General features: G+C 49.4%; 1 protein-coding gene across 1 annotated transcript; it reads right to left on the reverse strand.

Annotated features, from left to right (window-relative positions):
* Positions 1–1,529: 1,529 nt before the first annotated feature.
* On the reverse strand, positions 1,530–55,257 carry Creb3l1 (cAMP responsive element binding protein 3 like 1). The gene is made up of 12 exons (XM_004657195.3): positions 55,106–55,257; positions 26,524–26,752; positions 18,458–18,642; positions 15,742–15,820; positions 12,883–13,040; positions 12,106–12,255; positions 11,887–11,945; positions 11,667–11,735; positions 7,100–7,199; positions 6,284–6,410; positions 2,261–2,528; positions 1,530–2,072 (listed from the first exon to the last, which is right to left on the reverse strand). Exons 1-12 carry the CDS (start codon positions 55,205–55,207, stop codon positions 2,036–2,038), a joined length of 1,563 nt encoding a protein of 520 aa, XP_004657252.1. The 5' UTR covers positions 55,208–55,257; the 3' UTR covers positions 1,530–2,035.
* Positions 55,258–70,644: the final 15,387 nt, after the last annotated feature.

Genomic DNA, 70,644 nt, shown 5'->3' on the forward strand with positions numbered 1-70,644 from the left:
TTACTTCTGCCATAAAAGGTAATCTACTTATTCACTTGTACTCTAGGGGAAAGAGATTAAACAGTGGAATGTCTAACCATGGGGTGGAAATCTTTTAGGTCATATCAAAATTTTGCACAATCAACAAGTGGAAACTCCAGTATTCAAATACAACTTTTTTTTTTTTTTGGTTTTTTGAGGTAAGGTCTCACTCTAGCTCAGGCTGACCTGGAATTCACTATGAAGTCTCAGGGTGGCCTCGAACCCATGGCGATCCTCCTACCTCTGCCTCCTGAGTGCTGGGATTAAAGGCACCACCATGTCTGGCTCCTATGTCTTTTTTATGCATGTGTGTGTTGCGTGTAATTGTGTGTGTGCATGCTTGCATGTGCACAGGTACACATGAGCGGGTGTGGGTTCATGTGTGCATGCAGAGGCCAGAGGACAACCTCAAATGTCATTCCTTAGGAACACCATTCTCCTTTGAGACAGGCTCTTTTATTGGCCTGGAACTCACCAGGTAGGCTAGACTGTCTGGTCAGTGAGCTCAGGGATCCTCCTGTCTCTCCAGTGCCAAAACTATGTCACCATGCCTGGCATTTTTATGTGGTTTCTGGGGGTGAAACTCAGGTGTCTATGCTTTTGAGGGTAACACTTTACTGACTGAACCATCTCTCCAGCTCCCCTCTCTTTCTTTCTTTGATGTGGAGTCTTTGATTTTTATTATTTGCAAGGAGAGAGAGAGAGACTGTATGGGTATCCCAGGACCTATTACCACCATAAATGAACTCCAGATGCTCGTGCCACTTTGTGTGCATACTGGGGAATTAGATCCAGGCCATTGTGCAAGCAAGCACCTTTAACCACTGAGCCATCTCTCCTCTTGCCTCAGCCCCCCCTGACCTTCTGAGACTCCAGATGCATGCCACCACACCCAGCAGCTCTTCTGCCTCTGAAACTTGTGCCCTTAATCTAATGGGCTGAGCTTGAAAAGGACTGGCACATGATGTGCCCCAGCGCTGTGCCTGGCTCTTGTGAGGATCTTGACCTTCTGGTACCGTCCCCAAAGGCCAGTGCTGTGGCTTCTAGGGTCCTCTGTGGCAGTGTGCACTTGGAACAGCCCAGTGGTGGGAGAGCACAGCAGAATGCTTTGGCTGTCTAATTTGAATTTGGTCACTGGCTGGATTAAGGGAGTCCCACTAGAAAAGTTTCACCATAGCCCCCCCTCCAGAGTATAAATACCTGGCCCTTCTTACTGCCCATCCCCCAGGAAGAAGGGCACAAAGTCCGAACTTGATGCTGCATCTTTTTTTTTTTTTTTAAATTTTGCCTTCTTAAAGCATGTGCTGAGCTGGTAGAGGAAGCAGTTTGGCAATTCAAAAGGCCCAGCGGCTTGGGCAGCGGCAGGGGATGGCCAGGAGAGGGTGGGGTGTACCTCTGTCCTGAGCCAGGGGGCAGCAAAGCCCGCACTAACTTCAAAAAATATATATATAAAACAAGGAAGGGATAATGGGAGGAGGGAGATTTGTAAAATACAATATCTTAGGGGATTGGCAACAATAAAAAATAAGGTTCATTATTTACAAACAATTTCTGTTCTTGGTCTCTGTACAGTGGGGGGTGGAGGACATCATGTGCTTGTTTGTGCATTGTGTGGGTGTTTGTGCATTTTGTGTGTGTGTGTGTGTGTGTGTGTGTGTGTCTGTCTGTCTGTCTGTGTGTGTGGATGGGGGTGAGAGCAGTGGTCCTGTTGGTTGGTATGAGAAAGAAGGAAAGGGCACCCCAGTGAGTGGTTTATCTGAGAAGGACGGATGATTGATGTGGGAGGGAGAAGACAGAATGGAGTGGTTGGTTCCAGGTAACAGTCTGAATGTATGGGGACATGGGGGGTCCCCAGCCACAAATTGGGCGGGAAGGGCTGGGAAGAAGTGGGACACTTTCTTCTGGGGTGGAGAGCCCCAGAGCAGGGGTGCGAGCTGGATCCATGTCAGTGAGCAAGAGAACGCCTCTTCTGGGTGCCAGGGGGTCCGTCCTGTGTCCTTGGCCTCGGAACAGCCTAGGAGAGTTTGATGGTGGTGTTGGGGCCCAGCTCCCTGCAGAGAGAGAGAAAAGGGTCCAGGGATGAGTCTGGCCAGAGGAATTCATAGCCCCATTGGGAGGTAGGTCTGGACCAGGGAATCAAGGCGGTATGGGGCTTGGAAGGGCGTGGCTGAGGGTAGTGGAGCCCAGGACTCTGGGGAGGACAGGCAAGGAGAAGAGGAGACAAGAGACCACTCCCCACCTGTCATGGAACCACTCCTTGGGGTGGGAGAAGTTGGGGCTTCTGCCATTGCCACCGGTGTCCTCTGGCCAGGCCTTGCTCAAGTACTTGGTGGTCTCATGGGTGCTGTCCAGATAGTCATGCTGCAGGTGGTCCTGGGCCCGTGGCTCTGCTGCCCCCCCAGACTTCACCTCCCAGCCCTCTGGGGGGTCCACAGGAAGCAGGGCACTGCGGCCATCTTCCCACGAGCCTGCCCCGTCATCATAGAACAGGAGGCTTCGGGAGGGCACTGAGGAAGAAGGAACAGTCAGCCACCAGCGGATCTCGGGTGCCCCTCTGGCCTCATGCTCACGGCTCGGGAATGAGAGACACGGGTTTCAGAACCTCACAGTCCTGAGTCACAGCTCTCTGGTTCCCTGCCTGTGTGACCTCCTGTCGGTCACATGCTCTGTTTTTTTCTCTCTCTCTTTCTTTCTTTCTCTCTTTCTTTCTCTCTCCCTTCCTTCCTTCCTTCCTTCCTTCCTTTCTTTCTTTCCTTCTTTCTTTCTTTCTTTCTTTCTTTCTTTCTTTCTTTCTTTCTTTCTTTCTTTCTTTCTTTCTTTCTTCATTTATTTATTTGAGAGTGACAGACAGAGAGAGAATGGGCACTCCAGGGCTTCCAGCCACTGCAAACGAACCCCAGACGTGTGCACCCCCTTGTGCATCTGGCTAACGTGGGTCCTGGGGAATCGAGCCTCAAACCAGGGTCCTTAGGCTTCACAGGCAAGCGCTTAACCGCTAAGCCATCTCTCCAGCCCACATGCTCCGTTTTAATCTTGCTGGCCAATCTGTAAAGCGGAGATACCAGCACCAACTTCATGTACACATAAGGTTTCAATGAGGAATTCAGGGAAGTGATTGAAGAGTGCTTAGTAAAATAGTGAGCTTAGAACAATTTAGCTCTTCCTAAGAGACAGTGCTGAATGTATGCCTATGTGCACGTGGAAACTACAGGGCAGCCTGGTTGTCTGTCATCCTCAGGACAACCATCCACCTCCTTTGAAACAAGGCCTAGAACACGCTAATTAGGCTACACTAGCTGGCCAGGGATCCTCCTGTCTCTACTTCCCCAGCCCTGGAATTGCAAGTATGTGCCACAAGCCTGGCATTTTACACGGGTTCTGGGGATTGAATGCAGGTCCTCACACTTGTAAGGCAAACACTTTACCAGCTGAGCTACCTGCCCCAGCCCTTGGGTTCTTTTATGTTTTATTTATTTATTTATTTATTTATTTTTTTTGAGGTAGGGTCTTACTCTAGTCCAGGATGACCTGGAATTTACTATGTAGTCTCAGGGTGGCCTCGAACTCATGATGATCCTCCTACCTCTGCCTCCTGAGTGCTGGGATTAAAGGTGTGTGCCACTATGCCCAGTTTTTATTTTATTTTATAAAAATTTATTTATTGAGGGGGGGGGAGAAAGAAAGAAAGAAAGAAAGAAAGGAAGGAAGGAAGAAGGAAAGAAAGAAGCAGATAGAAATAGAATGGGTGTGTCAGGGCCTCTAGCCCTACAAACAAACTCAAGATCCATATGCCACCTTGTACATATGGTTTATATGGGTCCTGGGAAATCGAACCTGGGTTCTTTTTTTTTTTTGGTTTTTCAAGGTAGGATCTCACTCTGGTCCAGGCTGACCTGGAATTAACTCTGTCATCTCAGGGTGGCCTTGAACTCATGGCAATCCTCCTACCTCTGCCTCCCGAGTGCTGGGATTTAAGGCGTGCACCACTACACCTGGCTGAACCTGGGTCCTTTTGCTTTGCAGGTAAGTGTCCTAACCACTAAGCCAACTCTCCAGCTTGGCGTCTTTTTATTTTGAGACAGAGTCTCACTAGTACTAAGTTGTCCAGGCTGACCTTGAATTCATTTTGTAGCCTTGGCAGGATTTGAACTTGAGATCCTCCTGCCTCATTCTCCTGAGTAACTTGGATTATAGGCCCTCACCACCAGGCCCTTCCGAGAGCTGTGTTCTAATCTCCCTACCATGTACTTCCTAGGAGACCTGGAACTGGTCTCTTTCCCCTCCTAGGGTTGGCCAACTCTTCAGAGGAAATCAAGGGAAAGACATGAACATTTGTTGGACATCCATTTCAGGCATTATGGAAGACCTTGAATTTTTTTCCCTCTTTTTCTTTTCTTTTCTTTCTTTCTTTCGGTTCTTGTTTTTTACGAGGTAGGGTCTTGCTCTAGGTCAGGCTGACCTGGAATCCACTATGTAGTCTCAGCTTGGCCTTGAGCTCATGGCAATCCTCCTACCTCTGCCTCCCGAGTGCTGGGATTAAAGGCGTGCGCCACCACGCCTGGTAGGCCTTGAAATTTTTACAGGAGGTCTTGAGGATGAGATTTCTCCTCTCAGAGCTGGCCGCGGAGGGCCCAGGCAACTCTCTGAGTTGTCCCACTGAAGCAACCCCAGATCTGCCAGCTGCAGCATCTACTGCGTACTGCCCAGCTTCCCTTACAGGATAGGAAGGTCTAGCAAAGTCATCTCTGTGTACTGTGCAAAGCCTGAAACCAAACAACCACCTCCCTTCTCAGACGTGCTGCAGCCTCCAGGGGCCAGTTCATCTGGTGCCTTCCCCTTCCAGGACTTCGTCCATCAGCCCCACACTGCAGGTTCTCCTCTTGGAAAGCCAAGCATGCATAATGGCTAACCAGGGCCTGTGTCCCTGCCACACACCTCCCTCACGGCCGGCCATCCTGTCCACGCTTCTCTTAGCCCTCCCCAGCTTCCCAGGCACTCAGTATCTGGTTCATTTTCCCAGCAGGTGATCACCCCAGGTGATCCCGGCCCTCCCCTGTCTCTCACCTCCCACCTTCCTCTTTCTTTTCTGTCCTATCAGATTCATGAAGTTCCTTCACAGGTCTGCCTGAAGTAGCCCGTGACCCTGAAAGCCACCTGGTTGTCTGAGGTGCCTTGCCGCTCACACAGTGGGTCTCCTTCCTTCTCCTGGAGGGAAGGTGCTAATTTCATATACGCATTGCGGCATGCTGGGTTACCTCGCAGAACAGCTGTGGTCAAGACACCCATGTGTAGAGAGACTAAGGTACCTGCAATGTGTCTAGCAAATGGCAGTGTGAGCTAACGCTCCACTTCTGAACCTCTGTGCCACACGGGCCTCCAGTAGACTGGCTTATATCTGAGCCCATGCCATGAGAGTGAGGACATTCTCGGCCGAGCCCTATCTCCTTCCTGTAAGTCCTGTGGGTCTCTGAATCCTTCTTCACTGTGCATCAGGCAGTCTCTACCGCCTTAAATGGCCAGTGAGAAGCCAGGCATGGTGGCACACGCCTTTAATCCCAGCACTTGGGAGGCAGAGGTAGAAGGATCGCAGTAAGTTCGAGGCCATCCTAAGACTACATAGTGAATGGGCCAGAGTGAGACCCTCCCTCAAAAAAAAAAAAAAATGCTGTCCTGGACTGAAATACTGATACATTATAACCACTGCTACCCTCATACACAGGTTACCCCCTAAAGCCCTCCTCCTCCAAGCCACTCCAGAGGCTCTCAGAGGTGAGCGGGAGTCTGGGGTCAGTTCTGCCACTAACACGGAACAAATCATAGACCCTCTTCCTTGGACCTCAGCTTCCTCATTTGTAGAATGAGGACGTAGAACAAAATGATGTCCAGACATCAGACATGGCTCTTCTCTCTCTGCCTTTTTCTAAAAAATATTTATTTATTTGTAGAAGAGAGAGAGAGAAAAGAGGAGAGGAGAGGAGAGGAGAGGAGAGGAGAGGAGAGGAGAGGAGAGGAGAGGAGAGGAGAGGAGAGGAGAGGAGAGGAGAGGAGAGGAGAGGAGAGGAGAGGAGAGGAGACAGAGATAGAATGGGCAGGGCCTCCGGCCGCACAGGTGAACTCCAGATGCAAGTTCCACTTTGTGCACCTGGCTTTATGTGGGTACCGGGGAACCCAACCGGGGTCGTTAGACTTTGTAGACAAGTGCCTTAAACACGAAGCCACCTCTCCAGCCCCATGGCTCCTCTGTTATACGGGGGGCACTCACTCTGACTGGCAGCGTAGACGCCATCTGAGGCGATGGGGTCCTCTTTCACCGTCTGGGTTCCGGAGGAGAACTCAGGAAGGCAGGGCACGAGGGATCCCAGCACCAGAACAAAGCACAAGGCTGCCACCTGGTAAAGGACAGAGCATTCATCAGGTCTGCGGCTGCCAGGCTGGCTACCCCACAGCCTGCCTCACCCCAAATCACTGGGTGCAAAAGTTTCAGTGTTTTCTCAAGAAAGCAGCTCAGGAGCACCATAGAAAAGAGGAAAGGGCTCGTGTGCTTCTCACCGACAGGGTGGAGAAGTCAGGAGAGGAAGCAAAGGGAAGGCGAAGGTGGAGGTCGCCCCTGAGATTGGGGCGGAGGGCTCATCCGCACACCCTGTTCTCAGCCCCACTCCCAGGAAGACTGGCTTGCAGGAGGAGCTGAGTCCCTGGGAGGCCCAACTAGGTCCCCCCGCCTTGGGGATCTCAAGCGCAATGCTTGCTCAGCTGACTTCCAGGGGTGAATGATAGAGAGGTGAGCCAAGGCTAACTCCACCCTGGGCACCCTTTTGGGTTTCCCGGAGTTTTAGCCTTCCTCCCCATCATCCATTCTAGAAAGAACCATGGCTATTGTTCCCCGAGCCTTCCCAAGCCCTTCAATTCACAGGGTCTGCAGAAGCTGCCTCTCCAAGGGACCTGTCCCCTCCTGGCTTCACTGGCATCACCCATGCATCCTCATGAGTTAGAACTAGTCAAGCAGGTCACTAAGACCCTCCAGGTTCTGTCCACCCTCCTAGAAAGCCAGCCTTGGGAAGAGCTGGGGAGCGTCACTTACCATAAGGCAGGTCCCCGTCTGGGTGGCTGCCATCTTGTAAGGTCTGGAGATCTTGCTGGTGACCAGTGTCTGCAGTTTCTGCAGCTGCTGGAGCAGGGTCCTAGGGAAGGCACAGTGGTCACGGGAGGTGCTTGAAGGGTGGAGAGGGAGGGTCTGGTTCTACCCAAGAAGTCTGGACTCCTTTTTCTTTTCTTTTCTTTATTTGAGAGCAACAGACACAGAGAGAAAGACAGATAGAGGGAGAGAGAGAGAATGGGCGCCCCAGGGCTTCCAGCCTCTGCAAACGAACTCCAGACGCATGCGCCTCCTTGTGCATCTGGCTAACATGGGACCTGGGGAACCGAGCCTCGAACTGGGGTTCTTAGGCTTCACAGGCAAGCGCTTAACCGCTAAGCCATCTCTCCAGCCCTGGACTTCTTTTTCTTATCCCACATCAGCCACAGACACATAGACTCTCCTCCTCTATGTCCCACAGCACCCTAAGCCCATATGAAGAAGGTGCTGGCACAGTGTTTGGTATGTAGCACATCGGTTGATGGTGTTTATATTAATTTTATTACTTTTTAAAAATAGGGCTGGAGAAATGGCTTAACAGATTAGGTGTTTGCCTGTGAAGCCAAAGGTCCCAGGTTCGACTCTTCAGGACCCACATAAGCCAGATGCACAAGGGGCACATGCATCTGGAGTTCGTTTGCAGTGGCTGGAGGCCCTGGCATGCCCATTCTCTCTTTGTCTTCTTCTCTTCTCTCTCTCTCTCTGCTTGCAAATAAATAAAATTTAAAAAATTAAAAATAAATATATTTTAAATTTTTATTTGCTATAGAGAAAGAAAAGGGGGGGGGGAAACGGGCACACCAGGTCCTCCAGCCACTGCAAACGAATTCCAGACGCATGAGTCACCTTGTACATCTGGCTTACATGGGCACTGGTGAATTGAACTGGATCCTTAGGCTTTGCAGGCAAGCACCTTAGCTGCCAAGCCCTCTCTCCAGCCCTATAAATATTTTTTTTTGGAATGCAATTCATTATTGTAACATTTTGAATTTGTGCTTGCAAATACTTAACACAAGGAAAACAAAAATAGCCTACACAATTCTCTCAGTTTCTAGGGCAGAAGTAAGACCATAAAGGACTCATTTGTTTCAAAACACCCATAATGATCCACGTATGGTAGCACATGCTTTTAGTCCCAACACTTGGGAGGCAGAGGTAAGCTGATCACTGAGTTTGAGGCCAGTTTGGAACTACAGAATGTGTGCCTAGAGAAAAACCAAACCAAAACAAGATGCCATAATGAAATCTAATCCTTTGAATGCTAATAAAATTAAGAAAGATTACTCTGTAGAGGCTTCCACTTAAAACAAACAGGTGGGCAGGATTGAAAACCCAAGCCCTATATTTTAAAAAATATTTTATTTAGCTGGGGGTGATAGTACACATCTTTAATCCCAACACTTGGGAGGCAGAGGTAGGAGGATCATCATGAGTTCGAGGCCACCCTGAGGCTACAGAGTGAGTTCCAGGTCAGTTTGGGTTAGAGTGAGACACTACCTTGAAAAACCAAACAAAAATTTTTTTTTTAAAACATTTATTTACTTATTTTGAGAGGGGGGAGTGGGGAGGGAGAGAAAAAATATATGAATATGTGTGCCAGGACCTCCAGTCACTGTAAACGAACTCCAGACACACGTGCTACCTTGGGCATCTGGTTTATGGTGGGTACTGGGGAATCAAACAATCGAACCTGAGACCTTAGGCTTCACAGGCAAGTACCTTAACTGTTAAGCCATCTCTCCAGTCTATTACTATTTTAACTGTTATCGTGGATTTCCATGTCTGTTTCTATTGCTAACTGTGGGCTCCCTGAGGGTAAGGACTAGGTTCCACCCAGAGTGAAAGAAATCCCCTGGGTACACAGGAGGTGAAAAATGGTTAAATCATTGCTCTCCTCCACTCAGCCAGGATCATGTAGTTCCCAAAGTGAACAGCAGGTGGCGAGAAAACTCCAAGGGTCTGCTCCATTTAGGTGCCCTATTTAGGTGGGACGTGAGGCAGAAGGGCTGTGCCCCGGCCTGACGATCGGGGTGGGGGTGGAGTCTAGGAGTCTCCTGACCAATCATGGTAGGGGCTGGATCCCCCGGGAGAAGCTGGGTCAGAAGGAAGGAAAGGAAGAAGAGCTTGGCACGCTGGAGGTTAAAGGCAGAAGGATGGCGAATTCCAGTCCATCCTGGTCTGCATCGGAAGTTCAAGGCCAGCCTGAGCTGTACATAGTCTTACAATCCTCCCAGCGTCACCAAAAGTGGCAGCATGGAGCAAGAACCAAGAGCCGTGTCTTCATGCTACATGGCCGGTTCCCTGACAGTCTCTTGATTTAATGTTTCTTTTCTTTTCTTTTCTTTTCTTTTTTTTGGTTTTTCGAGGTAGGGTCTCACTCTGGCTCCGGCTGACCTGGAATTCGCTATGTAGTCTCAGGGTGGCCTCGAACTCACGGCGATCGGTGTTCTGGGATTCAAGGCGTGCGCCACCACGCCTGGCTTGATTTAATGTTTCTTAAACTTACTTCCTCATGTTAACCATCCAAGGACCTTGTTAAAATGCAGCTTTTGGATTGACAAGCCTGGGGAGAGTTCTGAAAGTCTGCATTTCTTTTTTTTGTTTTTTTTGTTTTTCGAGGTAGGGTCTCACTCTGGTCCAGGCTAACCTGAATTAACTATGTAGTCTCAGGGTGGCCTCGAACTCTCGGCAATCCTCCTACCTCTGCCTCCCGAGTGCCGGGATTAAAGGCATGCATTTCTTACAAGTTCCTAGACCATGATATGGGCCTGGCTTTCAGGAGCAAGGATCTAGGCCAGTAGTTCTGAAATCCCGCGGCCGGGAACTACATAGATGGTTTATTAACACACTGATTGCCAGGCCCTGCCCCTGCTGTTTCTGAATAAGTAGACCTGGCTTGAAATCTGAGAATGAGCCTTCCTCTTTTTTTTTTTTTTTTTTTTTTGATGGTTTTTCGAGGTAGGGTCTCTAGTTCAGGCTGACCTGGATCTCAGGGTGGCCTCAAACTCACGGCGATTCTCCTATCTCTGCCTCCCAAGTGCTGGGACTAAAGGCATGTGCCATCACGCCTGGCATTTGCTTCCTTTTTTGTTCCTGTTTTTTTTTCTTGGGGTTTTTTTTTTTTTTTTTTTTTTTTTTTTTTTTTGGTTTTTCAAGGTAGGGTCTCGCTCTAGCCCAGGCTGACCTGGAATTCACTATGCAGTCTCAGGGTGGCCTTGAACTCATGGCGATCCTCCTACCTCTGCCTCCCAAGTGCTGGGACTAAAGGCGTGCGCCACCACGCCCTGCTTGTTCCTGTTTTTTTTTCAAGGCAGTGTTGCACTCTAGCCCAGGCTGACATGAAACTCTCTGTAGCCCCAGGCTGGCCTTGAAACTCCTGGCGATCTTCCTACCTCAGCTGGGATTAAAGGCACGTGCCACCACACCTGGCCTCCTTTTATAAAAACAAAATATATTTTTTTTGTAATTTCTTTTTTTTGTTTATTTTTATTTATTTATCTGACAGTGACAGAGAAAGAGGTGGGGGGGGGGGCGGAGAGTGGGCACGCCAGGGCTTCTAGCCACTGCAAACAAACTCCAGACACGTGTGGCCCCTTGTGCATCTGGCTAACGTGAGTCCTGGAGAATCAAGCCTCGACCCAGGGTCCTTAGGCTTCACAGGCAAGCACTTAACTGCTAAGCCATCTCTCCAGCCCTGTAATTTCTTTTTGAGAGACAGCACATGAATATTGGCCTGCCAGGGCCTTAGCCACTACATTCCAGATGCATGGACGACCTAGTTCATATATGTGACCTTGCGCTTGCGTCATCTTGTACTCTTAGCTTAAGTGGGACCTGGAGAGTCAAACATGGGTCCTTAGGCTTTGCAGACAAGGTCCTTAATCACTAAACCATCTCTCTGGCCCTAAACAAAATTATTTTATTTTATTTTAGAGCCGGAGACAGAAAGAGAGAAAGAGAGAGAGAGAATATGAAAATGGGCATGCCAGGGCCTCTAGCCACTGCAGATGAACTCCAGATGCATGTGCCACTTTGTACATCTGGCTTTATGTGGGTACTGGGGAATCAAAGTCAGGTCCTTAAGTTTTGCAGCCAAGTGTCTTAACCACTGAGCCATCACCCTCCAGTGTTTTGAAGCCATCACACAGCCAAAGGAAACTTTGAACTCCTGATTATCCTGCCTCTACCTTCCAAACACTGGGATTATAGCTGTGAGCCACCACACCCAGAAGTAGAATAAGGACTTTTTAAAACAAGTTTAGAGTAGGCACTGGTGCTGAGGATCACAGGTGGAAAACTTCTGCCTTGTAACATCAGCCCCCCACAGCCCTTAAGATATGTGCAGAGGAGGAGGGCTGGAAAGCTAGAAAGCCAGGAAGGGGCAGGACATCAGAGGACAACAGGCCAGAGGGTGTGCTTTGAGGTGTCATCCTGACTTGGTCATCTCTCTCCTCTCCTGTCTGGTGGAGCCAGGCTGTAATGTGCCAGGTGGGACCCTGAGGGTAATACGCACCTGTTGGCATTCTCCAGAGTCTCCACCTTCTTCCACAGCTCATTGTTCTCTGATGTAAATGTCTCCACCCTGGAGGACCAAGCAAGTATTGGCTGGGGCAGCTCTCAGACCCACTCACTCTGCTCACCACTATCCCATTTCCCTCAGCCTGGCTTCTGGCCTAAGACAGGAGGTCAGGCTGAGGAGTGGGGTCCTGCCTCACCCCTTCCAGGACTCTTACTTTTTTTCTAGACACTCCACGTACTCCTTCTTCTTACGGCGGCTCTCCTGGGCCGAGATCTAGAAGGAGAGATCCCGAACAGGGGCTGTCATCGTCCTGTGTCCCCTTCCTGAGTGGCCCTCAGTTTCAGAGCTGGCATCACCATGAGAGAAGAGGCCCCCTCTGGCAGAAAGGTCTCCAAAGCCCCAGGGTAGAGAGGGGGTACCTGTGGCTTTTTACCTTGTTCTTGATTTTCCGGCGGACCCTCTTCAGAGCCTTCTCCTCTGCTTTGGTGAGAGGGAGTTTGGTGGGGATGGGGTAACCTTCAGCAATCAGAGTTCGCTTCTCCTCCTCTGTCAGGAACAGTGGCCCTGATGTCCCCTGTAATTTCTGTAGGAACCAGACAACCCTGGGTTCAAACTCAAGTTCTACCATGAATTATCTGTACACTCAACTCTTTAAGTCTTAATTCCCTCCTTGAAAAAGGGGGTCTGAGTCAAATCCAGTAATATGCATTAAGTGTAAGGATGGGCTAGAAGCCCAGCATATTAGTTAGGATATCACTTGGGAGGCCTTGTGTCGCTTCATCCCACCCCCAAACCCACAGCCTCAAAGCACACATGCCCAGAGCCCTCTAACTAGCACTCTCTCAGAGTCCTCTCCACCATTTCAATTTAGGAGGCCTCACACCCATCCCAGGATCAGGGGCTACTCCATGGTGTCCCCAAACAGTACTGTTTGGCAGCATACCTCTGGAGTTTACCCTGGCTCTGCACAGTGAGGCTCAGGGCCTCTGTGGATCTTGGCTTTCTACCTGAGATTTTTCTTCACAGTGAGACAGGATTAAGAGATTCAACTTTCCACCTTCCACACAGGTACCTCCCTGAATTCTGATGGTGTAGAGATCAGAATTGGGCCTCCCTGACCCTTCCCACTGATCAGGGTAATTTGTGGATGTACTCAGTTCCTTCCCTCCGGGGCCAGCGCCCACCCCCCCCCCCATCCCCGGTTCCTTACGTGAGGGGCAGTAAGAAGTGGGGAGGTGGAAATGGCTGTGGAGGAGCGGGCCATGGGCCGGACCGGGCTGGAGGGGGGCAGAGATCGGGGACTCTGGGAGCCATCACTGTCACTGCCGTGGCTGCTCGGAGGCGTTGGAGGCATCTGTACCAGGTCCTCTGGGAAGAGTGGGGGGATTAGGTTAGCAGGGTAGCACCCCAACTCTGCTCTGACATCATGAGTTCAGTTCAGTATGAGCTATGCCAACCCTGACATTGAGGGAAATGGACTGCCAGGCTCTGGACCTCAGCTGGAACAAGAGAAGACCCTCCCCCCGCTGTGCCAGGAAGACAGCTGACACCCCAGAGGATTTCTGAGTTCCGTCCATCTCCAACAGTGTGGCCTAGTCCTTGGTGTGAAGGCCAGGCTGCATTCTCCTCCACCCCTGACTCACAGAACTGGAATTCGTTAAGGCCTAGCTCTGTAAGTCCAGAACTTGGAGCTCAATCTCAGGCTGAGCAAATAGCATTCTTCCATTTCTTTCCTTCTGCCCACCTCACTATACCCACACAGGGTTCCCATTTCCAAGGCAATAGGACAGCAGGTATTGGAATTTCAGCAGAATTGTGAGGAATGAGCTTCTTCCTTCATACTGTCCCCATGCTTCTGTGGAAACAGCAGTAGGAAGACTGTCATCCTGCAGGTGGCAGGAAGAGGCGTCTGAGATGCCATCCACAGCCAAGGATGAGAATCCAAGATGCTGGAAGAGCTCTGAGGACAGCACAGAACACTCTAGCAACTCCCGCTGCAGAAGCCTGGCGCTCCGCCACTGCACAGCATAGGGCCAGGGCTACATTCTCCCAGTTTGGCCCAGCCTGTCTGGCTCCTGGAGTCCTCTCCTCGTTCTCCAGCATTTCGTTCGCTCTCTCTTTTTAAATATATTTACTTGAGAGAAAGAAAGAGGGAGGGAGAGAATGAATGGGCACACCAGGGCCTCCAGCCACTGCAGACGAACTCTAGATGCATGTGCCACCTTGTGCATCTGGCTTCCATGGGTCCTGGGGAATTGAACCGAGGTCCTTTGGCTTTGCAGGCAAATGCCTTAACTTGTAAGCCATCTCTCCAGCCCTTGTTGTCTCTTTTTATTCACTCAATCATTTAAAAAATATTTTATCTTATTATTTATTAGAGAGAGAGGGAGAGAGAAAGAGGAAGATAGAGAGAGGAATGGGCATGCCAGGGCCTCTAGCCACTGCAAACAACCTCCAGATGCGTGTGCCACTTTGTGAATCTGGCTTATGTCAGTACTGGTGAATTGAACCTGGTCCTTAGGTTTCACAGGCAAGCTCTTAACTGCTAAGCCATCTCTCTAGCCCTCATTCATTCACTTATTTATTTAATATATTTTAGTTATTTATGAGAGAGAGAGAGAGAGAGATATGTGGGATCTGGAGAATCGAACCCAAGTCCTAAGGTTTTGCAGGCAAGTGTCTTAACCACTAAGCCACCTCTACAGCCCTGACATTTCATTGCCATGTATTGTTACCATGCTGCAAAAAGTGCAGAACTTGTAATCCAACATCAAGATCAAGTTCTTGGACTGGAGAAATGGCTTATCCATTAAGGCACTTGCCTGAAAAGCCAAAGGACTCAGGTTTGATTCCCTAGTACCCACATAAGACAGATGCACAAGGTGACACATGCATCTGGAGCTCATTTGCAATGGCTGGAGGCCCTGGCTCATTCATTCTCTCTCTCCCTCAAATAAATAAATAAGAATAAAACTGTATAACAAAGATCAAGTTCTAACTACTGCCTCCAAAACTTGTGACCTTAGTGATGCTTAGTAATCTTTCCAGCCTTGCCCCCTCAATTGTTGAATGGGCCTGAAATGACTGCTCCAAGCCATGAACATGCAATGAAGTAATGTATATGAAATGCTTCCAGAATTGGGCACTCTACAATGTAAAGTATCAACACATGCCCCTTTCTACTTTGTCTATAGTCTGGCTTCTCTCCAAGGTGTGAGCACCTGTAATGCCTTAATCATATTTCTAGGTTGTGTGGTACCTAGCCTTGGCCGTGACATACATGATAGATGTTGAATCAGTGTTTTGCAAATTTATAAGGGAGGGCTGGAACAATCCTGTATCCTGTTATTGTGTCTCTTTCTGGACAATACCCAGAGGCTTCCTGTGTCCCTTTCTCCTTATCTGGTTTGATAATGTGCTCTGAAGGCTCCCTATCAATTTGCCATTTGCACACCTTTCTCAGAGCTGGGTAGGTGGTAGTTGTCTAATCTGGGACCCTGGGAATTTTGTGATCTACTTGGAGATGGGGACTGTCTTCTTTCTCTGCTTTTCTAATGACTGGGACTGTTGAAATGGTGTCCAGTGAATGAATAGGTGGATGGAGTGACAGATGGATGGATGACTGTGTAGATGGATGAATTATTGAATAGATGGATGATGAGAGGATGGGTAGTAGGTACATGGATGGACAGATGGATGGATGGATAAATGGATGAGTGGTTAGATGGATGGAGGAGTGGGTGAATGGACAGACAGATGGGCAGGTGGCTAGATACATGCATGGATGGTAGGACAGGAGGCTGATTGGTGATTCTAAAGTGGGCTTCAGGTAGTGAACAGATGGAAAGGAATGAATGGAGTGAGAGGGTGTTGATGGAGTGATGCAGTTGTACACTGGGTAAGGAAGGTCTAGAAGACGAGGGTGGATGAATGGAGAGGAATGGAAAAAGTGGGAAGGGGAGAATAGTTAGGAGAGAAGTGGGAGTTTGGGGAACAGAGGTAGGCTGGACAAAGGGACTGGATGGCAGCTGCCCAAGGTAAAAAGAGTCCCTCTTTTGTACATACTTACCTGGTGTCACATTGAGGAACTGGCTCACCTCCTGGGGCTCTGCTTTGATCACTGGCAGCTGAGCCATCTCTCCTGGGGCCTGAGGAAGGGAAGGGCCAGTTATATCACCACTCCCTGGGACAATCCCTACCATACTGCCTACCCCACCTGCCTCCCTGAGACTGGCAATCTGCCCCTCCCAGTCTGGGAAGTGGCTGGGCCTGGGGGTTCGGGGCTGGTTCCAGGCAGAACAGAGGCAAGTTCTCATGCTTGGAAAGGGTGGCCACATAGTTTAAGTCAGACCTCAACCTTAGAGAGGAAAAGTCCCTGCGGCTTCCAGGTCCAGGATACTTTCCTGGCGGAGGCCGACCCTGCCCTGTGAAAGCCACACAGACCTTGGCATGTGGTTGCCGTGAGAACTTGGGGTAAAGTCGGGCATACCATGGCTGTGTGATGAATGCGAACAAAAGTACAGAGGAATTAACTGGCCAGGGCTCAGGAAAGCTGTCAGAAGAAGCTGAAGTCTGACACGGGTCTTAGAAAACACATAGCAGAGTTCACTCAAAGACACTAGAAGCAGCGAAGTCTTAGTGGATTTTAAGCCAGGTGCCAATGGAATCAAAATGACATTCTTAACCAACATGTGTCTCTATAAATAGATAGTCCAACTTATTGTTCCAGGAAGAGTTTCAGGACCACGTGTGGCTTCCTATGTGTGACTCCACCCTCTGGGAGTGATGGTTTCTTCGAGGAAGGTGCGGGAGTGGGTGCTGGGCTTTGGGGCTGTCTCTCCCTGCCTGGGTCTGCACCCAGAAGAGGTCATGACTCTGGGTTGGACACAGAGTTCTGAATATAGGAAGATGAGTAAGAATCAGAGAAAACGCAAGCTGACAATTTCCTGGTGTGTATGTCAGCTCGGGCCTAGCGTAACAATGTCAGCACCTGGCTTCTATGCCTGGCAGGTGGGTGTTGTGACCTGTGATCTGGAGAGAGTTGGGAAGTGTAGGCTCTGGGATTCTGTAGGCAGAGAGGAAGGCACTTGTGATGGTTTAAATGTAAAGTGCTTGTCCACCATTTGGGAAGTGTGTGAAACCTTTAGGAGGTGGAGCCTTGCTGGAGGAAGTGTTACTGGAGCTGGGCTTGGGGAGGCTTATAGTCCAAAGCCGCGTGATGCGTGATGCTTTTGAGCTTTTCAACTTCTTACTGCCAATGCGGTGCCGGCTATCTGCTCCTGCGTGCTCCCCCCCCCCCCATTATGAAACTGTAAGCTGCTTCTGGCCTGGTGTTTTTTTTTTTTTTTAATTTTTTGTTTCTTTTTATTTATTTATTTGAGAGTGACAGACACAGAGAGAAAGAGGCCAGAGAGAGAGAGAGAGAGAGAGAGAGAGAGAGAGAGAGAGAGAGAGAGAATGGGCGCACCAGGGCCTCCAGCCACTGCAAACGAAAACCATATACAAGCGCCCCCTTGTGCATCTGGCTAATGTGGGTCCTGGGGAAACAAGCCTCGAACCAGGATCCTTAGACTTCACAGGCAAAAGCTTAACTGCTAAGTCATCTTTCCAGCCCTTATTCATTCATTCATTCATTTTTTTTTTTGAGGTAGACCCTTGCTCTAGTCCAGACTGACCTGGAAATCACTATGTAGTCTCAGGGTGGCCTCGAACTCATGTGACCCTCCTACCTCTGCCCACCCCTCCCCCAAGTACTGGGATTAAAGGCTTGCACCATCATACCTGGCCAGTTCCCCCTTCCCACCCCTGCGCACCCCAGCAACAAGAAGTAAATTGCTACAGCAACTCCATTGTTTCTGACTGCCTGATTTGGGGCTCAAGCCCTGGACTTTAATTTCCTTCTCTGAGGCTCCCACTGCTGTTCACTTCTTCGCTTCTTGTTTTGGTTCAAAGCCTTTGGAGTTGCGGCACCATTTTCGAAGATGGTCTCACAGGATCCTGCCTCTTTGCAGCCTGTCCCCTTGAACATTGGCAGGGAGGGGCTGACCTTGCCTGTGCTCACTTGTAATTTGAACAGGTGAACCAGGTGGCTGGTAGGGAGCAATACCAGCTCAATCATGACTCTACGATTTTAATGATGAATCTCATGTTGTAGAGTCTTGGGCCTAGAAGAAAATTGCGGGATGGGGGTGGAAGTAAGAGACTCACCTATCCGTTTTACAGGCAAGTGTGGTTAATTGCTAAGTCATCTCCTCAACCCCTATGCACCCATTTTATAGAGAAAGAAGCTAAGGAAGAAACAGAGAAGTCAACAAGCCCACAGCACAGTGAGGAGCAGAGCTGGATCCAGGTTTTCTAGCTGCAGGCTATTATCTATCCATTCAAGGCAGACAAGATGGGTTTGCCGTGAGAGTGGGGTTTATTGTGCAGGTGACCAAAATGTGACACAAGTTTTGTAATTGTGGGTCTTTCTTCAAGTCTGGAAGTTTCTAGCGGAGGGTATCTTGGAGTTTCTCGGACTCTCAACCGGGCAACCGACACCCACTCTTGCCCGGGACCCTGAAAGAGTTATTAGTACACACAAGGGGGGTGCAGTGGTGGAATACGGCTTGCCTGGAGAGTACTGCGATTTGTGCTTATTGGAGGATGGTGAAGGGGCGAGGGTGGCCAGCAGGGGGTGCAGAGGAACTGGCCTGGCACTTCTGCTCATGAAGCCTGAGGTGGGACCCACATCTTCACCAGCCCACCTCCCTCCCTCAGCCCCTGCTCCCAGCTCCCAGGCTCACCTGGTGGGGGATGGGCAGTCTGTTCAGGGGGCTGAGACCCAGCAGAGGGGTGGTGGCCATTGTGGCAGTGGCAGCTATGGTGGAGGAGGTGGCCAGAGGGTCGACGGGCAGCTCTGGGCTCTGCTCCTGCTTCACCATGATGGAGCACAGTTTGTGTCCGAGTGCCCAAGCTCCATGTTCCATGTCTGGGGAAAGAGGGAAGGACGCAGGCTCAGGGGGCTCCCAAAGCAGAGAGCTCAGCCGCCAGTCTTACCCCCGGGTGGCTGCTCTGGGGAGAGCTGTTAAGGGTGCCCCTTGTGGTGACAGGCAGGAAAGAGAGGGTTCCCTCTGAAGTGAGAGGACAGGAGGGCTGGGGTCAGAAGAGGCGAGGGCTTCTCCATTAGCCGCTTACAGAGCAGCATGCTGCATCCGGACCCTTCGTGACCTGCTGTGTAACTTCAGACAAGCTGCCTCCTCTCTGAGCCTTGGCTTCCTCATCTTTAAATGAGGAGAGGAGGGCTGGAGAGATGGCTCAGTGGTTAAGGCATTTGTCTGCAAAGCCAAAGGACCCAGACTTGATTCCCCAGGACCCATGTAAGCCAGATGCACAAGGGGGCACACGCGTCTGGAGTTCGTTTGCAGTGGCTGGAGGCCATGGTGCGCCCATTCTCTCTCTTTCTCTCCCTTCCTATTTCTGTATATCTATCTCTCTTAAATAAATAAATAAAAATTAAAAATATTTTGGGCTGGAGAGATGGCTTAGCGGTTAAACCCTTGCCTGTGAAGCCTAAGGACCCCGGTTCGAGGCTCGGTTCCCCAGGTCCCACGTTAGCCAGATGCACAAGGGGGCGCACGCGTCTGGAGTTCGTTTGCAGAGGCTGGAAGCCCTGGCGCGCCCATTCTCTCTCTCTCCCTCTATCTGTCTTTCTCTCTGTATCTGTCGCTCTCAAATAAATAAATAAATAAAAATTAAAAAAAAATTAAAAATATTTTAAAAAAGGACTGAGGTTTGATTCCCCAGGACCCATTAAGCCAGATGCACAAAGGGGCATGTACATCTGGAGTTCATTTGCTGGAGGCCCTGGTGTGCCCATTCTTTCTCTCTCTCTCTCTCTCTTTCAAACAAACAAATAAATTTTAAAAAAATGAGGAGAGGAAGAGATCTACTAGGAAGGGTTTGAGGATTACACAGTGAATCACACTGTGCCTGGTGGCAAGTAGATGTTCAGTAAACAGTAGCGAGTGTTGATATGATTGTTTTTTAATTTTTTAAATTTTTGTAGTCAGTGAATACAGTTAAGTTTGTACCATTATTAGCCTCCTCCCTGTCCTCTCCCCTCCACCGGGACCCTCCTTGTTGAGGTATGTGGGTCGTGCATTGTGGGGTAAGCCTTTAGTTTCGGGTAGGAGGAAATGTCTCTGTGTATCATGACCTAACCTGTGGCTCTGACATTCTTTCCGCCCCCTCTTCTGCAAATTTCCCTGAGCCATGTTGGGTTCATATTATGCCTGCTTCCATGTTGAGATCTTGGGTGCCTCTGTGTCTCTGAATATCTGGTTTGGTAGGGGTTGATTGTTCTCTGTGTCTATCTCCTTCACCCTTGTGCTGGTTCCTGGTTCGCCAAGAAAACAGCATTCTTGCATGTTTCCCCAATTATTAGTTCCAGCTGGGGCCCTTTCATGGGGTGGTTCTTTCCTTAGGATCTGCATCTATCTCTCCTTCCCGGGAGTTGTGGCGCACTTAGGTGGACGCCATCTTGACTGGAAGTCATGATTGTTATATTCAGTAAACATCTGCAGAACCATGATCCAGCCTCTGGATCCAGCCAGAAGCACAAACAATGCCGTCGGGTGAGAACCCCTGGGAAGAGGGATAGTGGAGTCATAAAGGTGAGCCTTGAAGGCTTGAGCCTGGAGCTATGACTTTATCCAGAGGTGATGGCGGGGCCATGGAAGGGCTGAGGTGCTGCCCAGTGGAGAAAGTGTCTGCCATGCATGCACAAGGACCTGATTTGGCTCTTCAGCACTCGTGTGGAAAAAGCTAAGCAGAGTGAGTGCATCTGTAATCCCCAAGCCTGGGAGGTGGGGACAGGAGTTTCCCTGGGGCCTGCTGGTTGGTCTAGCCAAGTCAGTGAGGTAGCTCATGGTTCAATAAGATCCTCTGTCTCAAAAGAACAAGATTGAGAGTGACTGAAGAAGGCATCCAAGGTGCACCTCTGGCCTCCCTCCACATGCATGTGCACACACACGCACAGGAACATGCATATGCATACATGCAAACCACACACACACAGAAGTGAGTTGCTTCAAAACTAATCACTCAGGTCTTTTTTCTGATTCCTGGCTGTCACAATGAACTGCTGCCTCTGAAAGTGGCACTCTTGTTCTAATGAGCGAACTTCACAGACTTGTGAAGGCAGAGGCATCTGAGCAGGAGCTCAGGTCACCATCGTGCTGAGATCATATTGCAGAAACAATTCAGATGGGTTCACTCTCTGGAGGCGATAAGATGCAGAATGTGGGCTGGAGAGTGGATGGCTAAGGACTAAGATTTTAGGAGACACCCTTCCCTTCGTGGCCTTAGTTCCCAGACTTGTGTGAAGGGAGGTAACATCTGTATACACCCCCAGAAAGACAACTTCATAAATTTGGGCTGCCTCAAGGAATGCTCAGTCTTCTGTCACTTTTAGATTTGAAAATCATTTGTGAAACCCAGTGAAGTAAAAGGAATACACATATGGGCTCTATCTACAGAAAAGAGGCCAAGCGTGGTGGCGCACACCTTTAGTCCCAGCACTTGGGAGGCAGAGATAGGAAGATCGCTGTGAATTCGAGGCCACCCTGAGACTACATAGTAAATTCCAGGTCAGCCTGGGCTAGAGTGAGACCTTGCCTTGAAAAACAAACAAACAAACAAAACAAAACAAAAAATGAAAAGAGTCACTCTAGGAATGAGGAGTGACCTGATTTCCATCAACATCAAGATGAAGCAGGGAGACCTGCAAGTGGCTGTAGAAATAAGTAAGTGAGAGAAGGTGAAGCTTGAACTTTGCAGTTAGGATGGGCAGGAGAGATGGCTTAGCAGTTAAGGTGTTTGCCTACAAAGCCAACCCAGGTTTGATTCCCCAGGACCCATGTAAGCCAGATGTATGCGTCTGGGGTTCGTTTGCAGTGGCTGGAGGCCCTGACATGTTCATTCTCTCTCTCAGATAAATAAATAGTAAATAATTTAAAAAGGCAGTTGGGGCCACTTGGGAACTTCTAGCTGTGAGTGAGTTTTTCCCTCAGCTGGGCCTCCAGGGTTAAGCCCAGGGGAGCGGCCCCTAGCCTTTACTCTCCACATGGGTTCTTTATCCCCTCCGGCTCCCCACATGGCAGGAGCTCTTTGAATTTTCTTTTTCTTTTCTTTCCATGGTTTTCTCAGGCCCTCCATGTAGGTGCCTTTACTTGCCTCTGACTTCCCTCAATCAATATAATAATAATTTACAAAAAAAGCAGTTGGGAGGATGAATCCACAGGACCCAGTGACAGATCCCCATCGAGGGAGAGGGATGATGCTGAGGTTTCCTGAGGACAGAGTCCACCTTCTCCCCACCTAGTGGGTCTTTTGACCTCTGCTGGGCTACATGGTCAGTTAGCCATTCATTACTCTTTCTCCTGATGACTGCCCACAGTCCTCCACCCCAAAGCAGCCCCAGAAGGCCCCAACACAGGGAAGCAGCAGTGAGTCAGGGCTAGGGGACCAGCATGTAGGGAGGGGGCTGGAGGACACTGGGTTTTGGGGGTGGGTGAAACTGGTCAGCGACTGCCTGATCCCACCCTAGAGGCTCAGCACCACCCTGCTGGGAGCCTGAGAACCCAAGCTCTGGGCCACATTCAGTTCCTGGGTCTAGGAACACCCACATTTCCCCAAATTACAGGGCCAGGCCACTGGCCTCCGGGAAGCTGCCCTGCAAAGGGCCACAGACAAATTGCTCTAAAAATAGACCTAGAGTGGCCAAGGGGCTGCTGGGCCAGCCAGGGGGAGGACTGAGAATCTGCCATGGCAGGCACCCTCACCTCACTGTCCTTCCCCAGGCTGGGGCCTGATACCCCTTGGAGGGTCAGAGGCTTGGCTGGGGCTGGGTGTGGTGGACAGCTGGGACCTCAGCAACCACAAGCCATGAGCCTCCTAAAACCCCATAAGGGTGACTCTGCCCTCATAGTGGGGTTAGGGGGAGGGCAACCCTGGCCAATTTGTGCTCTAAGCCTTTTGGGTACAGCACATCACATCACAGCTCTAAGACTTGATCCTTATGAGTATTTGTACTGACTTATCCAAAACTTTTCACAGGCACTTCCCTCCCTCCCTCCTTTCCTTTTTCCTTTTTTGTTTTTTTTTTTTAATTTTTTTAAAAAAATTTTTGTTTATTTTTACTTATTTCTTTGAAAGTGACAGAGAGAAGGAGGGAGGGAGAGAGAGAGAGAGAATGGGCACGCCAGGGCTTCCAGCTACTGCAAATGAACTCCAGATGTGTGAGCCCCCTTGTGCATCTGGCTAACGTGGGTCTTGGGGAATCGAGCCTTGAACCAGCGTCGTTAGGCTTCACAGGCAAGTGCTTAACCGCTAAGCCATCTCTTCAGCCCCCTTTTTCGTTTTTTTGAGGTAGGGTCTTACCCTACTTCAAGCTGACCAGGAATTCACTATGTAGTCTTAGGCTGGCCTTGAACTCACAGTGATCCTCCTACTCCTTGCCTCTTGAGTGCTGGGATTCAAGGCGTGCATCACCACGCGCGGCTAGTATTTTCTTCTGATTTAATAGGTAAGACAGCTATGGTTCACTCAAGGCCATTGTTCTCTGGAGGGGAGCAGGAACAAGAATGTTCAATGTTCTTGGCACTCCTGGGATTAATAGGACTTTAATATGCACAAGGAAAACAGTGACTTTTTCCTTGGAGGAAAATGACCAAATGGGCAGTATTTATTTTTATTTTTTTTATTAACAACTTCCACGATTGTAAACAATATCCCATGGTAAGGCCCTCCCTCCCCCCACTTTCCCCTTTGAAACTCCACTCTCCATCATATCCCCCTCCTTCTCTCAATCAGTCTCTCTTTTAGTTCGATGTCATGATCTTTTCCTCCTATTATGATGGTCTTGTGTAGGTAGTGTCAGGCACTGTGCAAATGGACAATATTTTGAGGTGAGGTCCAGTGTGGATCCTGCATGCCAATCACCTTTATGCAAGGAGGGACTCAGATGCAGAGGGCCCTTTGTGTCAAAAGGGAGAGTTGGAAGAGAGGAGAGCTGTAGGTAGTCCGACTTCAGGGACAAAAATAGGAAACAGCCGGGTGTGATGGCGCACACCTTTAATCCCAGCACTCGGGAGGGAGAGGTAGGAGGATCGCTGTGAGTTCAAGGCCACCCTGAGACTACATAGTGAATTCCAGTTCAGCCTGGGCTAGAGCGAGACCCTACCTTAAAAAAAAAATGCATGGCATGATGGCGCATGTCTGTAATCCCAGCACTGGAGATGCTGTGACAGGGGTCACTGGGACTTGCTGGCCAGCCAGTCTAGCCTAACTGGTGAGCTCCGGGCCAATGAGAGACCGTGACGTGAGAAGAAGTAGATAGTGATCTAGAGTATATCAGAGATTGTCCTCTGATCTTCACACACACGCACACACACACACACACACACACGTAAAAGAATTGGGAGGGGGGCTAGAAAGATGTTTTAGCAGTTAAGGTGCTTGCCTGTGAAGCCTAAAGACCCATGTATGACTCTTCAGATCCCAAGTAAGCCATACACACAAGTGCGCAGGGTCACACATGCACACAAGGTAGTGCATGCATCCGGAGTTCAAGTACAATGGCTGGAGGCCCTGGCATGCCGATTCTCTCTCTCTCTCTTGCTCTTACTCTGACATACACACACACAAATCAGTACACGGGCTCCCAGGTAGCAGCTTGGAGGACATTACAGTAAGAAGTGGAAAGGTTCTAGAATCTTTGTGACCAGTCTGTATTTATTATCATTGCCATTATTATTAATTATTTTGAGGGGTCTGTGTTGTAGTACAAAGTTTTTCTGGAACTTACTATATAGAGAATCTTGCCCTCAAACTTGTGATCTTCCTGCCTCTGCCTCTCAAGTACTGGTATCATAGGCATTCATTGATTATTTAATCTCTTTGTCTAAATCAGTGGTCCTCAGACCCAAGTGTGCATCAGGATTCCCTGGAAGGCCAGGTTCTACCCATGGGATTTCTCACTCAGCATGTGTCTGTCCTCTCTCTTTTCCCCCAACCCTGTGCTGGGGATCAAACCTAGGGTGTCTCACATGCTGGACAAACATTTTTTAAAAATATTATTTCATTTTATTTATTTATTTATTTGAGAGTGACAGAGAGAGAGAGAGAGAGAATGGCCACGCCAGGGCCTCCAGCCACTGTAAAGGAACTCCAGATGCATGTGCCTCCTTGTGCATCTGGCTAACGTGGGTCCTGGGGAACTGAGCCTTTCACCGGGGTCCTTAGGCTTCACAGGCAAGCGCTTAACCACTAAGCCATCTCTCCAGCCCTAGACAAACATTTTATCACTGGCCTATGTTTTAAGCTGACTTTTAAATTCTGAGACAGGATCTCAGTAAATTCAGGCTGGCCTTGAACTCATTCTGTAGCCCAGGAAGGCCTTGAACTTGCTATCCTACAGCTTTAGCCTCCCAAGTGGCTGAGATGATGGGTTTGGCAAGATTTGTATTTCATTTGTTTGTTTGCTTGGAGACAGGGCTCAATGGACATCCCAGGTTGGCCTCAGACTCACCGTTCTTGTGCCCCAGTCTCTGCAGGGCTGGATTCCAGGTTTGTGATACACCATGCCTGCTTTGACAAGGCTCTGCATTGTCAAAAGACTCCAGGAGATGCTGCTGGTCTGGCAGCTATGCTTTGTGAACTACTTTTCAATTTTTAAAAAATATATTTATTTATATATTTGAGAGAAAGAGAGAAAGAGAGTGGGGGGGGGGGAGAGACAGACAGAGAGAGAGAGAGAGAATGGGCACACCAGGGCTTCCAGCCACTGCAAACAAACTCCAGATGCATGCACTACCTTGTGCATCTGGCTCATGTGGGTACTGGGCAATCGAGCCTCGAACCAGGGTCTTTAGACTTCACAAGCAAGCACTTAACCACTAAGCCATCTCTCTAGCCCCCTTTTAAAATTTTTATTTGTGAGCATGTGTAATATGGAGTGTGCAGTATATGTGGCATATGTGTTGGTATACACATGTGTGTGGGGAGATGGTGCAGGCCCAGTGCACATGGATGCAGAGGCCAGAGGAAGACCATGGTGTCGTCTCCTATCACTCTTCCACTTTACTTCCCTGAGACAGTCTCTTACTGAACCTGGCACTGGCTAATCAGGGGACCCCAGCAATCCTCCTTAGCACTGGGGTCACGAGTATCAAATTTAGGGCCTCATGCTTGCTTAGCAAGTGTTCTAAACTCACTGAGCCTTCTCAGCACCATAAACTGATTTTTTTTTTCTTGGTTTTTTGAGGTAGGATCTCACTCTAGCTCAGGCTGACCTGATATTCACTCTGTAGTCTCAGGGTGACCTTGAACTCATGGCGATCCTTCTACCTCTTCCTCCCAAGTGCTGGGATTAAAGGCATGTACCACCAAGCCAGGCTGAACTGTTTTTTTTTTTTTTTTTTTGAGAAAGGGAGGGGGAGAGAAGATTGGCATGCCAGGGCCTCCAACCCCTGCAATTGAACTCCAGATGCATGCGCCACCTTGTGCACATGCATGACTTTGCCCATGCACCACCTTATGCATCTGGCTTAAGTAGGATCTGGGGAGTCAAACATGGGTCCTTGGGCTTCACAGGCAAGCGCCTTAACTGGTGAGCGATCTCTCCAGCACCATGAACTGATTTTTAACCAAAGTTAGTGAAGATGCCTTCTGAGAAGTACCCAAATGGGTTTGATTTCAGGAAGACCCCAAAGTCTGGGAGCTGTGCCCTGCTGAGTGCGGTTTGTGGGTGGCTGTTCTGGAAGTCTCTGCAGGAGCTTCCTCCTCGCTCCTGGGCCCTTGCACCTCTTACCTTGGGTCGTGTCCTCCATCTTGATAGGCACAAGTGGGCTCTGGGGCGCTGAGTCCCCACTCAGGGAGTAGCTGTGCTCAGCCTGGATGCCTGGTGCAGGGGAGTCCAGTTCCATGTCCAGTAGAGGGCGCTTCTCGTCCAGCACAGAGTCATCAAAGAAACTGCTGAACAGGTCATTGGAGAAGTCCTCCATGTTCTCCACGAAGTGGTCCAGGTGCTCTGGAAAGTGCTGGAAGGGAGGAAAGCCTCAGCTAGGTGCTGTTGCCATGGCGATCACCTCCCCACTCCTATCCCTCTACCATTAATACTGCCACGGTCACCACCAATGTCTCCATGACCAACCTCACCAGCTCCAGCATGCATCATTTCTACTGATGAGTGGTGCATGCATGCCTACCTGTGTGTGTACAGATGTGCATGCCTTGCGCGCACATGCGCAGAGGCCACAGGAGGACCGCGTGTGTCTTCCTCTATCACTTTTCCCCTTATCTCCTTGAGACAGAGTCTCTCACTGAACATGAAGCTCATGGTTTTCAGTTAGACTAGCTACCCAGGGAGTCCAGGGACTCTCCTGTCTCCGTTGCCATCAGTGCTGCGGTTACAGGCATGCGCAGCCATACCCAGCTATTTATGTGGGTGCTGGGGATTGAACTCAGGTCCTTATGCTTGTGCAGCAAGAGCTCATACCCTCTGCACCATCTTCCCAGCCCCCAAATCATTCTTTTTTTTTTTAAAGACTCCTTTGTTCTTTTTTTTTTTTTTTTTTTTAATTTATTTGAGAGCGACAGACCGAGAGAGAAAGAGGCAGAGAGACAGAGAGAGAGAATGGGCGCGCCAGGGCCTCCAGCCACTGCAAAAGAACTCCAGATGCGTGCGCCCCCTTGTGCATCTGGCTAACGTGGGTCCTGGGGAGTTGAGCCTCCAACCCGGGTCCTTAGGCTTCACATGCAAGCGCTTAACCGCTAAGCCATCTCCCCAGCCCCCAAGTCATTCTTTATTTCAAGAGATAAATGTGGAGCCACATTGCCGAGGTTCAAATCCTGGCCTGGAGCCTTCCAGATGTGTGCTTCATCCACGCAAGCTGCATGTGGTGACTCATTAATTGTTTATGGAGCCCCTTTGGTGGGTCATACCTAACAGAAATTTAAAACTATTCACAGTTTTTTACTTGATACACAGTAATTGTGATATGTATGGGGTACATTGTGGCATTTCAATATTGTGCCCAATGCATAGATCACAATGACTGCGCACATGCATCAACTCAGTCACTTATCATTTCCTTGTGTTAGGAACATTGGAAGTCCTCTCTACTAGCTGTTTTGAAATACACAATTAATTGTTGTCAACTATAGTTATCTCCCTGTGCTATAGAACATTAGAACATATTCCCACCTTCCCATGGCACCCAGTGCCCACTGCTCATGCTCTCCATCCCTCCTGCCCACCACTATCCCACTCTCTATTCCCATAAGGTCAACTTAAAAGTTTTAAGTTATTTGGGCTGGAGAGATGGCTTAGTGGTTAAGGCACTTGCCTGTGAAGCCTAAGGACCTTCGTTGAATACCCCAGGACCCACGTAAGCTAGATGCACAGGGGGCGCCTGCATCTGGAGTTCATTTGCAGTGGCTGGAGGCCCTGGTATGCTCATTCTCTCTCTGCTCTTTCTCTCTCTCCCTCAAATAAAAAACAAAACAAAACGTATTATTTGTGGGTATGTATGTGTATGTGTGTGTGTGTACTGGTATATAATGTGTGAGAATGGTCTTGAACATGCATATACCAGGACATGCATGTAGTGGTCAGAGGACAAACTGGAATATTAGTTCTCTCATTCTTTCTCTTTCTTTTTTTTGTGGGGAGGGGTACCAAGGTAGGGTCTCTCTCTAGCCCAGGCTGACCTGGAACTCACTATATAGTCTCAGGCTGGCCTCAGACTCATATCGATCCTCCTACCTCTGCCTCCCAAGTGCAGGGATTAAAGGTGTGTGCCACCATGCCTGGCTAGTTCACTCTTTTCACCTTGACAGGGTCTCTCTCTTGTTTTTTGCCATTGAAAACACCAGACTAGCTGGCCAGTGAGCTTCAGGTTTCTCCTGACTCCACCTCCATCTTCTGCTGCCATAAATGTATTGGGATTACAGACATGTGCACCACTGCATGCCAGCTTTTATGTGGATGCTGGTGTTCACGTCTCGGGTGGTCAGGTCTGTGGAACAAGCATTAACCAAGTCAGATGGCTTTGGAATTCATTATGAGCTGGCCTGAAATTCACTGTGTAGTCTCAGGCTGCTTGAACTCATGGAGATCCTCCTACCTCTGCCTCCCAAGTGCTGGGATTAAAGGCGTGTGCCACCACACCCGGCTTTTAAAATCATATTTTTATTTGCATTTCTTTTTGAGTTGTTGGGGATTGAACCCATGTTCTTGTGCATATATAAGTGCTCTACCACTGAGCTATGTCCCCAGCTGAAACAGGGAGCATTTAGGAGCAGAATTTAAGAAACAGTAACTGAGAACAAAGTACAAAACAGAGTAGAAAGTATCAGAGTGTATATATAACATGAAGGTCAATGCCTGGTGACATTTTCATGGCAGTTATGTGTCTTTAGTGACAATGTCAACTCTCTTTCCTAGAAATAACAAAAATCTAATAGTGATCTTGGGGACCCTAACTACCCTCTCCCTTTCATTCTCTGTTAGCAGTGAGGCTGATAATAGTTTTAACCTGCCAAGATTAATGTGGGGATAAAACCAGTTCGTACTAGTTTAGAGGTTTAGGACAGTCCCTGGAACACAGCCACAGTGTAACAAATGTGGTCTCACCATTAATAAAGCCCTCCAGGGGCTGACCCACAGTGGGTGCCTTTGTTTTTCTCTGAAAAGAATTGCAAATGGGGGGCTGGAGAGATGGCTTAGAGGTTAAGCGCTTGCCTATAAAGCCTAAGGACCTTGGTTTGAGGCTTGTTTCCCAAGGACTCATGTAAGCCAGATGCACAAGGTGATGCATGCTTCTGGGGTTCATTTGCTGTAGCTGGAAGCCTTGGTGTGCCCATTCTCTCTCTCTCTCTGCCTCTTTATCTCTCTGCCTGTCTGTCGCTCTCAAATAAATAAATAAAAATAAACAGCCGGGTGTGGTGGTGTACGCCTTTAATCTCAACATTTGGGAGGCAGAGGTAGGAGGATCACCATGAGTTCGAGGCTACCCTGAGACTCCATAGTGAATTCTAGGTCAGCCTGGGCTAAAGTGAAACCCTACCTTGAAAAACAAAAAACAAACAAACAAACAAAAACAACAACAACAACAAAAAAAAGGAATTGCAAATGTGTAAAGTGATGTTCCTCTTGTCCAGTCATTATTCATCGAATGAATGTTTTAGACTTCAATTCCTACCAGGGGAATGTTAAGGTCTGGTTTGGTGGGGATTGGCTCAAGGTACTGATCAGTTGGTTTTCTGTGCCTGGCCTACCAGAAGCCTGTTCCTGGATGGATGACCTGTAATACCATCTGTGTGAGAACAAGGTTCAGGGCTGCCCTCTGATTGAGAAGAGCAGAGGATGAGCAAGGTCTCTGGAGCCTCCATAGATTTGCTGTGGATTCCTAGTTTTATTATTTACCGAGTTTCTTTTTGTTTTTATGAGAGAAAGAGGGGAGAGAGAAAGTGAGAGCAAGAGCGAGAGCAAGAGAGAGAGAGAGAGAGGGAATGAATTGGCACACCAGGGCCTCTAGCCACTGCAATCACACTCCAGATGCACGGGCAACTTATTTATGTGAATGGGTGACCTTTTGCGCATCTGGCTTACATGGATTCTGGGGAGTTGAGCCTAGGTTCTTAGGCTTCACAGGCAAGTGCCTTAGCCACTAAGCCATCTCTCCAGCCTTTGCTGAGCTTCTTAACATCTCTGTGCCTCAGTTTCCTCATCCAAAAGGGGAAACTATAGTTCCTACACAATAGTATTGTCATGGGGATCAAGTGTTGGTTAGATGCTTAGTAATGTAATCATCTCATAGGACTAAGAGGATAAAATGGGTGAATATATGTGTGTGTGTATGACTCAGAACAGCACCTTATGTGTAGTGAGTGCTTGACACTTGGTAGTTATTGTTATGAAAACGGCAACCCCTAAACTGAGGGCCTGAGCTTGGAAGCAATAGGAGGAGGTAGTTTGATCTTTTTCTACAAAGAAAATGTGATGAGAGATTCCAGGACAAAATGAGCCTAGAGACTCTACTGATAGGTCCTCAACCATATCTGATCTGCCAGGAATCACATGATATTTTGTTGCTGTGGGTTGAATCCCTCAAAGGGCGTAATAAGGGCTGGAGAGATGGCTTAGCGGTTAAGGTATTTGCCTGCAAAGCCAAAGGATTCTAGTTCGATTCTCCAGGACCCCTGTAAGCCAGATGCACAAGGGGGCGCATGCATCTGGAATTTGTTTCCAGAGGCTGGAGGCCCTGGTGCACCCATTCTCTTCTCTCTCTCTGCTTCTTTCCATCTCTCAAATAAATAAAAAAAGAGTGTGTGATGAGCTTGCATCATATTCATTTAGTGCTCATGATTACCCATGGAGGGAAGACACAGCTAGGAAAACTGAGGCCCAGGGAAGTAAGTAGAGCCTGGGAGTATCCACAGTGCCTCACTGCCCAGCCCTTTCCAAACCCTCACAGAGTTCCCTATTCTAGAATGTCCTGTCTGCTACTCCATGGTGAACTCCTTGAGGCAGGTGGGTATAATCACTAGACACCCATCAAATAGGAATGGAGGGAAAAAGGCTATGTACCCAGAGGACAATGGCAGGGGTATATCAGCGGTCCATCAGTGCCTGGGGTGGCCATACAGCATATCACAAAGAACGTTCCCCTTTACCTTCACAATAAGCAGCCAACCTCAGCCTGGGCGGTCTGTGCTGACCACTCCAGTGGCATAACTGGGACAGCCCAGCTGGGGGCGCTTCTTCCCAACCTGGCCCCATGGGATTCTCAAAGACTGCCCTGGAGGCCCAGGGGAGGTGATTGTGAGGAGCAGGGCTGCAGTGAATCAGCCACAATGGTATTTCTCCAGCAGCTGCTGCGCTAGCGGGTGATAAGGGTTTGCCAAGCCCCTTGGGGGGGGGGGCGGCAGAAGGAGAGCCACTGCCTGCAGTTTGAGCTGGTGTGGGGGGGAGTAGTGGTGGTCCTGAAGGTCTTGGTTCAGTAAGAACCAGGTTCTTCTCAAGACCTTTTTGGGGGTGCCCATGGGGACCTGCTAAAGGACCTCAGTTGGTCTGGTTTTGGGAGCATCCCACACCAACCTGCTAAATACAGGCTGGAGCTGAATTGGAGTGTTAGGTTCAGGAAAGTCCTTGAACCCCAAACCCTAGGTTTGTGTCTACTTTTTTTTTTTTTGATAGTGAACCAGAGAGAATTGGTGCGCTAGGGCCTCCAGCCCCTGCAATTGAACTCCACATGCATGCGCCACCTTGTGCACATGTGTAACCTTGTGCAAGCATCATCTTGCATGTCTGGCTTGCATGGGATCTGGGGAGTCAAATCTGGGTCCTTGAGCTTCACAGGCAAGTGCATTAACCACTAAGCCATTTCTCCAGACCCTCCTGTCTACTTTTTTTTTTTTAGAGGTAGGTCTCACTGTAGCTCAGGTTGACCTGGAATTCACTACGTAGTCTCAGGGTGGCCTTGAACTCATGGCAATCCTCCTACCTCTGCCTCCCAAGTGCTGGGATTAAAGATGTGCGCTACCATGCCTCACTCCTCATGTCTACTTTTAACCAAAGAATTAAATAAAACAAGACCGAGGATAATTATTAAATTATTATATTTATTTAGGGAAGTACAGAATCAAGGGAAAGAAAATGAATATACCCACGTGGCCATAGAGCCCATGTGGTGGGCCTGGAAAAACCATAGAGAAGATAGAAAAGAAAGCTCAAGGAGCTCCTGCCATGTAGAGGGGAAGAGGGGCTAGAGAGCCCATGTGGGAAGTAGGGGTTAGGGTTAGGGTTCCCCCTCATCTAGGGAGGCTAGAAGTTTACCAGAAGCTGGAGGTTCACTAGTGGCCAGGCAGCCCAGAGAACTTGCCTTCCCCCCACAAACATATTTATAGCCTTATGGTGGTGGGCAATACCTTCCAGCTCAGGTGAGTAGACAGCTCAATTGATTGGTGTGGGTTAGGGGCTGTCTCAGGAAGAGGCGAGTCAAGTTCTGGGGGCTGAACCACAGTGCTAGGATTAGATTTAAGTCCTAGAAAAGACCTCCCTCCAAGGAGGGGCACAGGTTATTTGTGGAAAAACAGATCTCAGGAAGAGATAAGAAATCAGATCATACTTTCATCTCTAGCAAGGACAGTTTCAGGGGCCCAGTCACCCTGACTGCCTAACAAAGCTACCTGACTCCCTCTCATTGCTTCCAGAGCCATGGGAGCCAAGTAGAAGGAGAGGGCAGCCAAGGGGCAAGCAAGGCTTGGGTGAGGGCGCCTTCCTTGTTCAGGTGCAGGATGGATGATGGGCATTTCAAATCTCACCCAGGCCCACCTGCCCCTGAAGGGATCACTGCCATCAGGGGCTTTCCCCGGGTGTTGTAGGCTACTTCCATCCTCAGCGATGGTTTGTGACAGCAGGGACCCTAGAAACTCATGGTCGATGCCTCTCAACCCATTTGGTAAGGAGGAAACTTTGGTTAAGAGAGGGCAAGCCCATGATCACACAGCAAGTCAGCAACATTGGTGGCAATGTCCTTCTCAGCGCTGTGACTGGACAGATGTGTGTGTGTGTGTGTAGGGGTCACCATGTCCTTACTTCTTCCTCTGTACCCACCTCCCCCCCCCCCGTCTAGAGACTTTAGGGCCCCCCAGCTTCAGACTCCTGGTTGACAACATCTCCACATCCACATCCAGACCTCTTTCCAGCTCACACACAAAAATCAGGTTTGCCGGGCGTGGTGGCGCACACTTATTTTTGTTTTATGAGGTAAGGCTTGCCCTAGCTCAGGCGGACCTGGAATTCACTATGTAGTCTCAGGGTGGCCCCGCGTGCACACCTTTAATCCCAGTACTCAGAAAGCAGAGGTCGGAGGATCGCTGTGAATTTGAGGCCAACCTGAGACTAATTCCAGGTCAGCCTGGACTAGAGCAAGACCCTACTTCAGAGCCGGGCGTGGTGGCGCACGCCTTTAATCCCACCACTCGGGAGGCAGAGGTAGGAGGATTGCCATGAGTTCAAGGCCACCCTAAGACTCCATAGTGAATTCCAGGTCAGCCTGGGCAAGAGTGAGACCCTACCTCGAAAAACAAAACTAAACTAAACAAACAAAAAAAAAACAAAAAGGTTTGATAGAAATTGGGGGTAGTGCTGGGGAGAGAGGCTGGGCGTCAGGAACCCACAGAGGGCAGCGGGGGTCCGAGGATGGGTGAACCTTGTTTGAGGGTGCCTTTCCAGACAACGGGGGAGCGGGGTGGCAAGCTAGAGAAGCAGCACTGATTTGTTCCTTTCCTCAGTAGACTTTTTCCTGCAGTCGTGCCAATATAAGCTCCTTCTCGACTGCCACGGCGCAGCTGGCGCGACTCTGCTCTCGTGGAGGAGAGGTCCCTGGGTCCTCCCCGACCCCTGCTCCCCTCCTCGCCACTGCACCTCCTCCAGGGGCCGGGCCACTGTTACAGATCGATCCGGGTCTTGTCAGCTACGCGCCGCCCCGCAGCCTAGCGCCAGCCGCCTAGGCACCGCCCCTTGCTGGAATCCGCTTGCTGATTGGTGAGACCCGCGGAGCTATCGGCCAATAGGAAGCGGCTGCGAGCTCCAGCTCTGGGGCGGAGCGCGCACGGAGGGACGAGGGGGGATCCTGGATGCGGAGGGTCTGGGCTTGCGTAGCCCACAGGGCGGCGCCTGGGGAGCCCTGGGCAGGCTGTTCTTTTCCTGCGCCTGGGGCAGAGCCAAAATGGCAAGGAGGGTCTCCAACTCCAACCTCTGGCTGGAGGCTTCACTTCCTCTCGCCCCTCCTCGGATCATCCTACCAGGCTGTAGTAGCAGTGGCCCAGAGCCCACTTTGTTAACTCCTTCACTGGGGTCGGTGCAGACAGGACAAAGATCTTGGGGGCACGGTTTCCCGCAGGGGTGTATGCACGTGTAAGGAGAAGGGCTCCCATCTGACCTGAAGCAGTCCTGGTGCACCCCTTCCCTCAGGGTCCTAGCCTCTTGGTGCCTACACCCCGCCCTCGCTTCTGCCTCTCACCCCGCAAAGGCTGATTCAGCCTGTGCTGGAGTGGGGGAGAAGGGCATCCGTCCAGGCTGAGCTGAGGGATCCGGGGAATCCCGAGCAAGCGAGCGCTGGGAAGAAGTGGGAGGAGAGTCCTCACATTTCCCCCTTTCCTTCCCCGGGAGGTCGCGTCCACAGACACTCTCCATCCCCCAACACACTGACCCATACTTGCATCAAGGTCGCTAGAAAATTGCCCCCATCTCAAGCTGTGGGACAGCACTGTGAACCACTGCTGTGTCTCTCTGTGTGTGTGTGTGTGTTGGGGGGGATAGGGTTGAGAGAGAAAAGAGATGTGGGTCTGTGGGTCCCTAGTTGTCAGAAGACCTCCTTGTCCTTAAACATCACCACATAGGTATCTGAGGATCCTAAAAGACCTAGAACTTGTCTTTCCAGAGCTTAACTCGGTATTTCAAAAAACGGAAAAGAAGGCTGGAGAGATGGCTTAGTGGTTAAAGCAGTTGCCTGCAAAGCCAAAGGACCACAGTCTGATTCATCAGCACCCATGTAAACCAGATGTGCCAGGTGGCGCATGCATCTGGAGTTTGCAGTGGCTAGAGGCTCTGGCCCGCCTATTTTTTTCTTTCTCAAATAAATAAATAAAAATAAACTTTAAAAAAATTAGGGGGGGAGGCTGGAGGGATGGTTTAGTGGTTAAGACGCTTGCCTGCAAAGCCAAAGGAGCCAGGTTCATTCCCCCAGGACTCACAAAAGCCAGCTGCACAAGGGGGCACATGCATCTGGAGTTCGTTTGCAGTGGCTAGAGGCCCTGGGCACATTTCTTCTCTGTCTGTCTCTCTCAAGTAAATAAGTAAAAGTTAAAAATATTAAAAGAAAAAAAAAAAAAGAAACAGGGAAAAGACAGTGGGCTCAGAGGTCCCTACTAGAAGCCCAGCTCTCCTCTCGGACCTGGGCTCTAGCAGGTGGTGCGCCCAGGTTCCTCCTGGGTTACCTCTATGTCCCTCTTGAATCAGGGTGGCAGGGGAGGGGAGTGAATTAGTACTCAGAGCCAGCTCCCTCCTGTGCCTGGCCTTTCTGGGTCTGCAGGGATAAGGCCCGCCCTCCCCAGGCTCTCCAGGCCGGGCTTGGGGATTACCGGAAGCTTATGGTTCCAGTTTCCAACCTCACTCTCATCCCCACCCCCATTTCCACAGGCCAGGGAAAGCGGTTGCTGAGGTTTCATATTTTCCCTCTACTGCACTATTCACCACACAACCCAAGTCCAAGTAAGCAGAATTACTTGTGTGTGTGCATATGTGTGTACATCTGAACATCTATACAGACTACGCCTTGGAGGGTCCTTCTACCCAGGGAATCACCACTTCTCTGACATAAAGTAATGAAAGTTATAGACTCCCCACTGACATACTCAGACGCGTCTTGTGCAGGCGCTCTCCTGAGTGGACACTATCGGGCACAAAAGTTCAATTAGACACTCATCAGAGGTGACCAGACACCAGATATTCATACTCAGCCTGGGGATATGGCTCAGTGGTAGAGTTGTTGGCAAGCATGTGCGAGGCCCTGGATCCAATCACTAGCTAGCATGATAAAAACAGACTGAAACTACACAGCACACACACACACGTGCAATTATCCCAGACATGGGCTCACACCAGACACAAACACATGCATCATTTCACACGCTCCCCAAACTGAAAGCCGCTCACGCCAAGCCATGTGCCTGAGGTTGACAGTCATGTGAGCTTAGCCTAGTGGGAGATGATTTAAGAGTCCCAGGCTTGTTTGGGACTGGGGCAATGACAGTTGGACTAGAGGAGGGGCTGTTGTGGGGATTTAAGCCTTTCTGTGCTGGAAAAAAGAAAGAATAAGCAAACTGGCACCCACTACAGGTGACTTCTGTGCCAAGATGGGTCCTAGTGGTTGGGTGCTCTCATAGCTCCCAGACCTGGTAGTCTGAGCCTCTACTTTCCCTCTTGACTTGGTTGTTGTTTTTCGAGGTAGGGTTTCACTCTAGCCCAGGCTGAAACTGGAACTCACTCTGTAGTCTCAGGCTGGTCTCAAACTCACAATGATGCCCCTACCTGTGCCTTCCAAGTGCTGGGATTAAAGGTGGGCACCCCCTCATCCAGCACTTCCCGTCTTGACACCAATAACCTTCCCCTGGGCAGGCCACCAGTCTCTCAGGTTTCCAGCCAACCCCTGGCATCTTCAGAACCTAGACAGCCCAACCCTGGGGCGGGTACCAGGCACTGTCTGGGCAGAAGGAAGCAATGGTAGTGAGTGCCACCGCCCAGGGCTCAGTTTAATTGTGACTGGCACCACAGAGGACATGGCAGCCCATGATCTGACTGCTGACAGGCTGGCCCACCAGAAGTTGCCAGAATAGCCTTGTGGGACCTTTCAATATACTGGAGCTGGCACAGGTGACCTCTGGAGAATAATAGTAGCCAGTTGTATTCATTTAGCCATCATTCACACATTCCTTCAGCCTTTATTAAACACCTACTGTATGCTCAGCTCTATAAATTCAGAGATAAACAGGCCAGTTTCCTACTCTATAATTTTTTTTTTTTCGAGGTAGGGTCTTGCTCTAGCTGAGGCTGACTTGGAGTTCACTAGGTAGTCTCAGGGTGGCCTCAAACTCATGGTGATCCTCCTACCTCTGTTTCCCGAGTGCTGGGATTTAAAGGCATGTGCCACCATGCCCAGTTTAGAAAGACTTTTTGGTGTGGTGTGACTACTCCATTTATGGAGTGAATAGCCATGTCGTGAAGTGTGATCTCTCTTTAGATTTGCACCTCGAAGGGTCTTCTTTTAAAAAAAAATTATTGGGCTGGAGGGATGGTTTCACAGTTAAAGCACTTACCTGCAAAGCCAAAGGACCCAGGTTCGATTCCTCAGGCCCAAGTAAGCCACATGTACAAGGTGGTACATGTGTTTGGAGTTTGTTTGCAGCGGCTGGAGGACCTGGAGTGCCCATTTTATCTTTCTCTCTCAAATAAATAAATAAAACTATTTATGTGTGTGTGATGTGCATGTGTGTTTGTATGTGTGTGGGCACATTTGTGTGCAGATGCTTGTGCATGTATGGGCATGTACGTGTGGAAGTCAGAGATCGCTGTCAGGTGTCTTTCTTAGTTGCTCTCTACCTTATGTTGAGATAGGATCTCTCACTGAATTTAGAGCTCACCAATTTGGCCAGCAAGTCCTGCAGATCTGCCTGTCTCTGCCTCCCTAGCACTGAGATTTCAGGCGAGCCTACCACATCCAGAATATTACATGGGTGCTGGGGATCTGAACTCTGGTCCTCTTGCTTGCATGACAAGTATTCTATCCACCTGAGCCATCTTCCCAGCCCTAAGAAGTAAAGGTAGTTTAAAAACCCTAAGGTGGAGCTGGGTTTGGTGGTACATACCTTTAATCCCAGCACTCAGGAGGCAGAGGTAGGAGGAACACTATGAGTTCAAGGCCACCCTGAGACTACAGAGTGAATTCCATGTCAGCCTGAGCTAGAGTGAGACCCTACCTTGAAAAACAAAAGCAAAACAAAACAAAACCCTAAGGTGATTATGTAATTTTCTTGCTTAATGGCCATCCACAATTTCCAAGTGCCCTTAATGTAGAATCCAAGTTCCTCAGGGCAGCTTGGACAATCCATTCATGTTGCCTCTGTCTTGCTGTGCCAAATTCTCTTTTTCCATTTATTTATTCATTCATTCAGTTAGTTGCAAGCAGAGAGACGTAGAGAGAGAGAGAGGGAATGGGCATGCCAGGGCTTCCAATTACTGCAAACTCCAGGTGCATGCGCCCACTTTGTGCAACTGACTTTACATGGGTACTGGGGAATCAAACTCAGGTCGATACTCTGCAGGCAAGTGCCTTAACTGCTAAGCCATCTCTCCAGTCCCCCTTTCTTAAGTTTTTAAAGTTTTTTTCTTTATTTATTTGAGAAAGAGAGACATAGGAAGGCGGGGGGGGGGGGGGAGAATGGGCATGCCAGGGCCTCTAGCTATTGCAAATGAACCCCAGATGCATGTGCCCCCTTGAACATCTGGCTTACGTGGGTCCTGGGGAATTGAACCTGGATCCTTTGGCTTTGCGGGCAAGCACTTTAACCACTAAGCCACTTCTCCAGCCCTACGCCCCCTTTTTTTGAGATTAGGTCTTGCTGCGTAGCCCAGCTGACTTCTCAAACCTGCAATCTTGACTCAGTTTCCCAAATACTGAGATTACAGGTGTGTGCCTCTGTGCTCAGCAGTCTGTGTTCAATTCTTGCCTGTATCTCCAAGGCCTTGCATGCTCAGATGGCTGAGGCCCGACTGAGAGGTGAATGGAGGACTGTGTCAGTGAGCTAACACACCGAGGCTCTCTTCTGCAGCAAAGCGTCCAGGCATGCCTGTCCTGAATTCTGCTCTGGAAAGAGTTTCCACTGGCCTAGACTCCTTCTCTGGGCTCCTCCCTAGGGAGGTTGCTGTACCCATTCTCCAGTTTGCTCTGACCCAAGGCCTCTTTGTTGTTAAGGCCAGCCAAATCATCTATGGGGGTGCAGGACCCTTCTAGTGCTGCAGCCACCCCGGCATAAGCCAAGCGTATGGGTACGCACTGAGGCCTGCTGGCCAGCCATCCAGAGCTTCTCTCATGGCCCTTGGCCAGCTGGAAGATCTACAGGGCTGGAGCCTAGCGCCTGGTTCTGGCTGCAATTTCCCTGGCCTCTTCCCTCTCCTCGGCACACTCAGAACTTGGCCTCTGGCTTCCTCAAGGCCTGGCCTTGTCTGAGTTGTCCTTAGATTTTATTTTTGGAAGAAGTAGCATTCTCTCTCCTTATTTACTCCCTTCCTTGAGGGGAGGCGTGGGACCCCTGGGCTCGGCTGGGGATCAGGCTATGCTCTGGGGCCTGGGGTCTGGACCTCTTTGGGCCTCCAAAGACTCTGGCCCCAGCAGATGCTCTCAAGCTAGCTGCCCCTGCCTCCTTCCCCACCCAGTGGATGACTAATGCCTGCCCTGTTCTTCTTGAAGAGCCACCCACTGTCCAAAAGAAATCATTATGATTTTACAGCACCGTTAGGCCCACCTCCTCTCATTGCAGAGGCAATGTAGCTCTGGGGTTCAGAGCAAGCGGGGTGTGGGGGGAGATCCGGCTATAACTCGGCTCTGCTATGTACTGTGTAGCTTGAACCAGTTACTTAACCTCTCTGATCCTCAGTCTCACTTATGGAATGGGGGGATGCTTCTATCTACCCCACAAGGCTGCTGGGAGGATTCAATGAGAGAGCTATGGTAGGGCGCTTTCAACAGTGCAGAGCACACAGACAGCTCTCATTCAATGTAGCTGTTCTGATCACTGCAGACGAAGAAAAGAAAGGGCCAGGGGTGGCAGTGAACTTGCCCAGCATCACCCAGCTCAAGGTGAGCTGCCACCTCCAGTGTTGTTCATCTGTCTCTATCTTCCTTCCAGGGAAAAGGGAGGGCCTGGCACGAGCCCAAAGGAGAATTTTCTTGAATCAATTAGATGGGCAAGTCCCCAACCTCCCATGATGGCCTCCTGCCACTCTAACCAGACAACCTCTGGGGTCGGTTTTCCTCTGTTGCCTTCAGGAACTTTCTTGCTCACTAAGGGTAAGGGTCCCAGGAAGAAACTTCCAGCATTCAGCCCCAAGGTGGACTCCAGGCCAGTGGGACTCTGCGAGGAGAGGAGTGCTGGGCCCTGACTGACATCAGAGTGAGGAAGCTGGAGCCACAGCATACGGGCCAGCTGGGGCCATTCCAGCCCAGCCAGATGTCTCAGGAATGTGCTGAGCTGGGAACTACCTCGCTGTTTCCTCGCCACCCCCAACACTCACCCCACATCTGCTTGCTCAGGCTTGGCCTCTGCCCCACCCCTCTGCTCTTTCTCATAGGAAAGGTCTGGTGTTCCCCCTGGCCCCTCGCCTCCCCAGTCCTCTAGAGGGGCTGTCAAAGGCAGGGGTCCTTCTCTCTTGGCAGCCCGTGGCTGGGCTGACCCCGGGGTGGAGGGAGGTGGGAGGCTGGACTGCCTGGGAGGGGAAGTTCTGAGCAGATAGAGCATGCCAGACCCCAAATGTGGAACTGATTTGCAGAGCTGGAGAGAAAGGGGTGAAGGCTTCAGGGGCGGCTGAGGGCAGGGCTGGGTGTCCTCTCTGGGAGGGTTAAGAGAGGGGCTCTGGGTTTCTCATCCCAGCTGAGGGATGTGAGGGCCAAGGAAGTGGCGTGTCAAACTGGGCTTGGCTCATGGATGAGGTACAGATCCTTCCAGGTCAGTGGAGTTCATAGGGATAGGCTTAATCTGATTATGGCGGGTCCTGAATAAATCTTGGAGGGGTCACGGGAGTCCCCTAAGGACCAGGGCCCGGTTCAGTGGCAGCTTTATCCTCTTGCAAGGGTAGAGTTGCCCTGGGCCTCCCAGGCCAGCCTGGCCCTGCTAGGATGAAAGGGCCACAGCGGGGCTAGAGAGATGGCTTAGCAGTTAAGGCACTTGCCTACAAAGCCTAAGGACACAGGTTTGATTCCTTAGGACCCATGTAAGCCAGATGCCCAAGGTGGCACATGAATCTGGAGTTCTTTTGCAGTAGCTGAAGGCCGTGGTGCACCCATTCTCTCTACCTGCCTCTTTCTCTCTCTTAACTAACTGAATAAATAAATATAAAATAAAGAAACAGCCAGAGGGAACTGGGAACTGATGCTCCCAACCCAGTGAGAGTCACATCAGGGCATGGGGTGGGGGTTGTGAGACAGAACAGGTCTCAGGCTCACTGCTGCCTTGGGGAAAGCCCGTAGTTTTGTCTCCCCTGGGATTGGGTTTTGATTACTCAGACAGGCTGGCAGCTGAGGTCCCCTGATGGACTCTAGATTTCTTTTTTTTTTTTAAATTATTTATTTATTTTATTTATTTGAGAGGGAGGGGGAAGGGAGGGCAGAAGGGAGGGAGAATGGGTATGATGTGAGGGCCTCCAGCCACTGCAAACAAACTTCCGACAAATGCACCACCTTATGCATCTGGCTTATGTGGGTACTGGGGAATTGAACTGAGATCCTTTGGCTTTGCAGGTAAACGCCTTAACCACTAAGCCATCTCTTCAGCTCTAGATCTCTTGACAGCGAGATAGCTCAGAGGGGCTGGGGAACTACTACTTTGTCCAGCACTGAACTATCACTGGATTCCTCTGACCTGCTGAAACCGCTCTGCTCCCTAACATGGTATCCAATGCCTGTAATGGATCCCAATGAGTCTGCAGCTGAAGCTCCTGCACCTCCTTCTAGCTTAGCTGGACCCATCACTCCCAGCTCCTTAAACCTGCTGGGAGCTTCATTGCCACGTTTGCTTATGACCTGTGCCTGGAAGGCATTTGACATTTACCTTCTTTTTGTTTTTTGTTTTTTGAGGTAGGGTCTCACTCTAGCCCAGGCTGACCTGGAATTCACTATGGAGTCTCAGGGTGGCCTTGAACTCTTGGCGGTCCTCCTACCTCTGCCTCTCGAGTGCTGGGATTAAAGGCGTGTGCCACCACACCCGGCTGACATTTACCTTCTTAAAAAGAATGTTTTTTGAGTCAAGCCCAACAGACTAGACTGGCTTTTTTATATGAGAAAGTGAGAATGAGGGAGAAAGAGGAGAGAGAGAATTGGTGCGCCAGGGCCTCCAGCCACTGTACTAGAACTAGAGACATGTGTGCCACCTATGTGCATGTGCGACCTTGCGTGTTTGCATCACTTTGTGTGTCTGGTTTACACGGGACCTGGGGAGACGAACATGGAACCCTAGGGTATGCAGACACATGCCTTAACCACTAAGCCATCTCTCCAGCTCAACATGTTTTATTTTATACTTATTTATTTCAGAGAGAGAAAGAGAGGGAGGGAGAGACAGGGAGAAAATGGGTACATCAGGGTCTCCAGCCACTGCAAATGAACTCCAGACGCATGTGCCACCATGTACATTAGGCTTACGTGGTTTCCGGGGAATTGAACCTCGGCCCTTAGGCTTTGTAGGCAAGCGCCTTAACTGCTGAGCCATCTGTGCAGCCTGCATTTGTCTTCTTATTCCCACTCCTCCCATCCACTGAAGCCCCACTCACATGCTGCTTCCTTCAGGAAGTGGGCCCTGGTCACCCAGATCCAGAGTGCTCCCCCACCTGCGCCACCATTGTGTAGTCACAGACCGCTGCTCACTGGAGCCTCTCATGTTTTGAACTCTTCGTCAACTAGCCATTTCTCCTAACCTGGGACCTTCAGCATAGCACTAGAACACTAGAAGGATTTCACCCTTGAACCCTCTGAGGGGCCTCACACAGTGCCCAGGACATACCATGCCTCTAGTAAATTAATAACATTAATTAATGACTATTAAGCAGTCACTGCGCTGAGCCCGTTTGAGCTTCAGAAGGTAATGGTGCTAATGATGGCTTATTCTGTGGATCAGGAAGCTAAGGCGAGATAAGCACTGCCCAGCTTCATGTGGTCAGGCTACATTTGAACTCAGGCTCTGACTGCATAGCCCATGTTCTAGAAGCACCCAGGACATCATCAGCTGCCGAAGGGGGTGTTTCTGTTGGCTCTGCTCACACCCAGTACAGCAGCCAGTGGAGGGCTAGGTACTGGGTTCCTACTCCAGGCATGGAGTCCCGGCCTAGGGCCTCAGATTCTGTTCTTTCTTGGCCATCTGCCCTCCGAAACCCAGAAACACAAAACCCAGACACCAGTGATACAGGTCTTTATCCCAGCTATGTGAGAGGCTGAGGTAAAAGGATCACAAGTTCAAGGACTGTCTGGGTTACAGTGTGGGTTCAAGGCCAGCCTGGACAACTTGAGACCCTGTCTTAAACACCTACTACTGTTGTGCTAAATGGATGTGTTATCAAACTGCCTTCTAAATATTTATATCTATACCTACAGATTAGTACTGCCTTGGTCAGAATTGTTTATTTTATTTTATAATAGGTGACAATTAGATATTTTAGATTTATTTACTTATTTTATTTGACAGAGAAAGAGGGAGGGAGAGAGAGAGAGAAAGAGAGAGAGAGAGAGAGAGAGAGAGAGAGAGAGAGAGAGAGAATGGGCACACCAGGGCCACCAGCCACTGCAAATGAACTCTAGATGTGTGTACCCCTTTGTGCATCTGGTTAATGTGGGTCCTGGGGAATCGAACCTTGGTCCTTTGGCTTTGCAGGCAAATGCCTTACCTGCTAAGCCATCCCTCCAGCCCAGTAGGTGACAATTAATACAGGGACTCATAACTGGCCAAAGTGCTGAAAATAAGTGACTGTTGAGTGTTCACCCCTATACGAAATATCTGTATTATCCCCTCTAAGGCTCAGGGAATATTAGGAAAGAGGAGGTGGAAAGAATGTCAGAGCTGGATGGTAGGGAGGACTCTGTGGACCTCTGTTACCCTCACATGACATTGCCCTTGTACTCATGAACTCATAGCAGCTGCACAAGATAGGGTCGGTGACTACTTCCTCATGGACAAGAGAAGGGTTCATGAGACCCTCCCCCTCCTCCTCCCCCTCCCGGAGTAGCTCATGCCAGTTACTGGTAGCTGCGAGTCATTCCTGTCCAGGTAAGGGGTGGGAGGAAGAAAGGGGTCAGCAAGAATGGAAAGGCGATAAGGGAGGGTAATGGCAGTATATATGATCAAAATACAATATATGTTTATGAAACTGTCATAGAACAAATTTAAGAAAAAAAATAGTTGGGCCTGGCGGTGCACGCCTTTAATCCCAGCACTCAGGAGGCAGAGGTAGGAGGATCACCATGAGTTCAAGGCCACCCTGAGACTACATAGTCAATTCCAGGACAGCCTGAGCTAGACTGACACCCTACCTCAAAAAAAAAAAAAAAAAAAAGAGGGCTGGAGAGATGGCCTAGCGGTTAAGCGCTTGCCTGTGAAGCCTAGGGACCCCGGTTCGAGGCTCGGTTCCCCAGGACCCACGTTAGCCAGATGCACATGGGGGTGCACGCGTCTGGAGTTCGCTTTCAGCAGCTGGAGGCCCTGGCGTGCCCATTCTCTCTCTATCTATCTGCCTCTTTCTCTCTCTGTCTGTCACTCTCAAATAAATAAAATAAACAAAAAAGGAAAAAAAAAGAAGAAAAACTAGGGCTAGAGAAGAAACTCAGTGGTACAGTGGTAGAGTGCTTAGCAATCATACATGAGGCCTTAGGTTTAATTTTCAGCACACACGTACATACACACACACACACACACACACACACACACACGACCTTCCACCTTCCGAGGGGTCAAATGGATGGAAAAATAAGATCCCAGTTATCAGAGCTCAGCATAGCGCCAGAGAAGGAAGAAGGCATTCCTCCAGGGTGGTCTGAGGCTGCTGCCCTCCTTTGCAGGTGGTGACAGCAACAATCGCAATGAACAGCAGCCACAGCAGCAACAGTATCCTCTGCAGAGGGCCTACTGTGTGCTGGACACTGTGCTGGGCCTTCCTCAAGAATTTGCAGTTGAGTCCTAGAAATTTCTAGTTGAGTCCCCACTTTAGACGGGAAAGGAAGTCTGAAGGGGTCAAGCCCATGACCACTCTCTCACAGATGGGAGCCAGGCTTGTTCTAGGGCTGAGCAGTGCCAATGTAGACCGTGGGCTATGGATGGCCACCCACTTCCACTGCAGGTTCTCCACAGCCCAACTGGTTCCTTGCCGTCCCACCTTGGGCATGCTGTCTGCTCTGCTCAGCCTGGGAGTTGGTTCCCAGTGTTGGGGCTTTCTGACTAAGAATCTTTCCAGAACAAGTAGATTCAAGATTAGTGCTCAGGGCTGGAGAGATGGCTTAGCGGTTAAGCACTTGCTTGTGAGGCTTGGTTCCCCAGGACCCACGTTAGCCAGATGCACAAGGGGGTGCATGCATCTGGAGTTCGTTTGCAGTGGCTGGAAGCCCTGGCATGCCCATTCTCAATCTCTCTCTCTGTCTCTTTCTCTTTCTGTCACTCTCAAATGAATAAATGAACAAAAAAAAAATTAAAAAAAAAAAGATTCCTGCTCAGCTCAGCTCTTGCTTAAACTTCTGTAGTTTTGGGAGACCAAGATATTCAGAGCTGAGTCTGCTTCTCAAGCTAGCCAGTGAGTTCTCAGGTAGCCATGTTGTTATACTTTAGCATTCACTGGTATGCATTACTTATCTTCTCAGTGTATTTCACATTCAAAAAGAACATCATAATAAAATGAGACTAGGGTGCGATTCACTACCTAAGTGAATGCATGAATGAATGAGTGAGTGAATAAATGAAATATACTTTAAAAAGAAGGACCAGGCTAGAGAAATGGCTTAACAGGTAAGGCTCTTGTCTGTGAAGCCTAAGGACCCAGGTTCAATTCCCCAGGACCAACATAAGCCAGATGGACATGGTGGTGCATGCCTCTGGAGTTCATTTGCAATGGCTGGAGGCCCTGGAATGCCCATTCTCTCTTCTTTCCCTATCTGCCTCTTTCTCTCTCTCAAATAAATAAATAAAAATAATTTTTTGAGGCAAGCCCAACAGACTGCCCTTTTTTTAAATGCAATGCAAGGGGGGGAGAGAGAGAGAGAGAGAGAGAGAGAGAGAGAGAGAGAGAGAGAGAGAGAGAGAATGGGCACACCAGGGCTTCCAGCCACTGAAATTGAACTCCAGATGTATGTGCTACCTTGTGCTCATGTGTGACCTTGTGCTTATGTCACTGTGCATCTGGCTTATGTGGGATCTGGAGAGTCGAACATGAGTCCTTAGGCTTTCAGGCAAGCGCCTTAACCATTAAGCCATCTCTCCAGCTCAGAAATAATATATTTTTAAAAAATATTTTAAGCTGGGTATGGTGGTGCATCCCTTTAATTCCAGCACTCAGGGGGCAGAGGTAGGAGGATCTCTGTGAGTTCGAGGTCACCCTGAGACTATGTAGTGAATTCCAGGTCAGCCTGGGCTAGAGGCCCTGGAATGCCTCAAAGAAAAAAAACAAAGGGGCTGGAGAGATGGCTTAACAGTTAAGGTGCTTGCCTGCAAAGCCAAAGGACCCTGGTCTGATTCCCCAAGACCCACATAAGCCAGATGCCCAAGGTGGCACATGCATTTAGAGTTCATTTGCAGTGGCTAGAAACCCTGACGTGCTCATTTTCTCTTTTTCTCTCTCTCTAGCAAATAATAAATAAATAAAAAATTTAAAAAGCTGGGTGTGGCGGCACACGCTTTTAATCCCAGCACTTGGGGAGCAGAGGTAGGAGAACTGCCATGAGTTCAAGGCCACCCTGAGATTGCATAGTAAATCCCAGGTCAGCCTGAGCTAGAGTGAAACCCTACCTTGAAAAATCAAAAAACAAACAAACAAAAAAACCCAAAACAACAAAATGTTTTAAAAGAAGGACCATTAGATCCAGAAGTGTAAAAGTATGCTTTCTTTCTTTATCTATCCTCCTATTCATCCCTCCATCATTGCTACATCAACCCTTCTTTCCTTCCACCCACTCATTCATTCATCTCTTCTTCAGTGGTTCCTTCCTCCCCTTCATTTTACTCACTGATTTAGTTATTTGAGAGAGAAAGAAGGCAGATACAGAATGGGCACACCAAAGCCTCTAGCCACTGCAAACGAACACTGGACACATGTACCACTATGTGCACCTGACTTATATGAGTACTGGGGAGTTGAACCTGGGTCCTTAGGCTTCACAGGCAAGTACCTTAACCACTAGGCAATCTCTCCAGCCATTCCCTTCATTTTTACTTCCTTCTTTCCATTTTCTGTCTATCCCTCCATCCATCCATCTGCCCACCCACCTGTTGGTCCACTGACTAAACATCTTAGCACTATAGCGAAGCTAGGGAATAGCCAAAAATAATGAAGTGACGATCTGCCTTCAGGGAACCCCTTGTCTAGTTCAGCACTGGGAAGCCAAGGTCCAAGAAAGGGAAGGGAAAGGGCTTTCTTTGTCCCAGGTCCCGCGGTGAGTTGAGGAAGTGAAACAATGATGAGGGCGAGGACATTTCAGGCAGAGTGGAACCCACAGGAGCGGGCTCCAGTCCGTCTCCCTGCAAGGCCAGCCCTGGAGTCAGTGCCTGAGCACCGCTCCCAGGCTCTCCAGGAGGGCCTGAAGGGCCTGCCTCACGCAGCTCCTGCTTTCATTTTTGTTATTCTTTTGGAAGGGGAAGGAGGGAGTGGCTGCTGCTGTCCAGCTGTTAGGTCGGACCACACATCCCAGCCCAGATGTGTCAGCCTTTCTGTGATGGGCGAAACAGTTTCTGGGCCAAAAGCCAGGGGCCAAAGAAGCAGCAGTGAGGACTCCGTCCTTGGAGAGCAGGAGAAGCAGACTTGAGTTGGGCAGCAGGGAAGCCTGCTTACGTCTAGCTGTCATGTTAGACATCGATGATAAGGTCATGGAGATCAAGGTGTTTGACTATGCAGGGAAACCAGTACCTTTGACATATTTCCTTTGAAGATCAAGGCCTCTGGGCCATTTCCTGCACCTCTCAGATTCTCTTGAACCAGACATTCCCACCTCCACATTTCTGGCCTAGGGTCCTGCCACTGACTTTGTCTTCCTTTGATATATGCTCAAGGGGGTTACACAGAGTTCCAGCCAGAGCAATGTTCATGGTCTTGACTCAACTCCACCCAAATCTTCCTCTTCCCCCTAACCCCCTGGAGTGCTGAGACTTCCAGAAGAACAGTCTGTTCTCTAGCATCTGGAGCTGGTTTCTTGAGGGAGGTTCAAGGGCAAGCCAGGTCTCAGAGAGATACTCTGGGAGGGCCTTGGTACTGGGATTTCAGAGGCACAGTGACTTTGACTCCTGCAACATCCTCTGAGGGCTCTTCAGAGAGGTGAGGTGCAAGTTCCCTGAGGGACTCCAGAGAGCAGCATCCAGTGGCAATGAACGTAGAGCTGGGCGTAGTGGCACACACCTTTAATCCCAGCAGACGTAGAGCATCACTGGGAGTTGGAGACCAGCCTAGATCCATGTCAGCCTGAGCTAAAGTGAGACCCTACCTCAAAAAAAAAAAAAAAAAAAAAAAGGGCTGGAGAGATGGCTTAGCGGTTGAGCACTTGCCTGTGAAGCCTAAGGACCCTGGTTCAAGGCTTGACTCCTCAGGACCCACGTTAGCCAGATGCACAAGGGGGCGCACGCATCTGGAGTTCGTTTGCAGTGGCTGGAGGTCCTGGCGTGCCCACTCTCCTCTCTCTCTTTCTCTGCCTCTTTCTCTCTCTGTCTGTCACTCTCAAATAAATAAATTAAAAAATTATAAAAAAATAGAGGGAGGGACCTTTCTAAGGGCTCTGGCTCTGTCCCTGAAACTCCCTGATGCTCTAAGTATTATGAACCTAGAAGAATGTAGGCATGGCCTCATCTGATAGCCAAGATTCCAAACTCCACTTCCCTTGATGGCAAAACAAGAGTGAGAGAAAACTAGCTGGGGCTGGAGAGATGGCTTAGCGGTTAAGGTACTTGCTTGCAAAGCCTAAGGTCCCATGTTCAATTCCCCAGTACCCACATAAGCCAGATGCATAAGGTGCTGCATGCAATCTGGAGTTTGTTTGCAGTGTCTAGTGGCTCTGGAGTGTCTCTCTTCCTATCTGCTTCTCTCTCTTAAATAAATGAGTAAAATATTGAAAAAAAAAAAAAACCTAGCCTCTAGCTGTCGTTCTATGTTCTGGGCTCCTCCTGAAGGATTCTCACCCTGAACAGTTTTGTCATCTGCGCAAGGGACAGTGATTCTCCCACACACTCAGCAGAGTGGGGGCAGCGCAGTACTGTGGGCCAGGTCAAAATGCTTCTTGGTAATTTCTTTACCACCAGTGATAGGAAAACTTGAGGAGGGGACACAAGTTCCCCTTGGAGAAATCTTCCTTGATCTCTAGCTGGCCTCAGCCCTCCCCCACCCAGGGTCTGCTCCATCATGACACCCCATCTGCCTACCCTCCTATCTCTCATTTGGAGACCCAGTTGGGACTTCTTCATACAAGTAGCCCTGATACATTCATAGTGCCTTTTTAATGCCCAGCTACCGAAGAATGGACATGTGTATTAGTAAGTAAGAAAGAGCACAACTAAGCTGGGTGTGGTGGCGCATGCCTTTAATCCCAGAATTTGGGAGGCAGAAGCAGGAGGATCGCTGTAAGTTTGAGGCCAGCCTGAGATGACATAGTGAATTGCCTGGGCTAGAGTGAGACTCTACCTCCAAAAAAAGGGGGGGGGGGGCTTGTCTAATGGGTCCAGGGAGGCTGGGGGCAGATGGCACTTCTATGGGCATTTCTACCACTCTCAGGACTAGCCAGGTGAGAATCCTAAGGGCTTTCTGGAATTGTCAGAACACTTCTTGAATACTTAGGTCTATTTTGTTGTCATTAAGTTTTCCTTCCCCTTAGGGGTGCTGCCCCAGCCTAAAAGAATTCTCTCTACAAATATAGTAAATCCTTGAATAGATCAAAGTCCCCTACCACGTGAAGAAGCCCGAGTTTCTGTCCTATGTCCAGGCTCCGTCACTGAATAAAGTGGGACAATCTATTTGTCTGTGGTGGTGGCTTAGTAGCAACTGCCCTGGGGTCCCATGGGGCTCTCTCAGTTTGGCTTTCGATGTGTAAAAAGCTGCAGGATTTCCTTTTGTGCTGTTACTGACAGCACAACCCACCAGAAATGTACTGCTTTTTATTTACTCTACAAAGACATAATTCCATATTTTACATAATTTGGAAACTGTAGACTTGGCTTATTGCATTATTGTGGAGTTTTACTATAACTGACACCTATTTTGTGCCACGATATTATGTTAGGTTTATGGCAATGTGCAAAATTGATATGGTCTCTGGCTTTATAGAACTTCCTCATGGAGGAAATAGATAAACAGGCAATAAAGCAGCTGCAAACTGGAATAAAGTCCACAAAGAAATCAAAAACCCAACATCAAAAATAGTGGGGAGTGGGCCCCCAGTTTAAGAGGCTTCTCCATAGAAGTGGCACTGGGGCTGAAGCCAGGAGGCTGAACTGGAAATAACTTGAGGAAAAGCATTTCAGATGGCAGGAATAGGTTGTGCAAAGGCCCCGAGGCAGGACTCCAAAAGGCTTAAGCTTCAGCTGGCTGAGTGTAAATCTAAGAGTCCTATGTTCTAAAACAGAAGAAATAGGGCTGGAGAGATGGCTTAGCCATTAAGGCACTTACCTGCAAAGCCAAAGGACCCAGGTTTGATTCCCCATAACCCACGCAAAGCCAGATGCACAAGGTAGTGCATGCATCTGGAGTTTGTTTGCAGTGGCTGGAGACCCTGGCATGCCTATTCTCTCTCTCTCTCTTTTTCTCTCTCAAATAAACAAACAAATAAATATAAAACAGAAAGATGGACTCCCCAGAACCAGCCTCAAAGTTAAGTTCTGAGCCACAAGTTCAAATTCCCAATGTGTCAGCCACCTCTAGACTGTTCTAGACCAGGTGCTTCAGGGGTCTAGGCCATAGTGTGGAGATGGCTCAAAGTAATGACCACTCATTGGAAACCACCGAATAGCTTTTTCTGAAGCCGAGAGGTGGAATGGCTGGAAACAGGTGGCCTTAGCACCTTTCTCCCTCTTCTGTCAGACATAGAGAATCTTACCTGGGCCTCATTCATTCATTCACTCGTCTATCAATGATTGGTTGAGACTACCCTGTATGGTATTGCCAGGTACTCAGAAAGGAGCACTGAGCAAGACAGATGAAGCCCCTCAATGGTGGGAGAGGGGAGGAAGCAGAAACAAAACCAAACAAACTCTGACCCCAAACTCAATGTTTTAGTAGAGGAACATGTGGGGAAACCTCCCTTTTGGATAGGCGCTCTGAGATTTCCCTGTGTTTTTCTTCATTTTTCTTCAGTGGATTCTAGATCTGAGACCATAGAATCTTGGCCCTTCCATCCCTTTTCCTGTTGATCAGAATTTAAACACACACACACACACTCACTCTCTCTCTCTCTTCCCCTTTGGAGGGCTGTAAAAGACCCACCCACACAGGCACATCCAAACACACATTCTTGTGTAATCTCCCTAAATCCCCCAAAGGCTGGGGGGTCTCTGCTTCCCCCGTTAGTGTTAGTACAGGAGAAGCCAGACTGGTGATCAGGGAAGCAGTGATCAGTCTTATCCCTTACCCAGCCCCTTCTTTGGGCTGGGCCTGGGGTCCCCTCATCTGCACATTGGGCCTCCCCAGCTGCTCAGAGGGAGCAGCTCAGAGGGAGTGTGCTCAGCAAACATCCTTGCAGCTTCCTGCTGCTCCCCTTTAAGACAACAGAACTCTACCTTTCCCTCTCTCTCTTCTCCCTCCTCCTCTTCCTCCTTCTCCTCCACCACCTCTACCTTTGCCCCAAAGTTTCCAGTTGAGGCTTCTCTGGGATCCTAAGCCAGTTCCCTCTGGGAGAAACCAGAGAGGTCTCTTCTGGCCAAGAGGAAGGTGGGAAGACACACACAGACTTAGTGTGTCTATCCGCAGCTGCTATCCCCTCTCTCTCTGGTCCTCCATGCCAGTTCTCTGCACCTACACCCTCAGGCATGCACAGGGCTGAAGGGCCCCAAGGAACAATGGAAGAGGGCTCAAGAAGTCACACCAGGAGCTGTGGAGATCAGGCAGGGGCAGAGAGAAGCCCCCACCTCTGGAGGGAAGGCAGCTCCTCTCAGGGGTGCCTTTGAGAATCACATAGACAAGGTCTCCTCACAGAAGAACCCCAGCTACCCGCAGGAGCACCCACTCCATGTGCTCTCTCCCTATCTCTGTCCAAAGGAGTGCAGGTTTTTTTCAGAGCTGTATTCAGGGGACTTGTGCTTTTTGTTTTTTGCTTTGGGGTCAATAGAGCACACAAGGTTTCCACATGGTTTAGTGGCCTGTATGAGGACCTTTTTTTTTTTTGGTGCGCATGTAAATATGATGTGGGGATGCAGATGCATACGTGAGGGTCAGAGAACAACTTCAAGTGTCAACCTTGTGTGTGGCAAGGTTTCATATTCGCTGCTGTGCTAGCCAGGGAGCTGAGGGACTCTCCTCCGTCTCCCTTCTCATCTTCTCACCACAGGTGAAATAAGGTTACAAACACCTGCCATAGTAGTGTCTGGCTTTTATGCGGGTTCTGAGGATTTGAACTTGTACAGGAAGTGCTTTATTCTCCTGCATGGGAATTTTTCCTTTTTTTTTCTTTTGAGGTAGGGTCTTGCTCTAGCCCAGGCCGACCTGGAATTATTCTCAGGCTGGTCTTGAACTCACAGTGATCCTCCTATCTTTGCCTCCCACGTGGTGGGATTAGAGGCATACACCACCACGCCCAGCAGGAATTTTTTAAGTGGACACTGTCTTTTACATCTCTCCTAATCCTAGTGCAGAATTAAGAGGGAACTGGGGTGCTGCCGCTAGGGTATCCCTGCTGGAAGGGTCCTTAGCCAGGGTCCTTACTACCTCTCCCATCTGGTCTCTGGAAGAAGTCAGCCTCTTACATGCCAGGCCTTAGATTACTTTCATCTTTACACTAATCTTCTTACCAAATCTCTACAAGAATGCTACGGTGAAAAGTTTTGATGGGTTCATTTTTCAGATGAGAAAACCAAGGCCCTGAAAGTTAAAAAAACAAATAAAAACCCAACAAAATTTCACTTGGCTGAATGGTTCAGCTGGCTGGTAGCAGAAGCACAGAGAGAGACTCAAATTTCGCAGTCTCTAGCCAGGAGATCTCTCTCTACCCTCACCCTCATGGGCCCCCTACCCAGATGGGAGGGCAGGAACAAGTGCTGCTGGGCTTCTGCTCTCCAGTGCTCCACCACCTGACTGATCAGGACCAAGTCTGTAGAGTAGCAGCTGGGGGTGCCAGGTGGATGGCGTTCGGGGAAGAGGCTGTCAGTGGTCTTAGAGGTCATCCAGAAGAAAGTGCAGGGATGTCTCATGGGGTTCTGAGATCCACCAAACCCCCTGCCACTGACCAAATTGTTTACCAGTCCCAAGAGGGGATAATGCAGAAGGCCCAGAACCCTGTATGTTTACTCCTATGAGCTATGCTAGAACCATCCTTACAAAGACTTGGTCCAACCTTTCCTCGTTTCACAGACAACTGAGGCTTGGGGGAGGAGAACCAGAGGTATGGCCCCAGCTCCCAATGCAAGCCTCTCTGTCTGTATGTCCTTGGTCTGTCTTTCTGGCCACTAAGGCTCAGAGAACAAGCAATCCAGATGTGCTACGTAAGGTAGGGCAGGCAGACCTAACACCCCATGCATGTCTCCTTGGTTCATGCTCACATCAAACCAGCCGCCCAGGCAGTTACACGGAAGAACAAACATTCAAGTCCTGCGAGGACTTGGCTCTTGAGTGGCCAAGTTTGTCTTAGTCCAGGAGGTGGAGGCCAGCAGGTGGAGAGCCCCCCATGGAACTGACCATAGAGTGTGGGTGGGAGAGGGTAGACCGGTGGCTCACTGCCATGGGGGAGGCTCCCTTTAAAGCCTTCAGTCTAAATCTCTTCAGGACAAGCCTCTCTTTCTGAGCCATGCCCCTCCCCCATCCAGGCCTTAGGGCTGAGCCAGAGAGGGGAAGGGAGGAGGACAGAAGAGAGCCACGTTTCCTTAGGGAGGGAGGGAGGGAAAAAGAGAGAAAGAGGAGGAGGAGGGAAACAACCCAGAGAAGAGCTAGTCATGACCACAGGGAAGAAGGACCCAGAAAGCAGAGACCTGAGAGACTGAGAGAGACAGCCAGAGACACACTGATGGAGACGATGGAGAGAAAGGTCTCCCTTTTAGTGGTCACCTGGTGCTACCTGAGTCCCCTGTCTCAGATTCCTCCCTTAGAGCACCGGCCTGACTCCAAGGGACAGTCAAGGCTGCACTCATCAGTTTCTGGGTCTGGCTCAGAATCTGGGCCTGGCTCTGACCCGCTGGGTTTCTGGCTCTCTGGAAAACTTGGTTTTGCGCCCCCACGCGGAGATGCAGCCGCCGCGCCGCCCGGGCCCGAAAGGGAGTGCAGGACCGAGCGCCAGCGCGCAGAGCTAGCCTTGCGCTGGAAGCCCGGGGTGGCCGGGGGCGGGCAGCAGACGCGGGTGTGCGTGGGCGTGTGCGCGTGTACAGAATTGGCGTCTGTTAAGCTCCTATCTGAGCATCCAGGGGTCCCTACGCCGCGAAGTCCCCTTCTCCTAGAAGGCCGAGGCCAGCGCGTGCTGGGATCCAGTCCCCAGGAGCCGCGCACGCTGGCGCAAGCAGCGACTCTCAGCCCGAGACCGGGGCTCTAAAGCAGACGTGGAGGGACCTCGTGGTCACCACGCATTTCTCCCGGCGACCCTGCGCCCAGCTTCCTTCCTTCCTTCCCCGCTCCTGCGGGTCCGGGGCGCCACAGCACATCCCGAAAAGAGGTGCCCAGTTGTGCCAAAGGGGATGAAGATTCTCTCACTTACCGCATTGTTGAGGAAATCCGACTCGTTCAGATCCCCCAAGTCCAGGAAGCTGGATCCCGGGAACAGCCTGTCCGCGGGGAAGGGTTCCAAGACGGCGTCCATCGCGGCAGGCTCCGGGGATTCCCCCCGCGGCCGGGCACCGAGCTACTGCTGCGCGCCGGCGGGCTGCGGGCGGAGGGCGCGCGAGCGCGGGCAGGTCCCGGGCGAGCCCCGGGGAGGGGCGGGCGGAGGCGGCGCGGCCCGGGTCCGGGGGACGCGGGGGCCCTTAGGGCTGTCTCAGGGGCCCCGGGGGCACCGTGGGCATTTAGCCGACTCCTCCTCCTCCTGCTCCTCCCGGGGCGCAGCCGGCTTCCATGGGGAGCCCGGGGGTGGGGCTGAGGTCGGGGAGCCCCCCCCGGGGGGAGCCGGGGGCGGGGGAGCCCGGCGCTCCCCCGAGACTGGGTGGCTGCGGGTCGCGGTGTCCTCTTGGCGGCTCCCCGGGCAGGCACGGCTCCTGTCACTTTCCAGTCTCTGAACCCGGGAACCCCGGGCAGCGGAGCCCAGCTGGCCCGGGCGCCACGCCCCCACATCCACAGTCACGACAACTCAATATTAATGAGGAGAGGGCGTGGCCCGGGACCCGGCTCTCCTCTTTTAAAGACACATCTTCAAGTTAGTCGGCCTTGCTAGAATCCACCCTGAACGCTCAAAGAAGGGGCTTCAGGCAAAACCGTCCCAGTGCCTTGTAAGCATCTTGAAAGAAGAACCACAGCCCCGGATCGCGATGAGGGGTCGCAGTTATTATCCTTGAGTCTTTACTCTTGAGTCTGTTGCTAAACCCTGAACCAAACTCGAGAGTCTGGGGAACTCCATAGCAGCACATCTTCCCTCAATATAAGGGAGATTTTCACTTCCATCTCCAAGCTTGCTGCTCACGCTTCCTCTTCCAGGAAGCCTTCTATGCCAGACCTGTAACCGCTCCTGCTCACTCTTCATCGCCTTACCCCGTGCGCTCAGCACCTCCCGTTCCCAATCCCTCGTACGACACACGGCTCGCTTCTGACTATGACAAGGCTCGTACCCAGCTTCCCTGCAGGCGGAAGGAAGGGCTAAGTGAAGAGCTAGCGATCAGTCAACTATCCCTCTTCTCACCAACCACCATCACCCGGGGTGACTGTTCCGAGCAGGAGGGTTCTTCAAAACAGGAAGTTGGAGAACAGGGTAGTTTGGTGAGCCAAGGCGCTGGCAGGCAGCACGCTCCAGTCACCTGACATGCCCAGGCCCCCTTGGACTCATTACTTAAGTGGCCTGCCCCTGTGACAAGTTAATCTCTTAAAAGGGCTGATAAACAATCACATAGCACCTGAACAAATGGTAGTGGATCAGGAAGGCGGCTCCTGGAGAGCTGGGCCCAATGGTTCCTGCTTTATGGGATTAAGTGTGTCCTCGTTTGAGCTCATGAGCCAAAGACCTTTAAGGAGAAGAGGTGTCGTCACAGCTCAGGTATAGCTTGGCTCTGGAATCACAGTTAGTGCCAACATGGGAGACAGGCTCACACCAGTCGGAGACCTCAATGGTTTGCTAGTTTAGGGCGGCTGAGTAGGCAGGTGGCTGTCCTCCACCCAGTCTCAGGACCCAGTTGACATAGTTAGGCTGTCACGTGACTCTTGGCTCCTGGGCCTCCTGCAGAGTTTGCTGCTGAGAAGTGGCCTGATGGCGCTTGTTCTGGGGACCAGTTCACCAGCTCTGAGATGTTCCCTGAGGCCTAAAGCCATGCACTCTCAGAACAGTGGTGGGGAGAATTAGCATGCCCGGGTCATGAATATTTTTCCTAAGGTTATCACATCTGGCCAAATGAGAACATTCAAACACTGAGAACGTGGCTAACTCTTCTCAGGACAGGGGCAGTGGTCTTAGTCGGGGTGGACAAGCCCGTCTGAGTGAGAGAGCTTGAGGCAGCAGGTGTCTGGAATCCTGACTGCAGAACTGGAGTCCCTGCAGTCCCCTGGGAGGAGCAAAAGTGCCTTTCTGCCTGAGGTTGATTGGAAATTGTGCCTGTGTCCCCCCCCCCCACCCCCTTGCCTGCTCTGTAATTACAGACACAGGTACCATTTAAGTGATTGGGGAAGATTATATAGTTTTAGATAAGTAGGATTAGAGTGTCCTGTCTTTCCTTATTCTTATCCAGGTGAACACCCCAGGAAACCATTGAAAATAATCCCAGGGAGACTTTCTGGTTTTGGAACTTCCTGTGGAGTCTGAGAACAGAATCTCCCAAGAGAAATCCTGGGGGGAAGGGGTGGTGGGGAAAGAGGGGGGCTGGAAATGAAGCAGGAGCCTAACTTTCTTTCTGGAACAAGGGAATGGCAAAGCCCATCAGAGACAACGGCGGGGATGTCTCCTGAGATGAGGGCGCCAGGAATCTGTTCACATCCCCTATAAGTATTTTTTGAGCACTGACTGCTGATAGTTCCTATAGCAGGCTTTGGAGACAAGTGTGAGTGGAGGAAAATCTTCAGAGACAAAGATTGGAGAGATGGCTTAACAGTTAAGATGCTTGCTTGTAAAGCCTAAGGACCCAGATTTGATTCCCCAGTACCCACATAACTCCAGATGCCTATGGTGGTGCATGTGGCTGGAGTTCATTTGCGGTGGTTACAGGCTCTGGTGCACCCATTCTCTCCCTATCTGCCTCTTTTTCTCTCTCATTTTACAAAAGACTGAATGGGCTGGTGACATGGCTTAGCAGTTAAGGTGCTTGCTTGCCTGAAAAGCCAAAGGACCCAGGTTTGATTCCCCAGTACCCACGTGGAGCCCGATGCACAAAGTGGCACATGCATCTGGAGTTCATTTGCAGCAGCTGGAGACCCTGGTATGCACATTCTCTCTCTCTCAAATAAATAAATCAAATATTTAAAAAAAAATTTAAAAGACTGAAGAAGGGCTGGAGTGATGGCTTAGTCATTAAGGTGTTTGATGCAAAGCCAAAGGACCCAAGTTCAATTCCCCAGGACCCATGTAAGCCAGATGTACAAGGTGGCTCATGCACCTGGATTTCTTTTGCAGTGGCTGCAGGCCCTGGCGTGCCCATTCTCTCTCTCTCTCTCTCCCTCTCAAATAAATAAATAAAAATAAAAATAAATATATATTTTAAAAGACTGAAGAAGTAAAATAGTGTGACATGGCTATGTGGGTAAGGAAGGCTACTCTGAGCAGATCACATGTAAGCTGAGGGCTGAGTCATAGACTGATCAGTTATGGGGCAAAATGGAGGGAAAAACACCTCAGACAAGAGGAATAGCAATGAAGAAGAGAAAAGCTTGCCTGCAGCGGTGCAGGAATGACAATGAGTGTGGCACTCCAGACCTGTCCTCATGGTCACACTGAAGCTGAGCCTGCTATCTGAGCTAGCGCTGGAAAGAATCTCCCCAGTTCGCACAGAAGCTCCACCCCCAGCGGTCTCGGGGTGGGGTGAACAGCGAGTGCATTCCTTCTATCTCACATGGACCGCTGGCCCTTCTGCGCCTAGGTGAGCACTGAACCGCTCACCCCGGCTTCCAAAGGGCTAGGCCACAGGTGGCTGCCACTCTGCAGCAGCTGCTCCAGCTGTGAAGCACAAGCTTCCTGCCCAACAACATGCCCACACAGTCGGTGACAGTCAGTGACACCCAGGAGGAAAAGGGCAGAGATGAGAGTCCTGCCTGTCCTAGGAGCTGAAGGTCAGGTGGAGAGAGAGGCTCCTGCCGGGCTGGGTTGTGGTATGTGTGTATGTGTGTGTCAGTAGGGAGTTGTTAACACAGACACTCTGGACAGTCCCTGTGCTTCTCTGAGCCTCAGTTTCTATCAGATGAGCAGGCGCTGATCACCCAAATGTCCAAATAGAGGCTGGGGAGCTGGTGGAGCAAGGTGAAGGGCCTGGCTCTCAGGAGGCCTTGCACTCAAACTTTCCAGGCTCTTGCCAGGAAGGCAGGGGTGTTTGCCCACGGCAGGCCTCGGGTGGTGAGAAGGTCACCCAAAGTAAACCTGTGTTGTTTGCCCGGATCATAAAGGAAAAAATGCTTTGGTACACGTGAACAGGAACTTCCGAGGAATGAAAACACATTCATCCTGGAGATTAGCTGACTTCCGGGGTGCAGATGGAGCCCTTTGTTCTCTGTGGTTTTCCCTGTGCCCCTTGCTGAGGCTGACCTTGGAGCTTAGGACTTGGGGATGGCACCCTGCCAAGACTCCAGTTATTATTCACCTTAGTGTTCTCCCCTCTCCCCTCGCTTATAAAAATCCCTGCATTTGTGGAGGACTTTCTCTCTGCCAAGCACTAAGTACTCTACCTATCATGTTTAGTTATAAGTATTAGAGTTCATTGATATTGATTGTGAGATACAGGCTTCTTTGCACATGTCAACATGTCTGAAGTTAGAATGTGTTTTCTTTTTTGAAGTAGGGTCTCACTGTAGCCCAGGCTGACCTAGAACTCACTGTGTAGTTCCAGGCTGGCCTCGAACTCACAGCAATCCTCCTACCTCTGCCTCTGAGTGCTGAGGTTAAAGGTGTGCATGCCTAGCCTAGAATGCATTTTTTGACTGATGGTGATGCTGTTGAATGGGTGACATCCTCCTGCCCCTGCTTGGTGCAAATAACATCATGGTGTTTTGTATACTTAATACCACCTTAGATTCAGGAAATCAATATTGTTATCATCCCTAGTCTGCGAATGAGAAAACTGTGCCTAGGGAATTCATACTCTTTTGTGTGTGTGTGTGTGTGTGTGTGTGTGTGTGTGTGTGTGTGTAGGAAACCAGGACCTAGGGCCATGGTGGCTTGCTATAGGTTACCCAGCTTCAGGAAGCAGAGACATGACTGAAAGTCAAATTTGTACCCTGTGAACCCTAGGCACTTTTCACTTGCCCTAGATGAATGGAATTTGCTCATTGAGGAGAGGCAGGAGCTGAGCCGAGAGCCTTTTAGAATCTTTCTCAGCAGCCAGTAAATCTACCCTGCCTTGGAGAAAGGCCTTAAAGACAGATTTTTGTTTTTTGCTTCAAATTCTCTGAAGACTGAAGTACCTTAAGGACTAAGAAAACACTTGCCTGTTGTCCAGCTCCATTTCCTGGTAATTGGGTTAGGTTTCTCCCCCACCCCCCACCTCTGAATTTCTGCTCTTCTTGGATTGGAGGCAGACTTGCCCCTTGGCCCTCTGTCTGTCTGCTGCTTAGGAAGCAGCACCACTCTCTTCTTGCTTCACCCTACTGCTCTGAATTCACCTTCCTTTCCACTGACTGGAGTTACCTGCATTAACTCTGCTTCTAGATGTTTCCACAGCATAGGCTACCTTGGCTCTATCCCCCAGGGACATACACTCAGTCCTCCTGATTCCCCCTTTGCCCTGATTTCTACATCTAAAACAGTGAGAGAAAAAATCAGTAGAGAAGCCGGGCATGGTGGTGCAAGCCTTTAATCCTAGCACTAGGGAGGCAGAGGTAGGAGGATCGCCGTGAGTTTGAGGTCACCCTGAGACTACATAGTGAATTCCAGGTCAGCCTGGACTACAGTGAGACCTTACCTTGAAAAAACAAAACAAAACAAAACAAAATTCAACAGCAACAGTGGTTGATTCCTCCTGCCTTGACAACTCCTGCCAGGGACACTCCCCTCAAATCCTGCCCCACCTAGCTCTGGCAGAGAGCAAAATCTGTGGACCTGGGCTGGAGAGATGGCTTAAGCGGTTAAGGTGCTTTCCTGCAAAGTCAAAGGACCCAGGTTCCATTCCCCAGGACACATATAAGCCAGATGCACAAGGTGGCACATGTGCCTGGAGTTCCTTTGCAGCAGCTGGAGGCCCTGGTGTGCCCATTCTTTCTCTGCCTCTTCCCCCCTCTCTCAAATTAAAAAAAAAAAAAAAAATCTGTGGACCTAAGAGGAAGGGCCTGCCTCTACCTGTAATCTATGCCACTTGCCATGTCTTTGCTCCCCCACGACTCAGTTTCCCTATCCTCCAAGGCTGTGAGACTGAAGCAGTTTGTCACCAATAACCCGAGAGGCAGCAACAGACCTTCACATCAAAGGCTCTGCTAAAAACCCAACCTGTCCCAATTCAGTTCAGCAGGGACTGTCAGCATTGGAGGTGAAGCCAGAGTCTCAGCATCGTCCCTGGCAATGAACGTTTTAGACAGGATGGACGCTTAGATTTCCGGCTCCCAGCTTTGCTATGCTGTCTTGGTCTTCCTCTCCTCAGAATGCAAATGTGATCGTTGTATGTAAGGAGCACAGAGGTCCTAGGAGTTTTGATTGCCTGGGAGCTGAGCTTGCATCCCTCAGCGATGTGATTTGTGCTGGAAGATGGTCATGGCCAGAGGTGTGGCCCTAAGTGACTTCGCCATGGGAGTGCGCGCGCGCGCGTGTCTGTGTGTGTGTGTGTGTGTGTGTGTGTGTGTGTGTGTGTGTGTATGCACGCACGCCTCTGAAGGAAAAAACATTAGTTCCCACCTAAGGGCGGGCCACATCTCTATGCATGTCCCTGCCAGCGCGTGCGGCTGCAAATCTGGTTTCCATCTTCTCCCAACAGGCACCAGGGCTGGGGGAGAATGAGTGGAATATTAATTGTGCTTTTGCACGTGGCCAGGTTCCATGAATGTGGTGGTCGGAGGGAGAAGCCTAGAGCTATGCTGGGAATGAGGGGAAGCCACAGCAGCAGGGATCCTGGGGTTTATGGCTGTGCCGGGCTAGAGGCCGAGCCCAGGGACCAAAAGGTGGCAGATAGGGTGAGGGGGGATGGCTTCTGAGTCCTAGCACTGGGGGACTAACTAGGCTTATAGGAGCTCCATATTTGCCTAACTCTGTATCTGGGCCAGAGGAGATATTCAATAATTGGGGAGTGAGGGACAGTGGATGTCCACTTGCCTCTAAGCTCTTACAGACACCCTGTCAGGAAGAAGGTGGAGGAAGAGGACAACAGAACAGAAGATATGACACATATTAAGTTCCTACTGTATGCCAGTCATTCTGAGGATCACTGTGAAGCATTTTGATTTATTGGAAACTCCCAAGGAACTTAGGACATAGTGTCACCTCCAGAGAGGGGAGCAACCTTCCACCCCAGCAATGCTTTTCGCCAACACTGCAACTTGCCTAAACCTGGGAAGGCCTTTTCTCCTCCCAAATCTGCCCCCTTTTTTTTTTTTTGGTGTTTCAAGGTAGGGTCTCACTCCAGCCCAGGCTAGAAACTCACTCTAGTCCCACGCTGGTCTTGAACTCATAGTGAGCCTCCTACCTCTGCCTCCCAAGTGCTAGTATTAAAGGCGTGTGCCACCATGCCTGGTCCAAATCCCCACTTCACTGAATCTCTTCTTCTTTCCATCTAGTCTCTCTTCTACTTTGATGTCATCATTTTTTCCCTCCTGTTATGCAGGTCTTGTGTAGGTAGTGTGAGGTCATGAATATCATGGACATTTTGTATCTGGAAGACATTATTTTAAGCACCCCTCCCTTTTTTTGACTTTCACATTCTTTGTGCCATCTTTTCTGCAATGTCCTTGGAGGGGGTGATAGAGATGTCTCATTTAGTGTTGCACACTTCATTGTCACGTCTTCTCAGCACTTTGGTAAATTTTGAGTCACCCAATGGTTGTCACCATCTGAAAGAGAAGCTTCTCTAACCAAAAGTGAGCATGGTATTAATATATGGATATATACATAAGAGATGGCTCAGTGCTTACTGGGAAAACCTGATGGCTTGGGTTCAATTCTCCAGTACCCAAGCAAAGCCAGATGTACAAAGTGATGCATGAATCTGGAGTCCATTTGCAGTGGCAATAAGCCCTGGTGCAGCCATACTCACTCTTTTTCTGTGTGCCTCTTTCTGTCGGTCTCTCTCTCAAATAAATAAAAATATCTTAAAAGCACAAGGCCGGGTGTGGTGGTACATGCCTTTAATCCCAGCTCATGGGAGGCAGAGGTAGGGGGATCACTGTGAGTTTGAGGCTACCCTGAGACCACATAGTGAATTCCAGGTCATAGTGAGGTCCAGGTCCTGGACTAGAGTTAAATCCTACCTTGAAAAACCAAACACACACACATACACACCAAACATAAGTATTTAGAGGGTAGTTTGGTGGGCATAGTATATTCATTTAGCCAGACAACAGAAGTAGTTTCCCTCTTAGGGCTTATGACCTCCCCAGCCACAGGCTATTGATTGGGTTTTCAGTACTAGGCATGAATTCCCTCCCATAAAGCCATAAAACTTGAAGGGTCCACTGCTGGTTAAGACCACTGATGACTCTTCTTTCCCAGAAGGTTTCATGGGTCTTTCCAGCATCCTGACAGCTGGTCAACAAGGAGGAGGCTTCCACTTCCGCTCCAGCCTGATTTCTCAGTAATGTGCAGCTCAGGCTTACCTTATACTCTTATCCCCCCTTTTCCATATACTTTCCCCCCCTCTATTGAAAGCCATCAAGGGCTGGAGAGATGGCTTAATGATTAAGGTGCTTGCCTGCAAAGCCAAAGGACCCAGGTTCGATTCCTCAGGACCCACATAAGCCAGATGCACAAGGTGGTGCACATATCTGGAGTTTGTTTGCAGCAGCTAGATGCCCTGTCACACCATTCTCTCTCACTCTTTCTCTCTCTGCCTCTTTCCCTCTCTCTATAAAATAAATAGATAAAAAAAATAAAATGTTGAAAAAGAGAAAGCCATCAACAGTATTTGCCATGGAAACATAAGGATCTGAGTCTGGACCAGTGAGAAAAACTGGAAGCCAAAGTGCATGCTTATAATCCTAGCACTGGAGAGTTGGGGACAGGAGAATCCCTGAGTCTAGCCAAGTCAGTGAGCTCCAGGTTCAGTGAGACACCCTGCCTCAAAAAATAAACTGGAGGGCTGGAGTGACGGCTTAGTGGGTAAGGCACTGCCTGTGAAGCCTAAGGACACAGGTTCAATCCCCCAGGTCCCACACAAGCCAGCTGCACAAGGTGGCACATGCATCTGGATTTTGTTTATAGTGGCTGGAGGCCCTAGTTTGCCCATTTTCTCTATCTGTCTCGTTCTCTCTCTCTCTTAAATAAATAAATAAATTAAATAAAAATATTAAAAAAATTTAAAAAACTGAACTGGAGAATGATTGAGGAAGACACTTGATATCAACCTCTGGCCACCATACATATGTGTGTACAAGTACACGCATGTCACACACCCAAATGAAACAAAACCCATCAAATTCCATTGTCTTTAGGGCTTCTCAAATACCGTAAGAAGTGAGATAGTGAGCAAAATAATTTTACTTTTGTAGGTGAAGAATGTGAGGCTCAGAGAAGCTATATTGGTCCAAAGCCACACAACTCTCAAACCAGGAGAGTTGGAAATTTCATTTTGGCATCTGTTTGACATAGTCTTTCCGCTGCACAAGACTCTGGATTGGATAAGTTACAAGTAATCAAAGGGCTTTCTGAGGCCTTTGCAGACTCAGCCTTTACCTCTCAGCACTCACCTAGACATTTCCTTTTTTTAAAAAAAAATCTTTATTAGACTGTAACCTCTTTTGAGAGGAAGATCCAGTGGGTTCTTAAATCCTGCAATATGCCATGAGGGAATGGGCCCTGGGAGCCCTGGACATCCGCAATTCTTAGGGACCAACTTCAACCTCTATGGCTGAACAGAACAAATAGAAACCAGTAGGCTTGGCCTTGGCAATCACAATAAAATAAAATATATATTCCAAAGTCAGGCATGGTAGCTCACACCTAGAATTCCAGCACTCAGGAGGTAGAGGCAGGAGGATCAGGGGGCAATTCTTGGCTGCATAGTAAGTTTGAGGCCAGCTTGGCTTACTTGAAATTGTGTCTCAAAAATAAGGCTAGGGGGGCTGGAGAGATGGCTTAGTGGTTAAGCGCTTGCCTGTGAAGCCTAAGGACCCCGGTTCGAGGCTCGGTTCCCCAGGTCCCACGTTAGCCAGATGCACAAGGGGGTGCACGCGTCTGGAGTTCGTTTGCAGAGGCTGGAAGCCCTGGCGCACCCATTCTCTCTCTCTCCCTCTATCTGTCTTTCTCTCTGTGTCTGTCGCTCTCAAATAAAAAATTAAAAAATTAAAAAAAAAAATAAGGCTAGGGGACTAGAGAAATGGCTTAGCGGTTAAGGTGCTTGCCTGCAGAGCCAAAGGATCCAGGTTCAATTCCCCAGGACTCATGTAAGCCAGATATACAATGTGGTGCATGTGTCTGGAGTTCATTTACAGTAGCTGAAGGCCCTGGTGCACCCATTCTCTCTGTCTCTCTCTAAGAAATAAAATTAGAAAAAAAATAAGGCTAGGCATGTAGCTCAGTTGATAGAGTGCTTGCCTCTAGCTGCTGCAAACAAACTTCAGCAGTCTCATATGCCACCTTGTGCATCTGGCTTATGGGGGTCCTGGGGTGTCAAACCTAGGTCCTTTGGTTTGTAGGCAAGCACCTTAACTGCGAAGCCATCTCTCCAGTCCCCCCTATTTTCTTGAGGTGCAGAGAGATACAGTATTATGGCTAAGGTCATATAATATCTTAGTCCGACTTTCTAGTCCATGCTCTTAAGGCAAGAGTTGGAACAACAGCATCATTTACTGGAATCCAGGGTCTGGAGAAAAGTTAGTGGGAACAAGGGAAGGAAAACTACATTCAGAAAGCCAAGTGAGGGGGGAGCTTCCTTACCAGATACTTGGAAACATCTCAGAATCCCCAGTGTTAGTCAGAGATATTATGAAATATTTATTATTGTTATTATTATTTTAGACAGAATCTCATGTATCCCAGAAGGCTGACAACGAACTCCCTATGTAGCTGAAGATGATGCTGAACTTCTGATCTTCCTGCCTCTACCTCCAAAGTGTGGGGTTACAGGCATGTGCCACTATGCCCAGTTAATGTGGTGCTAGGGATTGCACCCAGGGCTTCATGAATGCTGAGTAAGCACTCCACCAACTGAGCTACATCCCTAGCCTTATTATTATTATTATTATTATTGTCTTTTAAGTTTTGTTGAATAGATAATGTATCAGGATGACTCAAACATAGAAAGGGAATATAATGAAAAGTAAGCCTCTTGTCTCTGTATTCTATAGTCTGTAGCCACTAAGATCTCACCCTTCACTAATATGTAAGCAATTTTACTACTTTCTAGGCACCTCTCTTCCCCACACACACACCAAACAGGATGGAATTATACACACTGTTCTGGATTCTTTGTTCCCTCCCTCACTCTACTGGGCATCTTCCTGTATTGTACATTAAATACTTCCTTGTTCTGTTTTTTTCTTCCTTCACTAGCTGCATCACCACTCGTATGAATACACTGTAATTTTATTTATTTATTTATTTGAGAGTGACAGACAGAGAAAGAGGCAGATAGAGAGAGACAGAGAATGGGTACGCCAGGGCTTCCAGCCACTGCAAACAAACTCCAGATGCGTGCGTCCCCGTGTGCATCTGGCTCACGTGGGTCCTGGGAAATTGAGCCTCGAACCGGGGTCCTTAGGCTTCACAGGCAAGCACTTAACCACTAAGCCATCTCTCCAGCCCAATATGCTGTAATTTATTTACCTGTCTCCAGTGCTGGATGCTTGGGTTATTCTTGGATTTCTGTTGTAAGAATCGATGTTTTGGGGCTGGGAAGACAGCTCAGTGGTTAAAGGTACTTGCTTGCAAAGTGGTGTTCATTTGCAATGGCAAGAGACCTTGGCATGTGTGTGCATGCATGTGCATTCTCTCTCTCTCTCTCTCTCACACACACATACACACACATGCAAATAAATAAGTTAAAATTTAAAAGAAGAATCAATACTTCAACAATAGATTTGTTCAAGTCCTGCATATTTGTAGGATAAATTCTCAAAGTCTGATTGCTGAATCAGAGAGAAGCTGCCTTTGTAATTTGAAAGATTTCTCAAATAGCTTGTACCAGTTTATACCTCTATCAATATGGACTGCAGTACTGGTTTCCCTGATCTCTCAGAGGGTACCATCAGAATTTTACCATTTTCTAATATAATAGCTTAGGAAATGCCTTCCAGTGTACTTTTATTTTGTATTTCTCTTGAGTGGGATTGAGCATCTTCTTAGGTATCTTTCAACAATTTATGTTTCCTTGTCTATAGATCTCATTTTCTTTTTCTTTTTCTTTTTCTTTTTTTTGAGGCAGGTTCTCACTCTAGCCCAGACTAACCTGGAATTCACTATGCAGTCTCAGGGTGGCTTCAAACTCATGGCGATCCACCTACCTCTGCCTCCCCAGTGCTGGAATTAAAGGCATGTGCCACCGCATCTAGCTTTCCATTTGCTTTTGACCTTTTGAAAACTCAGAAATTGGCCTCATCATACTGATTTCTCAAAGTTATTATTCTTTTTTTTTTTTTTTTTTTTGTAGGATCTCATTATTCTAGTTCAGGCTGCCTGTAGTTCACTATGTAGTCTCAGGGTGAAGTTTTTTCTTTTCTTTTTTCTTTTTTTTTTAAATTTCATTTGTTGGCAAGGAGAGAGAGAGAGAGAGAGAGAGAGAGAGAGAGAGAGAGAGGGGGAATGAGAACGGGTGTGGTGCCACTGCAAACGAAGTCCAAATGCATGTGTTGCTTTGTGCATTTGCCTTTGCATGTGTACTAAGGAATCAAACCCAAACAAGCAATTTTAACTGCTGAGCCATCTCTCCAGCCCTCAGGGTTCTTTATGTTAGGGAGACTGGATTGTGATTTGCAAAGACATGGGGGCCACACTTTGCGTCCCCTCTAAAGCTGCTGAGTATATTTCTTTCCACCCTCTCATCAAAGCCCATGAGCACTTAGGAGCACCTCCTGAGTGTGAGTTCAGTATTGATACACCCGAGGCCAGAGGTGAGTAGAGAACAGTTGCAGTCCAGTGTGAGATGACGTTTATGTAGTGCAGACATCTAGAACAAGTGTGTCAGGAACGCCAAGGAGGAAGCAATGGCTTCTCTTTCTGTCACAATTGCTCTGCTTACCTGTCAGCACCTGGGGCTGGCCTTCTCTGCCTGTCCTCTCCCTGTGATTTCAGCCTTCCATCTTGCGTGCTAAAAATCTTTCCCCTAGGAAGATGGCTCATTTTTAAACGTTTGTTTATTTTTATTTACTTATTTGAGAGCAACAGACACATAAAGACACACAAAGGCAGAGAGAGAGGGAGAATGGGCACATCAGGGCCTCCAGCCACTGCAAACGAACTCCAGATGCATTCGCCACCTTGTGCATCTGGCTTACATGGGTCATGGGGAATCGAGCCTCAAACCAGGGTCCTTAGGCTTCACAGGCAAGCACTTAACCACTAAGGACTCCAGCACAAGATGGCTCATTTTATTTTTAAGGCAGGAATGATGGCTCATGCCTTTATTCTATTTATTTATGAGAGAGAGAGAGAGAGAGAGAGAGAGAGAGAGAGGAAGAAGCAGAGAGAAAGAGAGAATGGGTGCGCCAGGGCCTCCAGCCACTGCAAATGACCCCAGATGCATATGCCCCCTCGTGCATCTTGCTGATATGGGTCCTGGGGAATTGAGCCAGAGTCCTTAGGCTTCACAGACAAATGCCTTAACCACTAAGCCATTTCTCTAGCCCAGATGGCTCTTTTATTTGGGTGGGTGGGGGGGTTGAGGCAACTTCTTACTCTAGCTCAGGCTGACCTGGAATTCACTATGTAGACTCAGAGTGGCCTCAAACTCATGACAATCCTCCTACCTCTGCCTCCTGAGTGCTGGGATTAAAGGTTTGTGCCACCACACCTGGCTCAAGATGGCTCATTTAAAATTTTTTCACTTATTTATTTGAGAGAGAGAGAGAGAGAGAGAGAGAGAGAGAGAGAGAGAGAGAGGGAGAGAATGGGCACTCCAGGGCCTCCTGTTACTGCAAACTCCAGACACATGTGCCACATCATCTGGCTTTATGTGAGTACTGGGGAATTGAACCCAGGCCATCTGGCTTTACAAGCAAGGGCCTTTTACCACTGAGCCATCTCCGCAGCCCTAGGAAGGTGGCTCTTTAAAGAGTGCTTGCTATCTGCCAGTCCTCCATGTGCCCATGCAATCTATTCTGGCTCCGTGTGGCTTCATTCCCTGCTCCTACGGGTCCTCACCATCGCTTGTCAACTGTTTACTCACCTTCCTCCTTTCAGGGTTGGAGTCTTCTTGTTGGAAGGGGGGTTTCCCCCTGGATTCCATCCACTGGGTGCTTGGCATCAAGCAAAGGCTTTCTGGATGATTGACTGATGGAACTGATGGATGGTAAGGGAGTTTGGAAGACATGACTGGCCGGAATGCACAGGCTAGGCCCAGGAATGGATGGCATGCCAAGCTGAAATCCCAGCATCAGGGCTCACCCAGGAAAGGGTTAAGCTTGTTGCAGTTTTGTATATGAAATGGCACCAGAAAAAAAAAAAGTTCAGACTAGCAATTGAGCCCTGTCTCATTCTGGTTCAAATGACATTGTCTGAGCTTCCCCAGCCTCGCCTCCTGCACTAATTACAGACTCCCTTGGAAGGAAGGCTGGGACCAGGAGGTCCTCATTACAGGCTCCTGTGCCGGAGGGTGCAAACCCCAATGACCAAACCCAATGACCAAAACGATCTTAGCAACAGGGGCCGAGGGTCCCTCTACTGAGCCTCTTGGCTGCTGCCTGGCTGGGAAAGGGTTAAACAGCAGCTGGAGGTCAGAGCTAAAATACAACAGGGAGCCCACATCCACTCAAGTCACCTTGTCCTTAATCCCTTTGCCTAGGCCTGGGCACCTCACTTTTGCCCTTCAAGATGGCTATAGCCAGGGATGTCAGGGCCTCCCCTCTGTGGTCGCCTGCTGGCTGCCTTTCCCTCTGAGAGTGGCTTTGATGTGGGCTTGCTCTGGGGAGGGTAATCGCTGGTTGCTAGGCCTGGTTTAAGCTCTTCCCACTACCCCCAGCCCAGGCGAGGACTGGAGGTCTCCTGACCATCAGAGCCAGAGCTTGAGGGTGACCTTGGCTGACAGGGTGAATGGCTTTGTAATCTTCTTGATGGCAGCTGGAGGGGCCATTGCTTGGGCCCTAACGTAGAGCAGAAGGCTCAGGAGAAGGAGCCTGAGAATAATACTAGGCAAATCTATCATCTGTCTGTCTGTCTGTCTGTCTATCTATCTATCTATCTATCTATCTATCTATCTATCTATCTATCTATCTACCTACCTATCTATCTATCTGACTATCAATCATCTATTTCTGGTGCTGAAGTTGATCTGTGCTGATTCTACCCCTGGGTACATCCCCATCCCAGTCAATGAACATAACTGGTGAGGTCACAGGAGCAGCAGCTCTCAGTTATGTATTGTTAGCTAAGTTCCAAGCACCAGGCTGAATTTCCACTTTATTTATTTAGACAGGGTCTTTCTATGTAGCCTGGGCTGGCCTCAAATTCAGTATCCTCTTGCCTGAGCCTCCCAAATAGTTGGAATTACAGGCATGTGCCACTATACCCAATTTAAAAAATATCACTTAGTCCTTACAACCTCATGGATGTAGGTATCTTTTTTTTTTCTTTTCCTTTTCGAGGTAGGGTCTCATTCTAGCCCAGGCTGACCT

The sequence above is a fragment of the Jaculus jaculus genome, chromosome 1 (genome assembly GCF_020740685.1).
Source record: "Jaculus jaculus isolate mJacJac1 chromosome 1, mJacJac1.mat.Y.cur, whole genome shotgun sequence".
NCBI classification, from domain to species: domain Eukaryota; kingdom Metazoa; phylum Chordata; class Mammalia; order Rodentia; family Dipodidae; genus Jaculus; species Jaculus jaculus.

What these genes read in the sequence shown, in the direction of transcription:
- Creb3l1 (XM_004657195.3), bottom strand. Translation starts at nt 55,207, where the DNA reads ATGGACGCCGTCTTGGAACCCTTCCCCGCGGACAGGCTGTTCCCGGGA. An exon ending in GACTGCCCATCCCCCACCAG is followed by an intron (nt 15,821 to 18,457) that starts GTGAGCCTGGGA and finishes TCCCTTCCTCAG; the next exon opens with GCCCCAGGAGAGATGGCTCA. An exon ending in CGTCTACGCTGCCAGTCAGA is followed by an intron (nt 2,529 to 6,283) that starts GTGAGTGCCCCC and finishes CTTCTTCCTCAG; the next exon opens with TGCCCTCCCGAAGCCTCCTG.